The 72089-nt window shown below is 41.8% G+C and overlaps 1 long non-coding RNA gene across 1 annotated transcript; it reads right to left on the reverse strand.

Moving 5' to 3' along the window:
- Nucleotides 1–1858: 1858 nt before the first annotated feature.
- LOC144932231 (uncharacterized) lies at nucleotides 1859–41876 on the reverse strand. Its single transcript, XR_013636869.1, has 6 exons — nucleotides 41851–41876; nucleotides 35007–35098; nucleotides 28237–28315; nucleotides 26944–27263; nucleotides 25931–25968; nucleotides 1859–1877 (listed from the first exon to the last, which is right to left on the reverse strand). It is a non-coding gene; the product is annotated as an uncharacterized LOC144932231 (long non-coding RNA).
- Between the last annotated feature and the right edge of the window lie 30213 nt (nucleotides 41877–72089).

Consider the following 72089-nt stretch of genomic DNA (forward strand, 5'->3'; position numbering starts at 1 on the left):
TTTACTCTTTTTCGAACAAAATAATATAGCCCTGTATGCACGTACCATAGTTGTACAATTAGTGTTTCCCTTCCTGCTTAGCGTAAATTAGGACTTCAAAACAATCCATTGTTTTTGGTAAAACATATTTGTGTGCGTGATTCGTACATACATCGAGTACAACCTGGCTGTCTTGTCACCATGGCACGTTCGTTATCAACATCGTCAAGCAGCAGTACCTGCAACAGCAACCACAGCAGCATCTGCAGTGGCAGAAATAGCAGATGTCGGTGACTCTATCGGTAGGTGTATCTCTGGCAGAGGTGGGACAAAGTCATTGTTATGCAAGTCCAAGTCGAGTCGCAAGTCATCAAATTCATGACTCGAGTCTGACTCGAGTCCAAGTCACATGACTCGAGTCCACATCTCATAGGTGGGACAAAGTCATTGTTATGCAAGTCCAAGTCGAGTCGCAAGTCATCAAATTCATGACTCGAGTCTGACTCGAGTCCAAGTCACATGACTCGAGTCCACATCTCATAGGTGGGACAAAGTCATTGTTATGCAAGTCCAAGTCGAGTCGCAAGTCATCAAATTCATGACTCGAGTCTGACTCGAGTCCAAGTCACATGACTCGAGTCCACATCTCATAGGTGGGACAAAGTCATTGTTATGCAAGTCCAAGTCGAGTCGCAAGTCATCAAATTCATGACTCGAGTCTGACTCGAGTCCAAGTCACATGACTCGAGTCCACATCTCATAGGTGGGACAAAGTCATTGTTATGCAAGTCCAAGTCGAGTCGCAAGTCATCAAATTCATGACTCGAGTCTGACTCGAGTCCAAGTCACATGACTCGAGTCCACATCTCATAGGTGGGACAAAGTCATTGTTATGCAAGTCCAAGTCGAGTCGCAAGTCATCAAATTCATGACTCGAGTCTGACTCGAGTCCAAGTCACATGACTCGAGTCCACATCTCATAGGTGGGACAAAGTCATTGTTATGCAAGTCCAAGTCGAGTCGCAAGTCATCAAATTCATGACTCGAGTCTGACTCGAGTCCAAGTCACATGACTCGAGTCCACATCTCATAGGTGGGACAAAGTCATTGTTATGCAAGTCCAAGTCGAGTCGCAAGTCATCAAATTCATGACTCGAGTCTGACTCGAGTCCAAGTCACATGACTCGAGTCCACATCTCATAGGTGGGACAAAGTCATTGTTATGCAAGTCCAAGTCGAGTCGCAAGTCATCAAATTCATGACTCGAGTCTGACTCGAGTCCAAGTCACATGACTCGAGTCCACATCTCATAGGTGGGACAAAGTCATTGTTATGCAAGTCCAAGTCGAGTCGCAAGTCATCAAATTCATGACTCGAGTCTGACTCGAGTCCAAGTCACATGACTCGAGTCCACACCTCTGATCTCTGGTAAGTGAAATCTCTTGCTCAGGCCACTAGAGGGAGCTCTATGGCGCCCCCTGAAGAGAGGTGACTTTAGTCCGACTCTTCCATGTTGGAAGAAGTGGGAGTAACGCACACTTTACCAAACAAAACACGCAAACCTGCCGAATATTACTGCCTGTGGGTTGTACCCTTTTATTATATTTCTGAGTGGACAAAGGTGCGGTGGCATTGTAAGAGTGTTCCAATTGTTTCAGCTGCCGCGCTGGGAGATGTAACTGGCGCCCTGTGGATCGTAAGCAACAACATCAAAACAACATAAAAAAGGTTAACGGATAACAGCATTTGTCCATTGCATTTTTTTCTTCCATGTTGGAAGAAGTGGGAGTAACGCACACTTTACCAAACAAAACACGCAAACCTGCCGAATATTACTGCCTGTGGGTTGTAGTGTTCCAATTGTTTCAGCTGCCGCGCTGGGAGATGTAACTGGCGCCCTGTGGATCGTAAGCCCAGTGTGCGAACTAATACAGCATGGCAGCATCTGTTATCTGCATACATCGTGGATTAAATCAACTTCCGTGAGTTCTTATCTGGGAATGTTTTCGGAAGGTCACTCTCTGCCAGCCCAGCCCTCGTAAACATTCTTAGCAGAAGCATCATCATCATCATCTTTGTTGCTTATTGCTGTGTGTCTCGGCTTGCTTCCATGTTCCATAGCACGATGATGACTCGTCGGTGGAGAACGCTTGCATTTGTTGAAGTTTCAATCACAGTGGTGCATTTAATCTATTTTTTTCCTTTGCTGGGTAACAGCAGACTACGTCATGCCACAACGACCACATCATGTACCCGTGCTGTTATCAGGTTTCCCCTGGTTAGCACTGCCAGCTCTGGCTCACATGGCCAGTCAATTTGTGTCTTGTTTGGGGCATAATCAGGTTAATTCAATATGGACAGCACTAGGGGTGATTCAGAAGGAGTGACCCTTAAAGAAAAGCTTCACTTTGTAGTTGGCTTGTGCCACATTGATCTCTTTAATGTCTAGCTTACTTTCTCATTTGAAGAAATGTCAGCCCGCATGAGGCTGATAAGAGAACACAGCCAATCCGCATCGAGTGTTATAATATTGTATGTTTTCTGTGATTTGGCGTGCGGTGATTGATATTGAGCAAGTTGCCGAAGAATGAGAGTGGTCACTTATCACGTGGAATTGTTTCAAGTTGCGCGCTCTTTCGGCGTTGAAAGCATTCTTCTTTTTTCTCTGCGTTTTAATTTTATTCCTCTAGTTGTATGAGGTCATGGGTCCAGTCAAAGTACGCGTGTTTTGGACACATCTGTGGGCTTAGCTGACCCAGCAGGCTCGCGCGTGTCAGGTTCATCGCTCGCGTGGGTGTGAAGTCAAACAAGGGGCCGAGTCTCTGGACATCGTTACTGCCAAATAACTAGTCCTCCAGGGAATAAAAAGAATATAGCCCTCCAGGGGTCAAGGGTGGGTGTGCTACCTCTGTAGTGGCGTGTAGCAGAAATTAAGATTTGCAAATAGGGATAGAACACAAAGGGGAGCCACTTTATTTGCCAGTGTGCATAAGCATTTGTAACCCCATCACTTGAAGACTTCATTATGCAAGTTGTGTTACCAATTTTCAAGGAATCTGGGGGACCACCACAAATGTAATTGCGGGTGTGTTCTCCCCTCTTTTTCTGCCAGGCCACACGCCCCAATAATCCTGCCTTTCCCACCCCACAGGGACAAACGACTCGGCCACTGTGGAACCCCCCCTCTAGTTTACTTCGTATAAAATGTAATGTCGAAAAGAAATACAATATATAACTTTCAGCTTAAGCAGTCTCCATATGGAGTAGTAAAAAAACCTGTACCGCAGAGTGTGCGTGGAACATCCAGCAATCGGTGCTCTTCATGTTTTTTGCACTGCTGAGCATGAACGAAAATGTTTACGAGCAACAAAACAATATCCATCAGCTAGCTTCGAAAAAAAGTCGGTCACACTGTAATGATGTTGAATAAATTTCAATCCCAGCAGTAGGGGACACTCTCTTTGCTCAATTACGAAAGGTCCCCAAATATTTAAACGCGGGTGCAGGCTGGTTATACGGTGTTTATAAATCTCATGCTGGTTGTTTAGCTGTAGGTGCATTTACATTAAAACCACATGTTCATTAGTCTAAGCACTATTGCCTTGCATCAGCTGCACTCCTGTACGTGTTTTATGGATGTCCCTTGCATTAACTGCAGTGGAAACGTAGGGATCGGGAGCCGGGTGCATTCATTTTAGCACGACACATAAACTTTTACTGCATCTGCACTGGTGAAGCATGTTCTGTGTTTTATAAGTATGATATCGGGCCAAGTTTTAAGACCTCACATCAATATTTTTACATTAATTAAAAATGCTACTTTTTTTTTTCTCATTCGAAATATAATGTTTGCCTGTTGATGTGTTCTGTAATAAAGTGCATTCAATTCATATCATGTCTATTTCCCAAAACGTCCATCCATATTCGCATTACTCTAATTTTTGAGGCATAATACATTGAGTGGGGCGCGGTAGTGTAGTGGTTAACACGCTGCGCTATGAACCCGGCCACCCGAGTTCTATTCCTGCTCACGGCCAACACCAGTGACGATTATTTGAACCGGTCCTGGGCCTACTCTAGGTCGACTCAGCCTCAAATGAGTACCTGGTGTGGTGTGTAAGCATCCTCACATGGGGAGACAAAGGCGGCCGGGCGTGGTTGCTGGCCACCCACCCCCTCGTGTACCGTTCCGGCCTTCATAGGTGCTCGCTAACAACACTTAGCCCAACAGTCTGTTAAGGCTATATGGGGATCTTGTCTTTGTACTCTGTGTGTAATTGTTTGATGGTTGTTTGACATACATAAAATTTAGTATAATTACAAAATTAACAATTTTAAAATAGTAAGTATATCCATAATAGAGTTTTTTTTGGGTTAGACCGCCACCACCCGACACAGCCAATTAGTAAGGTTTGTCACGTAAACAAAACATTTCAATTCGTTACTAGTTCAGCACACCGGTGTGTTGGAGAGTAAACCCAAAATATGAATAATTCGAGTGCGATGTTTCACCAGTAATTACAACTAGCATCGTCAGGTGACAGCCAGATTTGTGGCTGTCGCCTGATGATGACAAACCTTTCTAATTGGCTGTGTCGGGTGGTGGCAGGTTTAACGACACATTTATATTCATGTGATCTAACACAAAAACACTGTATCATGGATAATATAGGTCGCGAAAGCCTTCGTGTTAAATTGGTAAGTATATGTTTGGTAATTGATGGGGTCAGTTAAATGCGTCATGTGATTGAATATATGATCTATGATACAGCGTTGGCAGTGGTGCACAAGCACAAATGACAAACTCATTGCATTCGTCAATAACACTGACCTTCATGCTTACTTCGAAAAAGAATGTATTTGAAATACGTAACGAAGATATTTTTTACTACGGAAACTCAACACGTTCATCAATAACACTGCCCTAAAAGGAAAAAAAGCCACAATTGTATAAATGTGCTAAGGAGGGCCATTGTCTGAAACGTCGCCTCTTATAGGGTTACAGATTCAAGTGGAGTTGATGCACGTAAGAAGAATAAGGCTTTAGTTACGTAATTTATTCCAGTAAGGACGGTGACATTGTTTTTACTGTGTTTCGGTAAAAGGTAAGGAAAGCACATAATTTAAATGAATAATTGTTGAATGCATAGCAATTGTAATAACGTTCAAACATCATGAATTTTACCCATGGGCTTGAATCTGTGTTGGTCACGAAGCTGTGGCTCTCCAGCGCTGTGCTTGTTACTTACGTGTTCGTTTGTGTAAAGCCGTGCAGTGAACCAACATCTCACATTTCTTAAACAACATCAAAAAGGTTAACGGATAACAGCATTTGTCCATTGCATTTTTTTCAATGCATATTAACTACTGCAGTGGCAGCACCAAGGTAGAAGTGCTTGTTTTGCAGTTCCAGATGTAAGTAAGGATCGGGATGGCTAGCAGAGAGGGGTGTTTGGTGTTTTGAGAGTATTTATTCAGAGTGTATGGATGGATAAAAGGAGCAGAGGCATGCAGGACTTGATTGGTTGTTATTCTCAGCAAAGAAGCTGAAAGCTTAAAAGAAAACTTCATCAAACAGGCACCTCGTCATCATGGCCACACTTCAATAACCTCTTTAAAAAACAAACCCAAAACATTGTAAAGTGGGGAAAGACATTTTTTTTTTCTGAACACATTTAATTATTTACCTGAAAGATCGTTTAAAAACAATTCTGGATGCATATCCTTGACTCTGCTAACGACACACGTTATGGCTTTGCGATTGTACAAAGAACATTTCTCGCAGACTTCTAGCGTAAGTAGAGTAACGAGTAAAAATGTAAAGGCGCGGCCCTGCAATTTCCTGCTCACGCCACAACTGCCAGAAGGGGCGCCACCAAAGCAAATTCTCGAGGTTCTATCCTTCCACATTGACCATATGTCCTGCATTAGAAGAGGTGAGCGTACACTCACAATATGCCCCCACCAAATGCAGCCGACGATTCACTGTCGTGTACTCATTTATACTGCTGGGTGGACACGTGGTGGTGGTGGTGGTTGTGGGGGGGATTTGAGAAACTTATCCCAGTGTTTCGACCAGCGCTAACCGTTTCACCAAGGCCACACATACAGGGCCACACATACAGGGAGGTAGGATTGATATTGCCCATCTTAAGTCCAGCCATGCTTTATGTTTAATGGTCTTTTGGTGTCCCACATGCTGCAGACCCAGAGGCCACGTTGCATAAACACGACCGAGTCATGTAATAGACTGGCAAGTATGCAGAAGAGCAGCAGACCTCTTGGCTGCCAGTGGACGTCAAAGCAAAACCACAAGCAAGCAGTGTTAAGTTGCTATGCGCACATACTCCTAGACACGTACAGACATCCCTTCTGTCAATCCACATGCTGGTCAGTGTGAGTTGAAGGCAGGCAGCATAGAATATACAGTAAAGTAATCAATATTTCTGCATTTTCCGAAACTGCCCACCAGATAATAGCACCATGGCGATCACCCATCCAAGCACTGTCCAGACTCAGCTGTGCTTAGCTTCCGAGTTCTGACCCTGATAGTGTGCAGTCTGGGTGATTTGGTCATGCCCATGTAGGCGGCATTAATACAATCATACTGCATGCATTGATCTGAACTGATCTTGGAAGCTAAGCTTGGCCGAACCTGACTGTTGCTTGCATGAAGGAAACACCACCAGTGCATACCAGGTGCTGTAGTCGTATGGCTGCCTGGGCTGCGAGGTGCCGGGAGATGGTGGAATGGCGATGGGTGAGGTCCATGGAGATATTTGGTCGAGTGTGTCTCTGGATTGAGTCTCTCTGTCTGTGGATTTTATCTATTTGTGCAAAGCGCAAATGAGTGTTATCCCCTCACATATGTGGATTTTCTCGGGGTACTCTGGTTTCCCCCCCCCCCCATACACATACCCAACATTCATTAATGGAATTAGCAAAAATGTCCCAATTTCAGGACCTTCCTGAAAAGTTCTATTTTTAAGACTCGCTCAGGCTGCCCTGGGTAAATAATTGGAATTATAAAATTAGAGGATGCTGATTCGAGAATTCTCTTAGACAATGTTTGGGCAGCAAATTTCAGTATAAATAAGTTGTTTGATCTTTGAACTCTGCTTTGTGCCTTAACCCAACATGTGTGACTAACATCCCAATTTAAGTATTTTCCCCCCCACTTTTTTATTAGAACTCCATTCCAACTCTGATGATTGCTTTGGCATGAAAACAGTGTTGCCTATTTTATGTGGGGGCCTCAACCAACATTTTAAATGAAATTGCCATTGACACAAGAATATGCCAAAAATAGCAGCTTTTAGATGAATAGACGATGGTGTGGCTTGTGGAAGCCATGCTCTATACCTGGTGTTAAAGGCCAAGCCTCGATGACGCTTGGGGATCATTCATATTTTGGCAACGGTGCATAATTTAGTCAATTGTATTGTCCACTGGATTTTTATGGGAAATGTGTAAATGCTGTTCAACACTTGTTCCGTGTTCACGGTGAAATGTTTGTTTTGAACAGCACTTCTCTCGTGATCGGCTCGACTTGCAAACATCGTTCATTATGCTGCCTGTCAATCATGATTAGCAACGCTTCACTGTATGAGCAGTTGGGTGCCACCAAATATTGGTATGTTATGACGCAGATATCGATACATGTCATTTTAAAGACGTGTAATAACAATCATTTTACGCAGAAAACCTCACTCAGTCGCCAAACTCTTGTACAGTAGTGTCCGACATTGGGATGTTTGGTGAATACCATTAATAAGATTTGAGCATATGTATGGAGATTGGAATACCCACGGAAACCACGAATGCTCAATTTGAATTTATTCCACAATCCATTTTGTACTGACATTGTGGCGATCTCAGCCTGATTATTATAATACCTGGAAATCCCTGCTGCTCACCCATACAAGCACTAACCAGGCCAAGCCAAATTTGTTTTCGAGATCTAACAATATGAGGTGCATCCAGGATTATCTAGGAAGGTATGTGTTATCATTGTGCTATGATGTAATTAAAAATAAGGTAACTGACTGTAATACACAAACATATATGCAATAATTGACTTTTACCTTGCGTATGAATTTTATCAGGTGTTAACTATACAGCTAAATTGATACCACTTAGTTGTTCAATTGTACTGCAGAAAGAAAGGCAAAGTAAGTGCACAGGGAATCATAACAATGGAGCCCAAAGGTTTGGTCATTGTAAAAGTCCCCTTGCTTTTATCATAAATAAATAGAATTGCTTGTATTTACATTCAAAAAGAAGATTAGTTCGACAGTGATTTCCTAAAGGGGAAAGGACTTTCACTCGAATTACATGCAGTCACATTTTCCCATTTGTATAACTAGCTGAATACAGGAGTTTTACAGCCCTTTGTCAATCCACTGCTGTAAGCAGGCCTTGTCAAGCTGTGTCAGTCATAGGGGTTATTTAACCGTACATCACCACTCTGGTCAGTGACGTTTGACGAAGGGTCGCTATACAATGGCAGTATAATTCACCATTTGATGATGCCTATGCGGAGAAAATAGGAATTAAATTCGGGTCGCTAGGCTCGTGCCACAGTGGAAAAGCCACTGTGGCACCGCTCCACCCGAACCGCAGTAAACATCAAGTCTGAATTGAAGGTCCGAAGGCCATGAGCATTATCCAATGCCATCTGCAAATAGACACCAACCTACACGATGGCGAGGCAGCATGACCACTTCTTGCGGAGTCTCTTGGCACTGAGTAAGCCATGGCAGCGTAAAATTTTACCACTTTGGCTGCCTTGCACGTAGTGATGTGCATCCTGCGTACAAGGGAACAAGCCATTTTCAGTGGAAAAACATGTGACTTTCTAAACGTTTTGTTTAATTAAGATTACGATGACGATCACCATCATTGTCATCAGAATCTTTGCCTTTCTTCAGTACATCATGCACCTGTATTTTTGCTTGTTAATGAATGTTATTATGTGACAATGCGTATGTATTCGTGTGCCCAAGACAGCCTTAGGAATCATGAGAAAAACTCCTTTCTGTTTTGAGCACCGCTGGCACAGCGTGGTGCATGTGCATGAGACTGGCTTATTGGCAAGGAGCAAAAGAACACATTTTGGCAATACAACAAACTGGTCCTGCATTATGAAAATCAATGTTTGGCATAACCCATGTCTACAATCATGGCGTACTGCTTGGTTTCATTTGTGTGCAAAAATATGCTACCAGCCGAATGGTTATTTATGTCTAGCTTCGTAAAAAAAGGTGTTTTCTGTCAGCACAGTGGCTACATTTTTGGCTCGTGATATGAAAGTCTCCGTGCAGAAAATTTGTAAGGTGCTCAATTGGCAAAAACCACAAATTCATCACAACTGTCAACCACATGGGCATTATCTCCAGATGTGAATTTTGGCAGAGCATCAAGATTGAAGACACTGGCACAAAAGATTACTACCGACCGTCATGTGATTTAGCTGTCGGTAATATTATCTTTGAATGATCATTATTAATAACCCGTACACCCAAACAACATATATTCAAGAATCCACACAATTGGAGGGCCCACCCATGCAATCGCTATTGCTGATGTGACCCATTACAGCCCAGGTTTCCTCCCAATTGAATGACTTCAATCATTTTGCCTCCGGGTGTAATGATTCACACTGATGCCCCGATTGAGTTTATGCACTGTCTGAATTCATATCCACGATTCCATTGAAAGAATTTATATTTTTTCGTTTGTATAGTTTTCCGTCTCGTTTGTACATGTATTGTTTCACTCTATTTCAACACATCAGTCGCAGATAATGCGCGTGCAATTAAAAAAAAAGTCGATTCTTACACATGTGATCCGATGCATGTTTCGTGAGCCAAAGGAAATTATGCGAATCGATTAATTGATGCGTCATTACTTACCTAATGCTGGAGGATACCTAGCCACGCACACGAGGAAAATTGCAGGCCGATATTGATTACATATTGGGGAAAACAAAAGAAAACTTGCAAGAGTTTATTTAACACTGTCTTTTAAAACTGCTAATTCACGGACATAGTCGAGTCAGAGATGTTTACACTGATTATGTTGACGATCCTTTGACGATCCACTGCTGGATGAATGCCTTCCCATGCTGTGTCAATGGTGGGGGTTTATTGGCCAAACCTAACCGCGCTGGTCGTTGTAGGTTGGTGTAGGGATGCCCCAGGACTGGTTCAGATATCACTCGCCACTGATGATATCCATGGCGGCCAGAAGTCAAACTCACGTTTTCGGGGGTTCATAGAAACGTACACGAATAACTACGACACTGTTTCACTCTACGGTGATATTATTGCTTGCTTTATGACAATATACTTACTGTACTCTTTGGTTCTTTAGGGAAAAGTCACGTAGGTAGAAAAATAGCGTGACTTTACCAAAATAACTTTCGGTAAAGTCACGAAAGAACCAAAGAGTGTGGATTTTTGCAGTCACGAAAGCTTCAAATCAAGAATATACTTACTGAAGAAATTGTGCAACAGATGGTCGTAGAATACGCTTGGTTCATGGTTATGTTTGCATGTGAAACGTTCTCTTTAGCTCAGGTGTGTACAAATCTGCTCTAAATTACCAGCAACTTTTAACACGTGCATGGTGCTGTTTACTTTACCTACAATCGTATTACATTGGATGCCTGGTTAGTACTTGGATGGGCAACTACTTGGAAAATAGCTGGTGTTGTAGCCTCAAGGGATGGCAGGACAGTAGTTAAATATTGCATATATTAGTGCATAACTTTCAATGTTATCCCCTCATGTGTCACCAAACATCCCAATGCATGACCATCCTAAAAGTCAGTAATTCGACGGGGTGAGGCTTTCCTGGGTAAATATGGCATTATTTTTAGATTTATTTAGTTTGTGTTACTCTATTTTTGTTTCAGAAATATCGATTAGTTTGCTTCATCAGTTCACAAATAATTGATTAATGTTAATCGGTGTTTCAAGATGTTCACAAGCACAGGCAGAGGCAGGGCCAGGTTTACATTTGCTTAGCAATTGCAGAAGAGCTCGTTTTGTAAACCCAAAGTATAAAGTCGAAGCGACGTGAGGTCATTGTTTAAAGGATGCTGTGGAAAACCTTGATTATTTTGACACGAAGCAAAACAATGAAACTGCACTTCTTCACGTGTAAACTCCCTCACCATGACAATCGGGATTTACTTGTGGAGCAGTCTCTCCATATGACAACCAATGTTGACTTTCCACAACGTTCAAGTTAAATGGTCTAACTCAGGTGGAAGGTAGTCCGAGTTGGCATAAGTCTGCGATTCGAAAATATAAAGAACCAATTTGCATTCCCTTTATCGGAATCATTGCCCTGAAATGAAATATATGGGCATGAAAGCCACAATTTTTTAATCGATAAATTAATGTTGATCATGGCCATAGACGCTATCATGGCAGGTTTGTAAAGGTGGCTTGTGGATGCTGCGGAGCCAACTGCATTTATCGGAATTCAATGTTGTCAACTTTGCAATTTCATCACTAGATCTAATAGCTATTTGGGTTACATAGAGACACAAATGTAGTCAAAGTGAACAGTGACAATTGCAGATTCAGGAGCGTTTGCAGAAGTGTATTAAATATTCTGTTCATTGTGTGTAGCACTTGATCAATTGTCAAGTGACATTTTGACGACTTTAGAAGGACTATCTGGTGACATATACCGATAAACTTGTTTTGTGCCTGTCCGCTTTGAGGAGTTGGTAACACTGTTGCAGCTGAGCGAACTTGTTAAGCCGCACGTGGGTAGTTAGCGATTTACTAATGCAGCAGCTAAACTGTAGAAATCTGATCTTTGTATGCCGACGAAAAATCCTTTAATCTGAAGCGGTGCACCTCCTTTCATTAAGCACACTCGCAGGCCCAATGGCCCGTGTTTAGATTAAGGTTGTGTTGTGCAAGATGCACATGTGCAGAGTATAAAAGTTGAATTCCTGTTAGCTGATTGTGCATAAAAAAGGGTGTGGTTTCAGGGCCACTTCCACCAATGCATTGCTCACGAGACATGAGCGTGTCCTGTGGTCGGCTGTTAAACACGCAGAGAGCATGCATGGAAGCTTGCAATCTGACCTCTTGGCTATCATGTGACCTTGGGTCATGTGGACTATTCCCTTGTGGAGTCTTTCCGGATATTGGATTAATAATTAACTTTAGTAATTCCAAGTTCTGTGTGCATTGGTCATCATTTACAAGCATCAAACCTATAAAAATAACTAAGGTGAGATATAAGTAAAATAAAATTATCATGGCAAACAGAACTGTAGGGAAGATGAATGTTCGTAGGAAGATAGCATGTATCATTGTTTATTCAGGGATTAATGTAAAACAAATATATTGTATCAAAATCATGAGAGACCTCCTTTGCCAGTACCAAAATATAATAATAGGGGTTTTCCCCTTTTTTCTGGCGACAAAACTGAAACCTTTTGCAAGGTTTCAGTTTTACTATTATATGGTACAAACGTACTGTAAACAATTATTAACATATCTTAATAAAGTAAAAAACTATTTGAAATGGAAAAACAAATCATACTAACAAATAATTGGCGACATGCTGCTAAATTTACACGCCATGCGACATTTCTAGACAAATATATTGTGCTCTTCGTGTAAATAATGGATGAGAGAGTTAAGGAAACTGGTTTCAGAAATGTATACAGTTCTGTGCAAGCACGGAGTGGATCGATGTGATTCTAGCTCAGAATTATTTCAGCTTGTGTCGGTTGGTGAAAGCTCCTAATCTATTGTAACAAGGCATCAGCTGACGTATTAAAAATATCACAAGGTGATTGAGTGTGTGGATTGAAACCCCGAATTTATTTCCAACTACAATGCATAAAGTTCTTGAACAAAGAACTCTATTAATACTGATTTTAAAGAGGGAGATGTGACCAGGTGGTGAGCACAATGCACATTGAACTCGGCGACCAGAGTTCAATTCCTGGCGAGGGTAAATATTGGTGGAGAGCGATATCTGAACTGGTCCCATGGCCCTCTCCCATTCACATCCCCTCACTGATCAACATCGCGGAGGATGGCCAAACAGCCACGCGACGAGCACGGTGCGGGGAGTGGATTGACAAAGGGCTTTAAATTCGAGTAGTTTCAACATTCGTATGGATCCTCATTTGCCAGTAAAAATATGATAATTGGTTCTTTACCCTTATATCTGGCAACAAAACTGACACCTTTTTACAAGGAGTCATGTTTGCATAGACCGCAATACCTGCAGTCATAATACAAACAAAAGAACATAACTCTGATAATGTGCACTGTCCTTAAAGTTGATTGATCCACACCCGAGACAGCTTTCCTTAGAGCCTAGTCTCATATGGGTTGGACCAGATGACGCCAAAAGGCTCTAAGGAAAGCTGTCTCGGGTGTGGATCAATCAACTTTAAGGACAGTGCACATTATCAGAGTTATGTTCTTTTGTTTGCATTATGACTGCAGGTATTGCGGTCTATGCAAACATGACTCCTTGTAAAAAGGTGTCAGTTTTGTTGCCAGATATAAGGGTAAAGAACCAATTATCATTCGTATGGATATGAATAAAATGAGGGTTGTGGCATGCTACGTACCATATTTTAAAATCAAGTGGAATTGTTACATCGACGTGATCAGCCAATTAAATGCAGGATGAAGGCCCTCCTCAAGCTGCTACCACTAACCTCTCACGATTCTGCGATGTAATAATCCACCTAGCAGCTGCACGTGAGCCGATTTTATCACTCCATCTCCTCGGTGGACATCCTTGAGGATGACTTACTTTCCTCTTCGGCTGCCACTGTTATTATTCTTGACCATCAGCCATCGTCATTCATAGCGATGACATGTCATTGTTTATCAATTCAAAAAAACCCAAAATGACTTTTGAAATCACTGGCCACTGCACTCTGTGTTGAAGGCGTTGCTAACCTTGTGTAATGTGTATCTAGGATCAGTGCTGAGTGAAAGTTCGCTGGCAGTGGCAAGGGTGTAATTGTAAACACACGCAATTATGTGTGTGTGGAGGTGACTGGGTTGCTTGGGGGTGCGGGTGGTGGAGGGGAGTGGGAGGATAATGGCCATATTAGAGCACTGAGCCAGTACTACTGAGCATCCAGGGTCCCAACTCTGGGTGGTCACCTTATATGAAGTCGGGCCCTCATAAGTTGTGCAGCAGATTTGTCAGTGCAGTCATCGCACGATAAGGTTTTCACATTCAATGAATATTTTTTACGTGTAATTCAGGAAAGTTAAGCTCTGAGGTTCATCATCATCATCAGCCTTTGATCAATTCACTGCTGGATGAAGGCTTCCTCATGCTGTGTCGATTACGTATCTTCGTTTAATGACACTTTACTCTGCTGAGGAGAATCAAAACTGGCTTGGATGTCAATCGCCACTGATGTTGGACATGGCCGGGAAAAATAAACTCCGGTCGCCAGATTCAGAACGCAGTGCGTGGACCACTGTACTACCACCACCACCCTCCCAATCCTACATTACTACAGGTAAAACACATTACAAGGTGGCTTCAGATTACTGCGATCATTGCCTCGCGGATGATATGAAATACAGTCGAGGCTTACAGCTGGACCACACGTGGTATAATGACCCTGCCTCAGTGAATAGCTTGCATAACAGTTAAATCTTGCCTTAAAGCTTTTCGTGACTGCAGGGATTCATATTCTTTGGGTCTTTCGGTAAAGTCACGTAAAAGGTGACTATTTACGTGACTTTAGCGAAAGACTCAAAGATTATGCATAACAGTTGATATTCAAACAACTTCCTTGCTCGCGTTTAGCAGAACGCAGTACCAGATTAACGTCACGTGATTAGTACACCAAATAGGGTTCGGCAAAAGAGTTTGCTGAGAAATACGTGCTCGCGTATTTCTTGTCTTATTTAGTCATCAGAAACACAAACCAGTGTATGTTATTGTCATTGGATTCCCTGTTGCCACCCACCCCCCAAACTTTACCAACATGACTTAATTGCAATTGAACGTAGACGTATATTTCGTATGTAAAAAAAAACCCTTACATTTTATTGCCTACTAAAACTTGCTTGGCTTCTGGATATTTTTTTTTAACCACATTTACAATTTGACTTTTTAAGCTGAAAATTAAAGGGAAAAAATGAAAGCCGGGCATGAAGGTAAACAAAGTCACATCAAACTTGGTTCGAAGCCAGATTTTTCACATTTAAATGGTTTTAACAAGAGAAGGAGCTGCGTCTGGCTGCATTTATAGGTATGTTTTGTCAATATGTCTACAGTTAACGTGGAACATTGCAAAATCAAATGCACATTTTTTACTATGTAAATATAGCACGTGGTTAATTATGGTCAACTATGTATGTAATTGGACACAGACCCTGTGACATGTGACCCATAATATTTTCATTTGTGCAAACTCGTTGAATACATGACTTTTCCAAATACTTAACACCAATGGAAACAGCGTGCACAGTGCTCATCTTGTTTGTAATGGCCTGTCGATTAAATTAATCCTTTTCATATAAATTTTGTGTGGAAAAAAACACCGATGCTTTACACTAATCACCATTTTTGTCCCTTTAATTAAGTTAAGATGAAAATTGGGGTCTCAGTTGGGACCCGATGTCCCTCTTTAATATGTTTTACTTGCAGAATATTACAAATCTGCTTACGACCAAATCACATGGAATGGATCAAATGTTGGATACTAAGCAGGTATTTTGAGCCTGGGCATTGTGTGCAAGGGTGACTGCCTTGCATAAACAGTTGTTGTGAGAAACATTAATTGTTGGGCTTTACCAAGCTTCAATGTCTATGCTCTCCAATGTCACGAACCCACTCTGGCCAGCGTTGTAATAAAGTATGGTCGAATAACCTCCATGATCCACAGTGTGGAAGGCCCTGACGTGCAGCAGTGGATTGACAAAGACTGCATATTTACAGACTGTATAACAAATACAAAACGTAATAGAATGTCAAGATCTGTAAGTCTGATGTTGAAGTTTACTTCACTCTTTTTAGACTCGTAAAGATGTAATTGTATGCAGTGGCTCTGATGTACAATAACAGTGAGATAACCCCTCCTGTGTGTTTTCTGGGTCGCACCACGCGTTGTTTGGCATGAGGTCCGACGTTTCACTCCACGCGCTGGGAGTTTCTCAAATCAAATCATGAAGAAGCTTTCAGCACATGGAGTGAAACGATGGACATTGTGTGCGAAACAAAAACACGCGGTAACAATCCTAAATCACACCGGAGAGTTGTACAACGCAACCACGAAAACATGCACGCAGCAGTACTGAGATAACCTTTCAGTGAGAAAAAAAGCCACCGCAGTAAAGGTTGTTTCGTGTAAGCTTTTAGGAAATTAACTTTCTTTGCATTTGCTTCTCCAACATGCCCATGTCGAATGATCCAAGCTGGCCATGGATCTGCTTTAAGTGAAAAGAGAGCGAGAGATTGAGAAATATCTGCCGTCAATAAGTCGCTCATTATGATTCGAGTGTAGACCGTCTCGTGTTACGTCCAATTTTATTTGGAGCCTAGCGCCGCATGGGACGACTGAGGAAATGAAATACCAAACAGTGGCGGCGCTGGTGGTGGTGGTGGTGGCGGGATGCAAATCCAAAGGTAACGAGAAACTCTGCGATAAAACTGGGTTCTGGGCACACATTTGGCCGGCTCAAATCAGAAGCAAATGGCAAAATTGGCTGCTTTGTGTATGCATGCGTGTCCGTGGCTTGCACTGTATCATATCCTGCTTATATTGGGCTGGCAGCTGCCCAAGAATGAAATCAAGTAACTTGTTTTTTGGGGGGGCACGCTATTTAGTAGATGTGCCGGGGGGGGGGGGTGAATAGAGAGCGAGGTGGTAGTTGCAGTGCATAATCCTCTTTGTATCTTAAAATACATTACATTTTGTGCTAAAATACAGATACCTATGACGGCTGAAAACAAGAAACCAGCTACAAATACAACAAAAACGCAGAGGCGTTTAGTTATGGCTTCGTCCAATGTGACAGACAGCGTGAAAAGGCGACGTATTGGAACTTTCCATCTCGTAATGTTAAATACTGTGCACGGCATTGTATCACGTGACGGTGACAGATGGCAGAGGCTTGGGGAGGCCTGCATCCACTGGTGGTAGATGAACTACGCCTGATGATGAATATATATTTAATAGGTTATCACAGTTGCGTCACTAGAGGGGTGCTTGGGGGGTGCGGACCGCACCGGGTGACACCACCAGAGCGGGGTGACACCAAAATGATTTTTGATTTAAAGCTTTCGTGACTGCAGGGATTCATATTCTTGGTTCTTTCGGTAAAGTCACGTAGAAGGGAAATAATAAAATAATACAAATATAAAACAATAAAAATTCTCACGACGTTTCGACTGCAACATAAGCAACCGTCATCAGGTGTGAAATCCACGGCAAGAAAATTGGATTGCACACCTGATGATGATTGCTTGTGTTGCAGTCGAAACGTCGTGAGAATTTTTATTGTTTTCTATTTGTAATATTTTATTATTTCCCTTCTACGTGACTTTACCGAAAGAACCAAGAATACCAAAATGATTGTCTATAACATTTTTTGTTGTTGCAGTGTTTCAGCAAAAATGTATAATTTTTTTCATAAAAATATCCCCGTAGTTAGTTATAACAACAAACATTTTTTTCGTAAGCCCAGCTTACATGTACTGTATCAATATACCTACAAGGATAAAATTCTATGCTAATTTACTTTTTGAACCTTCTAATGGTCAGAGCTGTCGTTGTTACCCAACTCCAGTGACGCTTCGAGTGACGTGGTCTCGTCTGCACGCGCTACAAGCACGCGCTGCTGTTTTCGTCGCTGCTGGCGTTTTTATAGTCGCTGGATTTGTCAAATTTTCTGGTGTTTTAGCTACAATATTGTGGTAGTCAGCATTTGTGAACCGATGTCAATAAGCTTTATTTGAAGCTTTCGTGACTGCAGGAATTACTCTTTGGTTCTTTCGGTGAAGTCACGTAGAATTTCTTTTTTGAGAATGAAATAGTAATTAAAGTAAATATTGGAATTTAAAGGTGTAATTTTTATTTTGCTAGTTGTTTATGTCAGTACTATTGCCATTACATTCAGTGATATACGGGAATTATGATTTACCAGTAACATTAGTACAAAACACATTACTAAGGATTCTGTATGGTGTGGTTCGGGCGGAGGTCCGTGAGGGGTGACACCATGAGTTACCGCACTGGGTGACACCAACCCTCGTGACTCAACACTGGGTTCTCATCTCGCACTTGGACACACAAGTTACTGCAGCATATTCCAGAGTGCTGAGATTGAGATTGTGGTGGTTACTGTTTGCGTTTTTAATATTCATTCATGGAGTTATTAATGGTGGTTGCCATGTCCTGTGTAAGCAAGGGTGAAATAAGCCATTGTGTTACAATTAACACACTTTCCACGGGGAGTGCAGATTAGTGTATTAGCCACCATAATTCTTGTGTCATCGGAAGGCATCTAACCCTGACATTTCCAACGAAGGTATTCGTGACCCCTAACAAGGACATTGCTCCGTTAATTCACCAGCGCAGTTTTAATGAGACACTGTCACGATTTGGTGTACAGAAACCTTAGTGATGATAGCTTCTCCGAATCGAGAATTTTTACATTTATATTTACCAATTTGGCAACATCGTTGTACCTCATTACATATTTTCTGTACCTAAAGGCAGCACAGAGTGTGTTTGCAGTTGGGAACGTTCGTATAAACGTTGAGTGGTGAGTAAGCGGTTTTGGCAAGGTGACACACGCCTGTAATTCAGCACTTTGGAGGTAGGCGTTGGCAGATTGTGAAGCTTACTGGGCTGCAACGTGGTTATGATATGGCAGTAGGCAAATAGATTATTGTATCCATCTTTGCAGAGCTATGGGTATTATCCCCTTGTATACATAGGGTTCTCTAGATACACCAAATGTCTCCCTCATGCCAATCACTCAAGGCATTTGCCAACATTGCAATGCAAGACCCTCCTCCTTGAAGAGTCTTGAGACACAGTGAGTCTTTTATGGATAAATAAAGGCCATTAGTACTATAGTTTCTAGTTTCTTATGTTTCACACCAATTACAGTATATTCCAATTGTGAATTACTGAGAGCTTAGTGTTGCATTTCCTTGTGTTAAAACCCAGCCGTCATAAGGCTTTAATTGTCTAACATACACTACCACTGCTGTGCCCTTTCTTTATCTGTCTGGAGATGACCAAGTAATTCATTCTTTGATTTTCTTCCGAAAATATATCATTGTTTCCCTCAGTATTTAGGTTAACAAAACTAAGCGCGAAATGAAATCAGATACAGTTATTGGTAACTAGGCTGAGACCTTCAAACACACATGAGAACGTGCCTTATTATGTGGCTGACCAGGATCTAAAGTCCAAACCCACGATCTCATCTGTGCTGGCTCACTGCTCTGATATGGGCATTAGTTTCCAAAGACACCCAGCCACCTTCATGCTTAGGATTACATTAATGCCCAGACAAGAGGAGATCAAAGACAGCGCTCATGTAGGCGCTTAAATACTGACCATAGGCACAGATGGTCCTGGACTGCAATAATGTCACAATGGGGGGACACCTCCATATTAACATAGGCGAAGGTGTAGCTCTGCAACTGCGTTCTTAGACCACTGCTGGCAAAGGGCCCTCAACTAGAGGGAGCACCAGAGAGCCTCCCTAAGAGGGCATTTAGGTCTACTCTTTCATGGTGGCCAGACACTTTGGAAGTTGTTTGGAGCACACGACCTGCTGATCAAGTAACTGTGATGTCCCAATTGATTACTGCTAGGTAGACAGAGGAAGGGAATTTGAGAAACTCACCCCATGGTTTCAACTGCAGCGCCGAACTGGCGATCTCCGCATTGCAAGTCCAGTGTGTTGACTTCAGCATTACACCAACCATCCCCACATATTAACTTATTGGGGGGGAAAGGGAACTACTGCACTGTGCAGGAACAATTAATCTGTCTGGATTTGACTGTAGACGGGCTTGCTAAGACTGTCACTTTTGGGAAATACGTGAAGATTCATTGTTTAATTGTACAAATTAGAGAAGTGTGCAGATGAAATCAACATTTACTATCATCACCTGTCATGATTAAGTAGAATATCTATAGTCGCAGTTACGCATTAATGTCTCCAACAGGATTCATTCATATAGTCGTGTAATCTTAACAGATCGCAAATCATGCATTGTGGGACATTTTTGCAAGGCACACTCTGTGCAAAAGTTTGTCAAGTGTGTCAGATTATACCATATTTTTGAATCCTCATGTTTTTGTGCAAAATATATGCCATGTGTTACAGAGAATGTAAAAACAACGAGCAAAGGAACATTAACGTCAGGAGTGAGATAGTTTATTAAATAAAACGGCCGTTTTGTCCCTCAGGGGAATTATAAATTGTGCAGAGCCTGTTTATTTAAATGTTCTTATGTAAAAAAAAACGTGTTTATTATCTAAAAAATGATTTTAATGCACGTTTATTACCATTAGGGAATATTTATAAGTAGTTTCTTGCTTATTTCTTGACAGGCTGCGGGCAATAATTAAAAAAATTAAATCAAGGTTGACATCCCCTTGTTTTCCGTTTGGAAAAGCTCGTTGTAGTGCTCCACCGTCAGCACAGCAACACTTGAAGAGGTTTTACGAGCAACTTTGTGAAATTTTAATTCGCCAGTACAAAAATTGTCTTTCCCAATGTGGCAGTGCTCCTGAATATAATGTGAGGGATGGCACAGCATCAGATATATTGGTATAATGTAAAAAAACCTAAATAACTATAATATTGTGGAAACAATTTGTAAATGTTTTTCCCTTTAAAAACAGCCGCTTTAAATTTAAGGAATGTAAGGTCCAGGAGCCAAATGATAACAATTGAGCAATGCTAATATTATAACACAGTTACTAGTTATTCCAAGCTGTTTTGAGTTCTGTATTGTTAAACTATGTACCTTTCAAATTAAGGAGTAATCTGGTTTATTTTATAATGGTTCATGGCAACACCTCATGCATTTAAATCAACAGTGTACCGATTTGACATATACCGTACAGAAAATAAACTTGATAAATATAAATGTATGTTGATTAAATGTGACGACAATGCAGACAACATTTTATAAAGCATTTAATATTTGTTCAAGAGGTGAACTAGGGCAGGCAGGCAGGCTTTTTAGCAGCAAGGGTGTTTGACTGACAGGCCCTTTATTAAGAGCACACATGACCCCGTGGTATGTGAAAGCTGGTTGGCCCTCTCTCAGAGGAATGCAAACACGGGCTGTGTGAGAGATAAATGAGAATACGTGGGCCAGTTCTAGACACACATTGGGAAGTCCGGACAAAACGATGCAGTTTAGTAAATCCACATGTTGTTGTCGAAAACAGTAGAATGGCAATCTCCATTTTGACTGAAGTGGACATTTCACGAAAAAAAAAACTAATAATTTCCAGTAACGTTGCTTTCAGGAATAACAAAATGATGTTAAAAGTCTTAACATATTTTTAGTTTGCAAAGGGCTTTTAATATTTTTATTAATTAATATATATAAGAGAAATAATTGAAATTACCTTACAGGTTTGGTCAGCAAGACCAGGCTACTCAAAGATCAGTTATCGTTTTCCATGGGGCCATTATAGATTTTAGTCAACATTGGCGAGTATGAAATAAACTTGATAATTATTAAAGCCCATGAGCCAAATCATATATAATAAGGAGCATGTATTTAAAATATGTTATTTATGAGCGCAAATGTAATGTGCAGGGCATCTGGCAGATTAAAGAGTCTTTTTCCCTGGTGCTGGTTAAAGACAGTGTTCAACGTTGCTGCTTTAGGGTGTACCTGTTCAGGGTGCACCACACAATCCCCCAGTCCCGTCAAGCAAGGCAATCGTAATGTGATATACTGTATTGAACTGTGTTTGTACATTGCTTTGTAACAAAAGGAAACCTCAGAGCTCATGGATACCCTGGAACAAGGGGTAATATTATCTTGGAGGTTTTTCATATTCTTTCAAACCTTTTCACTCAGTATTAAAAGTTATATTTATATATATAAAAATGGTATAATATTGAATTTCATATCTGAATGCTGGCAAATATATAATTACTGTATCGCTGAATTGAAAATAAGGAATACTTCTTCTTTTCTACAGTTACATGCTTATTTCTCACATTAACATCATGCTAATCGCTCACATTAACATAGCCACTTCCGTGCCCTCTAATTTCTCACATTAACATCATGCTAATCTCTCACATTAACACAGCCACTTCCGTGCCCTCTAATTTCTCAGATTAACATCATGCTAATCCCTCACATTAACATAGCCACTTCCGTGCCCTCGTCTAGGAGGGCACTCTCCTAGCTTACTTTTACATGCTAATTTCTCACATTAACATCATGCTAATAGCTCACATTAACATAGCCACTTCCGTGCCCTCTAATTTCTCACATTAACATCACTAGCCGCGGCCACTTCTTTATAACCCTTGAACTACACTCATTTCAAACCTTTTAAAACAGTCTGCCTCAGCAGCAGACCATGCTTTCCCACCTGACGATGGATGCTTGTGTTGTGCCCGAAGCGTCGTGATTTATTTTATTTTATCTTATACCTACGTGACTTCACAGTAAGAACCAAAGAGTAAGGAATACTTGTCTATCTTTTCTCTATCTGGCCAGGTGGCTCAGTGGAAGAGTGAGCAGCTCACAATCAAAAGATTGCGAGTTAATATCCTGGTTGGGGCTTGACTCGGCCCATCATCTCTCCGTGGTTGATAAAATGTCTACCATTTCATGAGAAAGTCAACGGCGGTTTCCCTATTGAGAGACTCACCCCCCCGATTAGGGATATTAAATTTCAACAATGAAAACAAAGGGCACTTTATTCAAACCCGCCGCCTAATGTCCATTCAGCAGGAAACATTGGTTCGTCGTTCAACAGTCTGGGTACTCCAAGACGTCTGGCAAGCATGGTAGAGTCATCAAAATACCCTCCAGAGGAGCTGTCTTGGACGGATTCTGCCAACAGTGGCATAACAATAACGTTCATGACTGCACCTTTAACTTTTGTTCACGTAGGGCGAGCATTAGTTAGCATACTGCACTTGGAACCCAGGGGCCTGCGTTGGATACATTTCGTTTGACACTACAGTTCATTAAGGGATTCAACTAATACGCTCATAATATTGATACGAAGCAGCAGCAGCAGCAGCGGTGACACAATGATTAGCACACTCAACTCTGAACGCAGCAACCTGAGTTCAATTCCTGGCCACAGTTAACGTCGGTAGCGAGTGACATGTGAATTGGTCTCGGGTGCGACCCCCTCACCAACCCGCCCTGACCACCGCAATGACATATGGTCAATCATCCTTCATGACCAAGGCCTTCATCCAGCAGTGGATTAGCAAATGGCTATAAATTGTTAATAATCATTGCTATTAAGTTTAACAATTAGGCTTTTAACACCTTACATGAAATAAACGTTGACTACACATTGTCCCTCCAAGGTTGAGACATTGAGTACCTCCTCTTGCAAAGTCGACAGAAGTTGACGTTTGCAAGAAGCCCCTGCCAAAGGAATGTGGAATTCCCACCGCTGGCACAAGGCCACGAGTAGAAATAAGTGCCACTCCATGCTCGCTTGGGCACATAAACACTTTAACTTGACGTTGAGGTGCACATGTAAGTCTCCACTTACTGTACACATGCAGAGGGTATTAATCATTGCCAGGCAGTTTCGATTTGGCGCGAGCAGCCTTGGTCCAGTCTCCACTCGGGTCACATTTGCACTCGCCAACAGCTCTGTTTGAGCGTGACGTCACACAAATCAATTGTGATCCATCGGATTGGCCACTGGGGAGGGTCACATGCCCTTGTTGGGTTACAACCTCGAACCCGATCAGCACTGCCCAAACACAAACCAGGTTGGTCCTGTTACGGTCTTACAAAGCGAAAATGCGTTAAATGATTTTAAAAGCAGCCTGGCCTGACTAGCACTGCAGTGGTCTGGCAAGCGCTGAAAAAGTTCCTGCCTGCGGTGGGAGGGGGGTGTACACTTGCTCAATTGCAAATGCACATGGTAAACGCATGAGCTTAATGTATTAGGTTTATTTTTGAGTAAGAATCACTTTGGAAGATTAAATTACCATTGGAATGATTTGTGGGTGTTTCATAGCTTTCTTAGGCAGTCTACAAGCAAGCAGGTGTGGTATTGAATTTGGTATTAATGGTTGGTCAGATTTCCCACTTTCATTCCTCGTGTTGAAAATTTACATTCTTGACATGCCACCACATACCAACGCGGCTTTGCGCGCATTGAGTAACGCACATTATTTCCTCATCTCACACCTGCAGGACCGCAGAGACAGCATATTAATCTTGCTTTGATCTAAAGAACAGAAAAGACAGCTCAAAAGGATTCGTGAATTATGAAATCATTTTGTGTTACCTTAAACTGTGTGTGGTAGGACAGCGCGTTGCTTTTGTAACTGGATAGCACGCAAGTACACGAGGAGAACACCTAAAACGATTTATAGAACCCATACTCCTATTTTTTATTAACTTCGAATGGAATTAAATTATACTTTTTGTAAAAAAAGAAGACAAAGAAGGATATTGACTTTGTCCTTCCATTATTATTAAGCCATTGTCTGGGTAACTTGGCATCTGCACTGGGAGAATTATGTCCTTCATATTAAGCCCTGTTTGAGCCAGGGCTGAAAGAAAGCCTATTTAGAGTGGAAAATCTGCTTTGCTCATGGTACGCGTAGCAGAAAAATACAAAGCACATCTCTGGGGACTACGGCAAGATAGTTCTTGCCATGTTTATTCATTTTTTTTTTAATAAAGAGAATATTGAACACTGGACTTTCACACAGTGTGATGGTTTCTTTTTGTCTCTCTTCTTTTGTACATTATTGTGGTTCCCTCCCCTCCCCCTCGACTTCATTTCTTCTCAAGTATTGAGTATCCACATTGTCTGCAGTCAGGAGAATCATAGCAGAGCCTCGGGTGGCTGATTGATTTAATCTGAACCCTTGGCTGGCATGGGAATCAAGATTATTTGGCAGGCTCAAGCCTGGGCTGCGTTTTGTTTCGAGTTTAAAAAAGCAGAAGCTGTGGTTTTCTGCCGTCGGAATAAATGATGTGCTGCTGCTAAGGTCATAACATATTGTGCGTTTGTGTCACTGACTACTTTCCGTTTTTAGTAAAACAAAATATTCAAATCATGTCTATTTGGGCATCAGTAAGTATGGTAACGATACATTGTATATATAATATCAGATCTTGCTGAAAAACAGTGGTAACGAATGTTATTATTGTCTTAATGCATAGATTCACAAACTCAATAACAATGTGAATTTACAGTGTATTGATTACCATCAATTATTAATGATAATTACTTAAACATGTAACACTACTTTGACATAATCACTGCAAGACTTTAAATAAAATTAATTATACCTAGATAGGCACGAATACGATTTAAACATCAAATATGTAAACTGCCCAGGTCGCTCGGCGGGAGAGAGAGAGAGAGTTGCTCGCGATTGGGAAGGTTGCTCATCCAAATCTTGTACCACTTTGTGGCAAAGTAAAAGGTGGTTGCCCTATGGATAGAGACGTGCCCCCAAAATAGGAATGTAGAATTTGTACCCCCACGTTTCAGGAAAAGAAACACTGACTTAATTTTTTTTTTATAAATGGGAAAATCTGCTTTCTAAAGGATTTCTAATTCGTTTTGCCTAACGGCACAAGCCTAAGAAGAAAAAAAGACAACCAGGAATTCAATTTAAAAATTGTCGATGCCTGATGCTGATATACAAGGGATGGACGCTGGAGAGTGAAGTATGAATCACATGCTGGTCAGCAGTACCTTGAACTCCTGCCGCATTCCTCCAGCATGGCTAATGCCTAAGGAGTAGAGAGAAACGTGAGCAGATAATGTGACGGTTTCTTTCAGCATCCCTCTCATTGCTTGTGACCGTGGCCCATTGTAGCTGACCGTGTAATCAGCGTAACGACTGATCTCCCCGATGCTTGCTGGTGCTCCTTCGAAGGGTGGTATGTGTTTTTGGGGTGAGGGGTGAGTTGAAGGAATGGGCATTTGAGTAGGGGTGCAGGGGCAGTTGTTGAGAGAGGTGTTGGCCGGTCAGGGAGCTAATGAGTGGCTGCTATGCACAAGTTTAACTTAGAAAAAAATGGCAAATGCATTAAAGTTTCACGGAGCATTGTGAAGCAATGATATAGATTTGCTCCTGCATGCAGAGGCTACGTTCACTGTGTTCACTGATTGAAGACACACATTTATGTTCTACAGGGGTTAACACATTAGTGAATGTATGTGGAAAATGAATCAAGGAATTGGTATATAGTAACAATGTCTCGAGGAATATGAATAACTGTGCAACTCTGTGACACTCTGTGATAAATGTAGCCGCTAAAAAAGATGATTTCCAAGGATTAGACAATATTCATTTAAAAGTACAACCTTTAGGAGGGAATCTCATGTAATACACCAGTTTTTTAGAAGCTGCATTTCACGAAACTGTCTAAATAGTTAGCTAACTATTCTATTAACCTCTTCAAATGCGCACCTCCGATTAGCACGGTTGGCTAAGAAGTTCAACATACATACACTATCTTTGTATCGAACAATGTGCATATATATGTGCCTGTTAACAAAATGACTTATCTTTTGGACAGTTTGTCTTAAAATTGCCACTTTCATCTGAGAATTAGAAACGGGGTGACCATTGTCACTGTGCTAAATCAAGCCTGATGTCCCCAGTGTCCGATGTTTAATGCAAATGCTTAATCCTATTGATCCACTAATCACATTTCAGCAGTGGAAAAGCATCATATCTGACAAATCCGACTTAAGTTCACCTGCTTTGAAGTCACAGCCACTGTAATTACTGTGACGGAGCGCGGGCCGCGGGGATGCTGTCACATGTAGCAGCGCGGGGCGGAAAAAAGTGCCGTGGAGCGGCCACGGCGGAGGTCTGCTTACAGGGCCTCCCCTTCCCCTCCACTCGAGGCCGACCCCTCCATTCTTCTGAGTTTCTCGGGCGATGCATTTGTTCCCAAGGTAACCAATTTCATCTGAAGGTGCTTTGAAAGCGGGGCAAGACGATAGGGTGCTTCTCAGGGATATCTCGCCGCGGTCCTCGGCCGTGCACACTCCAGTAGTCCTCGTGTGCGCTTACCTGTGGGCAGGCATGCATTAAAAAGGCAAGCAAATACTCCCCAGGTCACCCACACTTCAGCAGCGCGCGATGAGCCCCCTCCCACCACCACCGAACGCCACCCCCACAGCTCTGCCGTGCTTAATGAGAATTCGCCCACGGTCGAGGGCTTTTTTTGGAAGAGCTGCGCTGTCACTCGCTCCGAGGTTAAACGCCGCCAGAATGTTCGACGGTGTCGGGACCCGTGCGGGTGATGGACCAATAACGCTGTGGTGACAGCGTGGCCGTACACAGCGGCAGATGTTTCCTGCTGCCACCAACGTATCTCTACCAATGCAGTGCCTGCACTCGATTGGCAATAGAATGGCAAATAGTATATGGAAAGGAGGTGTGTGCTCATTGCAGTGGGGTGATTTATTTTTTTATAGACAACTTTAGTCGAGTAATAAAATGTACGCACTTTTCTCCAAAACGCGTTAAGAATGTATCGTTGGTAATCTAAGTTGGGCAACGTTTTAAAGCGCTGTCTTGCGTTTTGTTTTGCATTCAGCAATATATGGAGCATGTGATATGCAATGTGTCCGAGCGGGTTTTCCCCTCGAGAAGATGGAGCAATGAAATCAGCTCGTGAGCAGGGTGCTGTGTGGAGGATCATGGCATCGTGGGATTGTAAGGGGTGGCAGTGGCTTGGGGAGGCCTTCTTCCAGCATTGTATTGACCACGGCTGATTAATGATGAGATGATGATCGTCTCAAGTGTATCATAATTCGAGTCTTATTATTGAGTGGTATTTATACTGTGTCGAGGTAATGCCACAACATTGAGCTGAAAACGAGTGAGATACAAAACGGTCACGTGAAGCGTGTTTCTATTTTGAAACTCTTTGAATAATTTTGACTTCGTAAAAACAGAAATATGGTACACATAATACAGACAAGAAATATAGCAAAATATGTATTTATATATAAAAAATCATATTTAATCATATATTCACCAGATAAGGACCCATTGAGACTTCCAGTTTGTTGCAAGGGTGAACTTGATAAATGTTGGGCCTGAATGACAGTGCAGAGCTATGAAAAAAAAGCAGAGAGAAAATCCACATGCACAATACACAGTGCTGGAAGAATATGGTTTATGCAATTTCACTTATAAAGGTAAACAACATGCAATGGAAAATTGAACTTCATCATGAAAAGCAATAGAATGGTTGTGATTATATTGCTAGTAGAGTGCATGCACTCTATTATTAGAGATAAATTGCGGCTACATAATACGTGTTACCTGCCGTGACATGGATAATAAAAAATGACATTGCATACAACATGGCATAAAAGCTAAAAACCCCTCAAAGAAGTATAGGGGAGAGGTGCATGTGTGGAATTAGACTGAGAGAAAGTGAAGAACACGTGGATTTGAGACCATACGTAAGTTAAATAAATGTTAAGTCGAGATCCTACGTAAGAAAAATAAATAATCGCATGAGAAAGGTAAGTTGCTATGGGCAGGATGGTCGCTAGAAGGGTTCTAATAGGTGGTGGCGGAGACCAATGATGGAGTGGTAGCCAAAGGAGTGAACAAGCCTAAGAGGCCATTCACCTTGGAGATTGAGCAATGCAATCAGCTCGTGTGCAGGTGTGAGCTCGACTGTTGCATCGCAAGATCGTGATAGATGGTGACCACTTGGGGAGGCCTTCATATAGCAGTGGATAGATCATGGCTGCTGATAGATACTGCCATGGATAATTGAAACATGAGATGCCGATATGCAATGGCACTATTCTGCATGCAGTTTTCCGCTAGTTGAACGTTAAGTCCCATTCGATATATATTCCCTTATACCTATTTAATCACAAGGAAATTAATGATATCACATTCAGACTTGACATATCTATATCCCATCGTATAATACTATGATGTAATGGGAAATGCACTAAGTTGCTTACGTGCTAATCTATTCAGCTAATCTTCATGGCTAACCAATATAATGCCCGAGTTTTTTTGACATGACATGTTTTTTTGGTGGCAAATTTCACCTGCTTTAAGTGTGGGAACTCATTAATTTGTAACGTATTGATGTCTTCCTGTCCCCTTTATCAAACTCAAGGCTTGGCAGGAAGCACGTTGGGTTTGCTGGCCACAGGGCAAGACACGCGGTAACTTACCAGGTGTCTGTCTCCTGCAACAAAAGCCAGAGGAAAGCCTCGGGACAGTTGCTGTCACATTGACAGCAACTGCAAATTATTTCCTCTCTCAAAAAAACATTAAAGTGTTCTGCTGGCTCCGTTCAAAGGCTATCTTTTATTTTTGAACTTTAAAAAAGAATCCATGGCATGCTTAATTAGTCGATAAGGTATGCATAGCTCCACTTGACAACATCATCGGTGTTTTGGAGAAGAAGAAGAAAAATAATAGGACGTATACGAATTGTTTTTAATGTGTATTGTTGACATTTAGTTACCTTTCATCAACCTGGTAAGCCAAGTTCAATTCCCCACCACATCTACCAGTTTACTACTCCCGCGTTGGAAATTAACAGACACAATTCCACTAAAGGTGTAAGACATAACGCACTGATCAAAATGGTGAAGTATGATCAAAGAACTCCCACAACCATCACGGCATGAGAAAGTCAGCAGTGGAGTAATAAAGGATTATAGATTAGTGTTGTCGTTTTATTCCAAAAATACCACCTTGTGGGAAAGTCAACAGTGATTGTCCTAATAAACGATTCACCCACGCCATAGTAATGTATCATTTTCACCACTGGCTCAAGGCTGTAAACAGGAGATGAGCACCAGTTGAGTCAGAAACCGTTTCGTCTTTTTGTCAATTCCAACATCAGGTTTTATTTTTGGCAAATTCCAATAGCAAGTAACACAAAAAAAACCTGAGTTTACTGCGAAGACGAACTTCCTGCCCTCGTGCGTTCGATTCCACGTAGCTTTCCAAGCAGGAAAGATTCTCACATTCCCTAGCAACGGCACATTTTAGCCACATGTTTATAGGTGGCAAGTCAAAATATTGTCCCAAATGCCTCAGTAGACAGCTTCCTCAGACAAGGCTGTCTGACTTAAGTTTGTTTAGACTACCACCAGCTCCACTGTGAAAGCATTTACCAAAGGGCTTTTTACATGACGCTAACAGATGTCAGAAAAGTCTTCATTGTAGACTTTAACAGGTTTCAACGATGAAAGTTCATACTTTGTTTAACATTTTTTTTTTTACCGAAGGTCAAAAATGTGACGTTTTATCTAACTGTCCGCTTGGTTTGTCAAGCCATTTGGATGACCATTGTTGAAAAAAAAGTGTGGTCAAATAAAAAAAACTAAAACGTATGAACTGTGAAAAGAGTTACCACTGCAGCCTCTACACCAAATGGGAGCTGGGTTGTGATAAGGAGGAGGAGGTGTTGGGGGCAGATTTGTTGTGGCACTTGTTCATGATCCAGCTCTCAGAGGTCATTTCAGTCTTGCCTGCCAAGGGAAGATTACCCCACCTCCTATTTAACAGCTTTTCCTCATTGTGGCCACACACTGTAACGTAGACAAAATGTCATATTTTGACAACCTTAGTGCCTGATCCACAACACGTCTGAGCTATGTGGTTACAGAAATATGACTAGGACTATCCTGAGATGTGTTAGTCATTTATGTAAACAAATTATTGTGGTCACAGAAATCTTAAAATAAAAATGGATTTTATCTTGCTTATATCACAATCGTATTTCAATGCTGCTACCAGCATCAGGTAACAAGATAAATAAATGTTCATTCGGAACTCTCTGCAGCTCGCAGTGCAATGGTCTGAGAAGATGATGTCAAATAGCTACTTATAAGGTCACTTAAAATAGCCTCACTGTGGTGTCACGTATTTTATATGCCCTGCAAATAGTCTTCAACGCATGCCAATTACACACACATTGTTAAGTAGTACAACTATAACTTATCTGAATTATGTGAAGAAGCAAATTGAATGTGATAGTTGTTTTGACAATGCTTAGACCATCAACTCCCTACGCCTGAGAATCTTGTTTAATTGCCTTGTAACTGCCTGCATTTGAATCCAGGACCTCAGAGGTGCCTGCTAACCCTGAGCCACTTAGCTACCCCACTGATAAAAATAAACATCTATTTAGTCTTGATAATGTTTTTTTCACAGATATAAAAAACACGAAAAGCATAGAAATCGCATCGAGATTAAATTGAAGATTACCATATTTAAAAAAAGTGTTTTTTGTTGGCAAAACTTAGCGGATTTATAATTAGGCTCAATGTGGGCCAGGGGGATGAGTATGTGGAGAAGGAGTGAACAGGAGAGGAAGGTGAAATCAGTCAGTTGAGGAGTGACGGGCAAGTGGTAGACTGCTGCAGTTTCTACAAAGCCATTGTTCTCATGCTTTGAGCTTTAACTAACATTCTTTGCTATAATAGGAGTAAACTTTTATTTCACCAGGAGATGTAAACAATCTGTTAAGATCACATGAAGCACCTTCCCATACGCAAGGGTGTTGTGGGTTTAATCGTAAGTTTCATTTCAAAAATCGTACAGAGTCAAACACAGCATCAGTAAGACAAATCTGAACAATGACAAGAAATCTTGATTTAAAGCTTTCGTGACTGCAGGAATTCATACTCTTTGGGTCTTTCGGAAAAGTCACATAGATAGAAAAATCATAGATCACGACGTTTCGATCGCAACACAGGCAATCGTCTTCCGGTGAGAGAGAGAAAGCTACTGAAATAAGGTCTCTCTAGGCCTGAGATTGGAGTCCCCTCAGGGTAAGAGGGCGGGGCTAGAGATGGTCTCCCTGAGACTGTGGAAGTGGCCATTGTATTGTGAGAGATTAGCATGTCAATGATGCATCGGTGGCAGAGCGAGTAGGACATCCAGCCTGTCAATACAAAGACATCCAATCTAGTAATGCAACTCAGAGAGTCAGCTAACATCGGCAGGAAGGATGGAAACATCACAGCAGGTTAAGACTTTACCTGGTTAATCACGTCCTTCCAATGATTGCTCAATTTGTACCCATATTCTCGGTTGAAGTTGTGTCTGTGTTTATATATTTGGATGGCTTCATAAACAAATCTTTCATGATAGTAAATAATGTTTTTCATCCCTACAATATCGCTTTTTGCACAAAACAGGGCCCCGTCATGTAAATTGAGTGTATTGCCAATAACATCTAGCTGGCTGTTTTTGTTAAATAAGTATGACTATGATGAGATCCAGAAAGTTCCAATCAGTCCAGAGTGTTGTTGATTAAACAATTGGTCCTGGGTTACGTAAGTTTGGAAAGTCCAGAGGCTGATCGACTGAATTCGTTTTTAATGTTTAAGTGGAGACATTAATGGCAGGCGATATAATCCTTATTATGTTCATACATTTTCCAAAATAGCACAACATTTTATTTTAGGAACAATAAAGGTATGAAAATAAACTATGTTGATGTTACAAAAAACCCTTACTTTTACTATGATTCTTGGCCCTAACCACCTGGAACCCATAGCTGATTCACACCATTGGAACCTCATTTGCCAGTAAAAAATATGATAATTGTTTTTTACCCTTCCATCTGGCAACAAAACTGACACCTTTTTTACAAGGAGTCATGTTTGCATAGACCACAATACCTGCAGTCATAATGCAAACAAAAAACATAACTCTGATAATGTGCACTGTCCTTGAAGTTGATTGGTCCACACCCGAGACAGCTTTCCTTAGAGCCTAGTCTCACCCATGTAGGCTCTAAGGAGAGCTGTCTCGGGTGTAGACCAATCAACTTCAAGGACAGTGCACATTATCAGAGTTATGTTTTTTGTTTGCATTATGACTGCAGGTATTGTGGTCTATGCAAACATGACTCCTTGTAAAAAATGTGTCAGTTTTGTTGCCAGATGGAAGGGTAAAAAAACAATTATTCCATAGCTGATTGTTAAATACAAAATTGTGCAATGACAACATATTATAAATAATGCTCTCGACTACATGAAGGGCAATTTGCTGAAACGTCACCGATTTTATGTATATACACATCCTTTTAGGGCCGCAGTGTTATTGATAAAGGTGTTTAGTTTTTTGTGCTTATGCATTACTATCGATGGAGTATGACAAAAACACATTCCTGCGGAGGGAGCTGGTAGGAACGTTGTTGTTGCTCGGTCAATGGCCAGGGTCAACGGCGGCGTGGTGTATTCCGCGAATATGCCCGACTGTGAGGGCGGGCACAAGCCGGCGTGAGTAGGTTAAACGTTGAGTTTTATAGGGCACCACGGAGTGACCAGCCCCTCCCCACCCAACCCCTCCCCACCCAACCCCACCCCTCCCACCCCCCACCCAGCCCCACCCTTCCAACTCAGCCCCTCCTCACCCTCCCCACCCAGCCCCTCCCCACCCAGCCCCACCCTCCCCACCCAGCCCCTCGCCGCCCTCTCCTCCCCATCCAGCCCCTCCCCACCCAGCCCCTCCCTGCACGACGGACAGACGGACACAATAATCCCCTGTGGGCTGGTGTAACCAGAGGTTCCTACCAGTATCATTATTACTTTGTGGGGAAGTTAACGGTGGTTGTCCTATGGAGATTCCCCACTGCCATAGGAATGTGGAGTTGCCACCACTGGCTTAGGGCTGTAAACGGGGGATTATTTCAGCAAGAAACTACTTTGACTTTTTCACTGTTTACCCACTCACGAATAGCTTTATGCATCCAACGGTAAGATAGGTAGGTTACAGAGTTTAGGGGCACATTATGGGGGAGTAGAATGCGTGTGACACTATCAATAGTGATGATGGCATCCTGAAATATATGTCACATGGTAACAACAAAATCAAACAAAAATCTACTTGAGATGTTTTGCAAGAATTAACAAATTAATTTTCTTTTCATAAATAAAACATTAAATATTTTCTGGTATTTGCAACATATAAATGTGAATAAAATATGGTGCTGTTTTTTTTGTCTAATGCATGATGAATGTTGGAATGTTGATTCTTGTTCTGTCTGTTAAGATTGTTATATTTGTCATGTGTGCAAATGGGCCTTGGCAGCTTTGTGGAGGGATATTTAAATTCTCTGCTGTGGCTTATAGGACTGATTGCATTTCACAGCAATCAGCTGACATCACCTCTGCTGCTTTGATTGGCTAAATTTAATAAAATGTAGCCATAACAATTGTGTGGGCCCAATTCAACGGCATTAACTATTGTCAAATTAAAGTTAAATTCATAAGTGTAAAAAACATCTGACAGTTTGGCATATGTATTCATATTGAAATTCTATATTATTTCAAAAGGAGATTTATTTAAAGTCGTACTTTTTTTTTTGAGAAATAAATATGCTCCTCCATTTTGCAATAACCGAAGGTGGTTGATTAACAAATCAAGCACATGATGAATCGCGTTTTACATTTTAGTGCCAAACCAAGGTGTTGTTTAAACTTCAGTTTGATGTGTAATTGCAATCGCATTATCAGGTTACAAGTGACACGGGTCTGACATTTTTATACACACTCCAAAAGCATATTACAACACAAGCTGCAAGTGAGCTTGACCTTTTGGGTACATTGTAAGCCAATAGTTCATAATTTACGTCATTTGTGATATAAACTTGCAAAAACGTTTGTTGAAATATATTTGGAAATAATGAGCTTTTGGCTCCCTGGTTATGGAACAAATATTATTGCAAGCTATTTATTGAATTGATTTCATTTAAATGTACGTCGTGTTATCTTTTGGGCCTGTGTTGGCAGTTTACTTTTTTACCTTGGTCTCATTTTGTGAAAGTCGTGCAAGCCTGCTGGCTCCTCCTCCGCCACCGTCATGCCGATGCAGGTGTTTGTGCTGAGGACTCTCTTCTAGATAAGTACAATGGGAAGAACGTGGAGGCTGCATTTTGTGCTGACCATCACACATTTTTCTACCCATTTAATTCATGAAATCTGGCTCTGCTGGGTACGCCTTAGACAAGACAAAGATCCCCCATATAGCCTTGACAGACTGTAGGGGCAAGTGCTGTTAGCGAGCACCTATGAAGGCCGGAACGGTACACGAGGGGGTGGGTGGCCAGCACCACGCCCGACCGCCTTTGTCTCCCCAGTGGCGATGTTTACACACCGCACCAGGTACTCATTTGAGGCTGAGTCGACCTAGGGGAGGCCCAGGACCGGTTCAAATAATCGTCACCGGTGTTGGCCGTGAGCGGGAATCGAACCCGGATCGGTGGGTTCATAGCGCAGCGCGCTAACCGCTACACTATCGCTCCCCACAACACTACACAAACACGGACAAATATTCCCCATGTGGTATTTAGTGGACTTTTGGGGCAGGTGTAGTTAGGGATCACCCATTAGGGCATGGGTGGCACACGAGGGAGTGCTGTGACCAGGAGCACCAGACTGAGTCGAACCAGGGGCAAGGCCCAATATTGGTTCAGATATTTTCCACTGATGATTGTTGTGGATGGAAATCGAACTCAGTTTGATGACCGCTGCACCACTGCACACACACATAACAAAGACACACACACACCAAAGACAAACACACAACAATTCACACGCACACAACAAAGACACACACACGGATGCGTACACATATGCAAACCGCAGCATGAGCATTAATTGAAAGCTTCAATGTTGCGAGATGTTAACGACCTGTATATTTGGAGTTTGCACGTTCTCCCCATGGTTGCGTGGATTGTTCTTCGCGTCCTCCGGTTTTACCCTCCAAATTTAGAAAACTTGAGTTTCGAGTATTTGACAGCTATACATTTTCACATGATACACCACTTCGTTGAGACATAATTTGTGATAGGCAGGTCACGTCTGAAAAAGAGTTATATAGATCAATGGGCCTTACCTAGCAAAAGAAAAGTTTAGCTGGTTTAGATGCCATTTTATTTGGACAAATACTCTTGAGGTGCAAATATGAGATTACACCGGACAAATGAGTGTGCTTTATGCACAGACTGTGGTGGTATAACTGTACGCAGGCCTCAAGATGACGATAGACCGCAACCACATTCTTAAATGTTTTACCTTTGAAGTTACAATTGTGATTTGGGTGCATTAACCAGAGGGCCGAGTGGCAGGGGGGGCCATTTCAGAGAAAACACAAATGAGTGGGTTGCAAACATTGCAGGTGCATTGAGATACTCTGTTGCGTTAGGCGCTGCTGCTACAGTCAGTGCATATCGCTCTACTGCCTACACCTGAAACAGCAACGTTTGAGATGCAGGGCGGTTTATTGCCCGCGTTCATAACAATTCCACGCACGCTGCGTCCAGGCATCGTTTTTCCTCTCCGCTCCGCCGCCCGGAGCTCCGCGGGGGGAGACTGGCATGATGCAACGCCGTCGCTGGCATCTGCCAAGCTGGCTCGCGCGCACCCTCGCCGTACTCAGGTTTCGTTTAAACGAAGAATAATGTGCTCGCATGCTTTTCTGTTTTAAAGTATTGTTTCTTCCAAATGTAATGCAAGAAAATATTTTTTTTTAATTACCTTTTTTTTTTGCGCGATGGTATTTGTTGACGTTTTTTCAAGTGAAAATTTGATGGGAGGTTTAAGAACAACTTTGAGCGCGTTTGATCAAATATTTATTTGGCCAATTGGCCTTTATTGTTCTTTGATTTTGATGTCAATAAAGGTATCGTCAAGTATTACATAGTTGTAATTATACGGCAGTTTGAACTGCTGAAACGTTGACAACATTTTCATGAGAAAAGCAAGTTGTTATTAAACTGAAAAGCCTCTAATGATCTGCAAAAGCACTTCATCGAAGGATTATAAACAATCGGAGCTGAGGTGTTGACGAATACTCTGGAGTCTCTCAAATCTCGAAACAATGTGAATGTCATACCAAGTGTGCACGTAGTTTTATCTACATATCTCACACTGTCGTCTGATAACGCTTTTATAACGGATGATATCTGAGTGGATACCCTATATATGATGACCGTTAAATGTTTTATTATTATTATTATTACCACCATTTACTTGCATTACTCATAAATAATTAGAAATGTGTAAAGAAAGAAGGAAACAAAATATCATTAAATAAAGCACACGTATACCGACCCTTTTATCACCAACATGGACACGCACAAAAATAATAATATAATCTATCCCACTCGTGAGCAAAACACCACTCAATCCTTCGCTAATTGAGACGAGCCTTGAGTAGTATCCTTGAGGGGGGAATGAAGGAAGCGTGGCGTGGGGTGTGGGGGCTGCCGACGGGGGGAGGAGGGGGGGGTCCCCTCTCTGCCGCATTCAACAGGAGCGCCTCGGCATTATTACTGGCAGGGCACGCAGGACGAGAGTGCTCGTGTGGGCCTGGGAACCCGGCGTGCCATTCAGAGACAATTACGGCCGTCGCCACAGATTAGCTCGTGAGCCATCATTAGCATGGGGCAGATGGGACGGCTTTTGCCTGTATGTGGTTACGAAGCAGTGCCGGGCTGTGAGTTTGTCCCTCCCCCTCCCCCTGTAAAAGGGGATGCCCGCTTACAAAAAACAAGCTATGGGATATGCCATTAATAAATATAAGTGTTGGGGTCCTTGCAAAGAAAATTGAAACAAGTCCAATAAAAGCCCTCAAGGAATTATTTTGAATCCAATAGCACTTAAATGGGAAGAAGAAGAAAAAACCTTATGAATGTATGGAAGAATCAATAGGTCAGTTTTTAACAATCTTTTTTAAGTTGTAATGAAATTTGAAGTACCCCAGAAAGAAAATAATAATAATGTTGCAGTCTACAACAGAATACAGTTTTTTGGTAATATATGCAAAAAATGAGATCACTAGTATTCACATTAAAATGTACAATACATTTAACACAATTTCCAACTGCATTTGAATACATTATGTTTAAATGTGTTGCCTTCATACTTTCAGAGTGAAATTATATTACGGGTAAAGAGAATAATTTCTGGAACATGTTCTACTATTGTATTTTTTTTACATTGTATTACATTAGAATACAAATTCAGCACTACGTGTCCTTACCATTACAATAAAACCCAATGGAAAGGTATATTAATATTAGCTTTTTAAAGTTCAAATTGAATATTATTAACAGAATGAAGTCCTAAGTAGCATATATAAAGGTCATCACTGTTCAAGTTACACTGTTTAATATGCCACGTGACATTGGTGATTTTCTTTTTTAAACAACACAACTAATACTTGCGCAGCAACTAGAATTCCATCTAACAATTTAAAAATGTAAATTTTTGCCCAAAAAGGTAAACATTGCCAGCAGGTCCGAGTGCTAAATGTCTTTGGCAACGTCGTGATTGTGGCTTACCGTGATTTGTTGGTTTTAACAAAGGTTTTTTGGTGGAGATTCATGGGAAGGTGATATTCGGGGTGGGTGAGTTCTGCGGACCATTCAGCCTCTCGGCCAGTCTCTTTAATTGTCACTTAATTTGTTGGGGCGAAGGGTGCTGCTATTGTTCCTCATTTTCTCTCAAGCTTCAGCCTTTGTGCGATGCGCTGTTTATTATTCCCTGTTGCCGCCTTCCATAAGTACATTTTTCTTTGCGCGAACCCTCAGTGGTGTATGCCTGCAAGCACACTAAATGCCGCCACGCTATTGTTGGGAGTCCAAAAAGTGAGTCATGTTAAATAGAATTTGGAGAAGGATATAAAAAAATTCTAAAATTCAGAAAGGACCACTTTGTATAAATCATAGAATTGATGGAATACAAAAACAGACCATACTAGCCAAAGGCATTTGTTGTATTTGGACATTGAATTGGATTGTGTGTAAGTGTATAATTACATTGATCCATGTTATGTTTACCTTGTGCAAGCATATTAAAATACCAATAAGCCATACAAATCAACAGTAGATTTTTATAAAAAAGTCAATGTTTAAGACGTGACTTTTGTATACCGTCAATGATATATATCTCTCAGTAGAACACATAGAAGGAAGATGTAGTGTGGTGGAATTGAACGTTTCACGTAAACGCCGCGACCCACCTGGCGCGGATCATTCTGTTGTCATGTCGTCCATGCGCAGCGAGGACGAATGCGCAGAAGAAACAAAACTTTGAAACTTTTATTCGCGCATCGCGTATAGCTCGTCGAGATGAATAGATTGCCCTGTCGTTCGCCTTCAACAGACATAAAATGACGTCGCAACGCAGATTATGCGAGAGCCGGGGGCTTATGGGACCCCGGGGTCCCGCCATAAGGTTAATTTGTACATGCAATTTTTCGATTTAAAGCTTTCGTGACTGCAGGGATTCATCTTCTTGGTTCTTTCGGTAAAGTCACGTAGAAGGGAAGTAATAAAATAATAGAAATAAAACATAATAAAATAATATAATATAATTCTCATTTTATTATGTTTTATTTCTATTATTTTATTACTTCCCTTCTACGTGACTTTACCGAAAGAACCAATAAGTTGTACATGCAATTTAAGTATAGTGTAGAGAACGTGTCAAATAAATACAATGCTCTGCAATATTTTTCATGTTGTGCTATAGCCTACACATTTTTGCAGACCCATGCAGATCAACATGGTTGGCCTCCTGGTCTCCGATTGATGGCCCGATAAGACTCGCATTCAATGCTGGTAAAGCACAAAAGCTTATATTTTTTTCCCTTCTCGTTGAGATGGGGTCTTTCAGCACTGCCAGAATTCACAGCACGCAGCCCACGTACACAGCATGAAACGCAATTGAATTACAGTGTTGTACTTTGGGCGAGTGCTTGCACACGCGTGTGTCTGAAATTGCAAAGCACAAAGGTGCACACTTAAAAGACTTCGTCGCCACCGCAGAGGTTTCCTGCTGCAGGAAATCTCACGGGAAGTCATCTGTGCACTTTGGAGCAGAGAGCTTCGCTTGGGCTGAATGGAATATTGAGGTCGAAGGGATGGAGACGACGCAAAGGTTTGAAAAAAAAAGTGGCCGATGGGGCTTTGACAGCTGCTTATCATCTTCAACATACGGCAGTGTGTTACTCCAATGCATATGTTAATAAGTACATTGCACATTCCTACGAATAGAAGCTCATACAGAGAAGGCAAAGCAGACTTGGGAATTGACGTTATGGCTTTTTAGTTCATTATTTCAATGCCATGTACCCACACACTGCTCTCCAGGCTCGGGTTTAATTTTATAAGCACGTAATTTAACAATGACAACTTATTTCAACAAAAAATTCAGTATTAACATTTACACTTTATCGCATGCATGATTTGTAGAAAAAACAATCTTGAACATAGTCCACGTACAGCTTTTTATTAAATTAGGCACCAACCTGGGAGTTATTTGATTGCACGGTTGTCCAAAAACTATGGAAGCTGCTGCTGCTACTGCTTACGAAATGTTCTGGAATCGGAAACGAGGATTGCACTTGAATTTGTCCGAAATTGTTGGAGCATTTCACCATTTGCATGTTAAAAGATGCCGATGGAGCCAGCATTGAGAGTGGTTCTTAATTCATTTGCATTCCTCCACAAAAAGGCCCCTTTTCAGTGGAATTAATTTATTCTGACATCATTTGTTCACCCTTCATTACTGCATTGATGATTGTGGATGGGCGAGGAGGGGTGGGGGTGTTATAGGGGTGGGTGGCGTGGGGGGCGGAGAGGTTGAAGCGAGTGAGGGATGTGGAGGGTGTGTGACAGTGATTTTTGGGAAAGAATGGCCAGTGTGAGAGGCTAATGCAGAATGAGAAATAGCGACCAGAGAGAGAGAGTGTGTAGGTGCTGCTTGAGGCTGCCCTCATTCAAGCTCGCACGCACACTCACATTCGCGCACGCATGCACGCGCACACGCACACGCACGTACGCACCTCAATTCTCACAACCTAAAAGTAGACCTTACATCAGTGATAGCGATCCCTGTGCAGCGTTTCTCAATGACGAAGTGAAGCCTGTTTTATGTAAATGTGACAAACGTCGTTGTTGAAATCGTCACTTCATTATCAGAAACACAGCTCCTTCTGGATTGGAGGTCATGGGTTCAATTTGCACAAAGTGCACCGAGCTCTCATGCTGCACTTGCAGGACCGCTGGAATGGCGAAGTTGGTTATTATAAACGATCTGTGTGCAGACACGACCGTTCGGATTGTGACAGACACCTTTCGTTAATCTGCACTTGGAGGCGTAAGGAACTTGTGACGCACATATCGAAAGGACGCAGGTCACGAACAATCCGACGCCAGAGCTAGGGACACACATTTTCAAAAGTATCCGTTGCATCACAATGTGGCTGTCTGGTGGATAAATGATGCTGACAAGTTGTACTGTATACTTTGTAGTCAGGTCACATCTGTTGGCGGTTAAGTTCTCCACATGACCACCACAGCTCCCTCTCCATGTTGACAGTGTGCGCTTGTGGCAGTTTGATGTGCCACCACCCTGAGGGGAGCGGTGGCACAGCGGTTAGCGCACTGCGCTATGGAGCTGGCCCTGCTGAGTCTGATTCCCGGTCACGGCTCGTGTCGGTGCCGAGTGACATCTCATTCGCTGTCAGGCCTCCCCACCCCCCCACTTCACCAACCCGCACTGGCCACTGTGGTGAAGTATGGTCAAGCAACCCTCCATGAGTAACACAGTGTGGTGGAGGCAAAGGGCTGAAACGTTACCTTTTACTCAACGATGCACCATCTCGCCTCCTGCACAAACAAGCCGAAGCCGGGGCTAAGTTTAGAGAATGTCATACATTTTTTTTCCGGGCTTAAAAGGATGTTTATTTTTTTTCCCCTTTTTATAGTTGCTCAATTTTATTTATACTTAAAACAACGTGCTTTACTACTGTGCACACATTCTATAAACACTGAACTTATCCACAGCACCACGCCAGAAGGTGGCAAGCATTTGGCAGATTGAATAATTACATTTAAATTTCTCGAAAATAACATTTTAAAAGATTGAATTAACAGTGACGTTGCTGAGACTGCAAGCAGTGTTCTTACATATTTACCTACTTTATAATAACCAGCAAACAAACCACATAATATAAAATAAATGTTTTTGGAGTATGTATACACGTAACATGTACAGGATTAGTTTATCATTTCAATGGTCCATACGCCAACTTTTGCCGCATGGTAGTTTGGCTCAGGTGCAGGGCTCGGTTCACATTGCATGTGACCATGTCAAGCATCAAGGGGCCAGCGAGACACTTTCTACTTTTATTATTACTCTGGAATAAAGTTGTCTTTCTGCGACCTTGCCATTATTAGGTTACAATATAATTGCTCCCCTACCTGTGAGCAAATACATTCGCAGGTAGATCAATATTGGATGTGCGCCTTTTTGCAAAGTGCACAATGAATGATTTTTTAAAATTTCTCGTCTAATTTTTTGTTGTATTTCATATCAGCACCTGTAAATGAGACCACGTTATTCCAATATGCTGATCCTGCCACTGCTAATGCTGTGCTAGATAAACTACAAGATTGCCCTCGTCATCTTCAAAATCCACCATGGACTTGCCTCCGCCTACCTCTCCGTATCTCATCTCACTCCACACCCTTCACGGACCCTCTACTCCAGGAACCAAGGGCATACTGTTAAAGCCGTAAGCCAAACTTTTGCTCTGTGGGAAGTTGTTCCTTCGCCTCTTGCTCCGCTGTCCTCAAATTCTAGAACCTCCTGAGCCAAGCATCCGTGATGTTGATTTCCTGCCCCTGTTCAACTCCAGGCTCGAGCACTTCCTCTTCTACTCTGCCTACGACTGACCTTTAAAAAAAAACAGTCTATTCCCCACCTTTTGTCCCCGTGATTTATACGTACCGTTTTGTTCCGGCTTGAGATGCCATTGCACGTAGATGCTACGTACATTCAAATACTATTGTATTATATTATACCTGAATCCTTGCAAAGCAAACCCAGGTGCTTAAATAGCACAGCTAAAATTGGATGCGAATAATAATAATAATAGTGGCGATGATGATGGTGGTGATATTGTACCAATATAAATAACCTGCCCGCTTAATGTCATGGGCTTCTGCTGGTCCGTGTTTACATTTGCCCGGCTGCCACCGTGCTGATTGAAGGTGGCGTGCGCGCCGCAGAGGGCCTCACGGGCCAGCGCAAACGCACAGGGGCGGCTGTTATGCGGCGGCTACACTCGATCCACTGCTTACCTTGGTGGTAGTGCCGGCCCGCTTGGCCCCTCCCCCTTCTCCGACACCGCCCCGCCCAATTCCCGCCCAACGTAAACACAACAAGTAAAAAGAGTCTTTCTTGATTTTCACATTTTTCTCTGACCTCATAGAGGCTGGCTTATAAGCGTTACTAAGCTTATGCAGTATCAAAATTTGAAACCCATATTTGTGTTTAATACCTGGGCAGAATGTTTTTTTTTGCTTTCTTTTGGAAAATACAACATGTTCAATTTATGCTATTTCTCAATGCGTGCTCAAATCGCAAATGACTTCATGGAATTTTCTTTTTGTTGTATTTAATTTAACAGTGTTGCTTTTTTATTCGATTTCTTTTGCATAAAAAAAAATCTAAGTTTAATTGCACATGGCAGAGCAGTGAAATAGGCTTGCTGGGGTTTTAAATAACAATGAATTGAGAATGGATTGGCCAAATATATCCATACTTGCTGTTTGTGTTTATGCGATGCAAAAACAGCGACTTAATACATATTATTCCATGTTATAGTTGGTTCAAGCTAGTATTTATTTCACAATGTAAGTGCTGTGTATATTGAAATTTCCATTGTACGCTTTCCTTTCCTTTAACCCCCCCCCCCACTTTCCCTTTCGATCTCGTAACTTAGTCATTGTATTACCAATAATAATAGTAATAATGATGAGTGTCTTCATTTTTTAAAACGAAGAAATGTTAAATGGACTTGGGGAAAGGACACATTGCTAGACCGGATGATGACCCATGGACGACACTGGTGACGGGAGGGCAGCCAAAGAAGATGTACCTAGAGTATGACCACCATTGGATATGGAGTGATGAAAAGATTAGCTCATGTACGGGAGTGAGATAGTTAATGGGATCCCAAGACCACGGAGTGGTGGTAACGATGTGGGAATGCATTTATCCAGAAATGGATAGATCATCGCTGCTGCTGCTGCTGAAAATGATAATGATGAAGTTATGGACATGTGAATATTCAATTTGTGTTTTAAAGTTTTTGCTCATTCTCTAGACATGCACAGAATCCCCTCCATAGACATTTTGAAAACGTCTTCCTTGGAGAACAAATTGAGTTTCGGTAATCTGCGCAGGACGGTCTTTTTTTCCCATTTGGCAAGCCGTGGAGGCTGATAATGAGTTTTTGGTTCGCTTTTGTAGAAGCAATACAGATCGGCAGACGTCTCTCGGAGCTACCTTAACGACTGAGTGGTTTTTCAGGTCATGGCACCACTCGTGCAGCGCCCTCTCTCGCCTGCCCCCCCCCATGCAGACCCACGTCTCCACCTCACCCCTAACCTTCACCTTCTCCTCTGTGGCAAATTGCAAAAAAGAAGAAGTAGAACTCATTCTTATTGCTATAGAACGCGACTTTGCTAGAAATGCACAGCCACAGTGGCTTGTGGAAAATAAAAAAAACCCTCCCTTTATATGTGTATATCATCTGGATTTCTTCAAGAGTTCCTCTTGGGTGGTTGAACATCTGTTTTTCATTTAAGGCGAAAAAAAAAGAGGGGGAGCATATTGATGCTGAGAAGAGCAGAGTGGTTATTAAGTGTGTGTCCCTGCCATGCTATTTGCAAGATGTTGCTTTGTCCTTGGGCTTCCTTCAAACATACACTGTGGTGATTTGTACATTTTGTATCGTTTGGTTTTACTTTTCGTTCAAGGTGAGAATGCATCCATTTGAGGGCAAGGGCACGTCCACTGTTTGTGTCGTGTGTGCCACCCCAACTTTTTTGTTTAGATATGGCTCAGAGACGCCCACGAGATTTTGGACGAGAAAGCACAGTATTTTAGAGTCCTCATCTTTCTCCATGACAAAAAAGTGGCAAATGCTCGATGACGGAAAAGTTCAATACACAGTAGTGCATGAATCAGAATATGTATTTATACCGGAGGAATCCGATAAGCCATAAAGTTCCTTTTCACAGTTGTCCAGCAGGGTCGTGTAGGAATGTTACAATAACAAACAATAGATAAACCACGGTAGGAGTGCAAAGCACAAGAAAGGTAAATAAATCACCCAAACAAATGAAAATAAAACTAAACGATCCCCATCCTACTAGACAAAGCCCATTGAGGTATTAACTTATTTTTCAAAAGCGGCCTTGGCCACAAATTATAACTCAACAAAGTGGCTCATCATTTGTAAATTTATAGCTGTGCATGAGCACTCAGCTCGGTGCCGAGTCAGCATTCAGTAGTCACGTGTATATTTGATACAGGGATAGTCACGATGAGAACTCCGTGAGGAAGTTGTGGGTTTGATCTTTGCGGATTCGAGCTATGATCGACGCAATAGCCGGTGAGAATGTACCAATTACTTGCAGGACACCCTCAACTTGCAACGGCGTGGATGCACCCCTCACGTGTGGCGGGACGGCTGACCTACCAAGGAGACTGCCAGTCGTGTTGCCCATTTATTTATTTGTTTATCATCAGTATAGGCAGACGAGTGACATGCTGCATTTGTAACACGGTGTGGGTAACATACAAATCCTGTAGCTTGACGTTGTTGAAAGGGGAGGGCACACAAAAACTCGGGCAGGGGGAGGGCGCAGTGAACGATGTTAGACAAACTTTAAGACAATGTTAAATGCTAAACAGAGTGAAGGGGGGGCTAAGCCTTCAATCGAGCCCCCACCCCACCCTGCCCACACACTATGGGGCTGAGGACATACAGCACATATGCATTTTACACATGTGTACAGTACATCTCACGTTACAAGCATTTCACAGAATTAAATGTGTCGCAATTGTTTTAGATTACATAAATTCCCCTTAACTTGTGCAAACGTCAAGTCGTACCATTTAATGAAATCCAAATGTGTGGTGGGCATCATTGCAATGCACACGTAGTGAATATGTAAAATTAGAAGAGTTAGAAAACTGATTTAAAATGCAATACACATGTTAAAATGCAAACACACCAAGATAAAACGGAGCAAAATAATGTGAAAGGAATTTTGTAGAATGCAATGACAGCTTAAGCAATACTAATAAAAACAATTGTGAATTATTTTGCAGCCAGTACAATTTCGTGATTAAAGAGCAGAACGATTGCCTTGATTTTTACCTCCTTTATCCAGCACCCACAAATGAGATTATCATCAAGAAGGGCTTTTATCTTGATCACCATCAAGGCCTTTTGTGGAAAGTGCCGAGATCAGCGTCCACCTTATATAAACAGCTGTCCAATTGATTTCACACTTCATCGCCTTTTTAAAGGGCCTTGAAACCGGCTAAGAAAACCTACCAACATTTAGATAAATAGCCACTATTTTCCTCTCATTAATTTGGTCTTTTTTTCAATGTCTTTTTCTCTTGTTTTTTACGTTTGGTGTTTTTATTGGCGGTACTTTATCCAACTACTCCTTTTAGTTTTGCTATGCGTACAACATTAGTTGTATGAACAGACGTCTCTTCAAATGGTCGGATGGGACCGACACTTAATATGTCATTATAATTAAATTTACGTAATATTATTATAATGGTACAACATTATAAAATTCTGGTAACATGGTAATTTACATATTGATTGATAGATTGCCAGTAATTGGATCACCGACCTTGCAATTATGGTTACGGATACAACTAAATCCATACAAGAACGTGACGTCTCTCTGTAGACGTTCGTACGCACATGTGATCACTTCTCTATGAACTCGGACATACGCTACCGTACAATAATTGGAAATCAGGAAAATGTTTTTCACCTGGTGAACAAGTGCTATGATGCCATTGGCTGCCCATTGGTTATTTGTTGGCTTTGCCATCAGTGCGGCAGGTGCTCTGCTACAGCAAGAGATCAGAATCAGAATATTTATTCATACTGGAGGAATCCGATGATCCCTAAAGCTCTTATTCACAGATGTCCAATAGGAGTGTGTAATAACGTTAGAATGACACGTGCACCTTTTCACAATGCAAAATAATATTGCGTGACCTGTTCTGGACTAAATAGGCTGGTGCTGAGTTTCTAAAATTCAAGTATATCCGTTTCTTTTGACATTTTTTTGTCATTTTGCTCATTGTTATCCTGAGTGTGCTATCGGCATCACGCCATGAGACAAAGCATCTCTTCGAATCTCTTGCAGATCAGTGCGACCCTTCGTGTTAGAGAATGGCCCATGGAGGCAGATATCACAGAGCTACCTCCAAGGTACTTTCAAGTGGCCTCTCTTTCATACAGTAGAGAGGACAGTATTTTCCCACCCGCTTGGCCTCTGAGAGTAATGTTCGTCGCTTGACAGTCAGACCGATATTTTACTGCTCATAGCTGGAACTCGGCAACATTAAGCGCCAAACTAAATTGAATGTTTGACGGCGCAGTCATTCATCGGTGACTGGGCTGAAACGATCTGCTTGCTACACTTGAGAGTCCGGTTGAATCACAGGCAGCCACACGGATTTTGAACCTCGGCATTCTCAGCAGTGCCAACTCAGTGCTGTGACCTCTGAGCCACCTGGTCACATCCAAAAGCAAGAGTAGTTTCAAAGTGAGGCATGTTAGAAGAAACAGCCAAAAAAACATATCTCAACAGCAGAAACCTGCAATTCAAGAGAAGCTCCAAAGGGCAATCCCTCTCTGCTGTGTGGAAACTGCTGACCTGGTGGGACATCCGGTCTGATCCCCCCTCGTCATTCCTTCTTAGATGTTAGTGTCAGTACTTGCTTGGGGGATTAATGTTCGCTGGCAGAAATAGCGTCTCAAAGACATTGGCCATGATGATGAGGACTTTGGCAGATTTCGCTGGTGTGGGTGCTGCAGTCACAGAGCGATGTCTTTGTCACTTGACCTTCGCCATCTCGATCTAAAGATTATCGCGGTCTGGCGAGTGGTGCCGGAATGTGCACCTCGGTCTCGACGACTGAGATGCGAGCGTGCGCGTGAAGTGTGTAAACTCCATTTTGACGTGACCAGGTATCAACACTGTTTTGAAATTCTCTGCCTGTTTTTTTTCTAAGAACGCTCAGGCCAAGAGACCGTTGGGAGAGTGACGATGCTTTTTTTAAAACCGCGAATTAAAAGCTGGTGTAGCAATCATGGATTTTGTTGACTCGAACGTGTAGGATGGCAGTGCCATGAATATGTAAGTTATTCACCTGTACATTTAACTTTTTTATCAACAACAACAAAATTATAGTTAGGTCGATCCTGTGATTTGTGTTTTTTTATGTCCAGTGTTATATTTATTTCTTTAATATGCTCGAATGCTGACAATGTACACTCCATACAAGCTTGCCACGAAAATAGTGGGTTTCAAATATGCATCACCAGCTATATTTTAAAAGCAACTCAGTAATTTGTAACATTTAAAACGTTATTCAAAAACACTGCTTATGAAGATTTTTTATACGTATATAAATGTCCCAAATAGAACATGATTAGTACCATTTATATTGTTCGCAAAACATTTTACCAGAGCAGTGTTTTTTTTCTTTCATTAATGTTATTGTTTTGTTTTTGCTGAATACAAAACATATGTAAATGAAAAAAAACAAGACAATATAATACTGTATAAAATGTTAACTTTTTACATTATTTCTGTCGACTGGACATCATTTTTTAAAAAATCCCTCAATGCCTCCCAGGGGAAGAACTTTCATAGATTTTAGAATAGCCGGGTAATGTTTGGCTCGTAATAATCTATAACAGAAGGAAATCTAATCCGTAAAATATAATAACCACTCCTCTGTTTTTTTACATTTTATCTCTATGCTGGTTAATGGGCTTTAAGCATCATTCAAATGTGATGTAGTTCCAGTACGTATGCATCTTCAAAAATGGCAGTTGTGATTTGAATCCATTTTAACGTTTGCAAAGGGTGACATGCTGTGTAGTATCTATTGTTAATAAGACTGCGGATCTCACCATTGCATCCCACATCTTTCAGAAACTGCTCAAGCTTTTCTATTGATAATTGGTTTAGAGAGTGTTTTACTCTCGTTTCATAAAACGGTACCTTCTTAATGGCCACACCACAGTATGGATTTTAGAGAGTCGAATTTGGCAATAATACATAAATTATGCTGCCAACAATTCTGGACAACTTTACACAAGTCTGATCACACTCTTGGGCTGTTTTCAATTTGTAATGAGGCGACATTGGGTTTTGTTTCCCATAGTGAACACATTATTGCTCCTAACATGATAAACATGGAGATCTTGTGTTCCATAGGGTAAGCACGTTTTTCTGGATTTAATTTTGGCCAGGACAAAAGCCTCCTGCATTTTTCTGTTTAAAATCAGCATATTAGATTGAGCCAATTGTCCATATTGCTGAGTTGACTAAAGCAAAATTCAGTTGATTCAGCATAAGGGCAATCTATTATAGGTCATAAGAACCATCTATCTACGTAAATGTGCCACATTTATTGCATGTGGCCTTGTGGGCAGTTTTTATTTTGGTTACTGAACTTGCTGACTTGAAGATGCATTTTCATATGGTTTGGTTTTATTTCAATTCACCAAGTTGGCGGTGCTAGCGGTTTATATGTGCCGTGCAGCAGAAGACACAAATGCACAATGCGCAACTAATGGTAGCTGAATTGTAACGATTACGTTTTCGCGTTCAATCGCGTGTGACAACACGGCAGGTTTTCTTTTTTTCCATTTCAATTGCACCCCTTTAATACATTTTCATACGTCGTAATTTTACCAAAACATCAGAATCAAAATGTAGCATTTGAACATTTTTAGGCTCCCAATTAAGGAAGGAAAAGTGCAACGTGTGTTGGTGCCGCCACCCAGAATGCGGAGTTGGGATGTTAAACGTTTATGAACAAGAGCAACCTGGCTTGCTGGGCCAACAGAAGCACCACTGTGCCTCCTCCTCCTCCTCCCACCGCCCACCGCCGCTGCTCCTACTGCCGCTGGTAGCCGTGGCATATTTTTTTGGGCAAACAGCGGTGGCGTCGCGCAAGACTGTCACCTGATTTCTTGGCACGTGCCTCGCAGGTAGTGTTATTTTGCTTGGCCACCGTTCACGTGTGCGGGCGTAACACCGGGAGGAGGGGGCCCGCGAGTTTCAAAGGGGGAATCGCTGCGCGGTTCTTTCTCTCCTTTGTTCTCCTCCCAAGGTCCAAACAAGCGAGTCTTGTGTGTGAAGCCACGAGCCACCCGCTAATGACGCGTGCAGTTCCATTAGAGTGTCGCGCTTTGGCTTGTTTGACGTGCGTTCAAAAAGTTCAGTCAAATGCGCTGGATATCGCCTTTCACTCCCAACTTGTTATTTTGCAATTTCAGCACATTTTCAGGTAAAGAAAAGAAGTCATGTTTATTGACTGGTATAGAATTATTTTTCCATCTCTTTAGCTTAGCCCCCCTTTTATAAGCTAATGAAAAGACCAATTTAGTGTTTAGAATGTTTTAAATTGATTTTATTTGGTGAAAGGTAAAACATCTAAATGTTATTGCACGCAGTTGCTACCTTGTGTAGACTGCCACCCGTATATGCTGCATTTGCAGCTGTACACAAAACACGTGTGTTTAGTCTGTAATTGCATAGAAATCTGGGGAGAGGGGGGGGGGGTCCAAACAAATATGCCCAATTTAAAAATGTGTGTTGCTCATTTTCCAGTTAACATTACCATGACCCTTTCAGCGCATAAACAACGTCCTCACGCGAGGAAATGAAGCACTCAAATGAACATACTCGACTTGACACGAGATTGTGGAAGGGCAAATTGTCCTGAATTGATTTAAAAACTCTTTGTGCGCTGACCAGCGTGATGAAATATGGCGAAGTAACCAGCCATGATCGGCATGTTGTGGGAGGCTCTCACCCAGCAGCAGAATCACAAAAGTGATGTACATGTCCATTCTTATTTATCTAAAAGTAAAACAAAACTTGTGCACTTTAAATCATCTGACATCTCTGCATGCGTGTATATTTAGGGCTGTAATTGAGTTGTTTCATTTGGATGCAAGTGAAAAAAGCTCCAACGCATCAATCCTTGTAAACTCAATTATCTGCGGAGATAGTTTTTTTTTAGTAACCCTCTGGGGTGGTTCCCTACACCACCTCCCCATCAGCAAAATCCATACCCGCAAGGGGCACTGTCACCAATGTGGCCCTCATTAACAGAGTTCAAAGGTGGTCATGGGGGTCTTATCACTGGTTCCCAATGGGGATCTGAAAACCCCGAGACCGTTTCTGTCTTCCCTCTTCTGCTACGCACGTATTACATACCCTTGCCTCTCTACATCATGTACGAGCATTCCTTATACTGTACTAATGAGCTCTGTCAATTGGCTTGAGATGTTACCGAGTTCATTAATGCACCCTATAATCGACCAACATTTCAGAGCAATGAATTAATGTCATCGCCTTCTCAGCTGCATACGAACAATGATGATGAATTGCACTCTTAAGTGTTCCCTTGAGAATCAGTGCATTGAGCAAAAAAAAATATTGTCACTTGCTTTCTTGTAAATAAATGTAGTTGTATTGGATATATTGGTTATCTTAGGCTTTTACTGTGTATAACTATTATTAATTATCATTCAGCACACTTAGTTAAATTTAAATAATGTTACACAAAGACAAGTCGCCAATTTAGTTTCCTTGAGACATTAATGAAAGAGGTATATATGATCGTGGTAAATGTAAATTGCTTGTGTTCTATCTGACATTTATTAAAAAAGGCAAAATTGTTAACAAATAAACAAGTAACCTGATGTAGACATCGTAAATACGTTACCATATGTATTTACTGAAAGAAACCTTCAAAAGAATTAAACATTTCTCTATTCAGACCCAGAGTTATCCCTTGCATACCACTTTCTAATGCTAGAATGTGCAGCTTAAGCAAATTGGCTTCACGTTGGTACATAAAACGTGTACACACGTTGATCAGTTATTTTGTCTTCTGACATTATCCTTGACTCTAAAGTTTAGAAACAGTTTTGGAACAAAATTTAATAAAGCTATGCAGACATATGTTTCCAGCCAAAAGCATGTCTCAATTTATTAAATCCTCATAAAGGCCATAATGACACCGTTTATTGCACATGGTGATATGAGATACAGATAAAAGGAGAGTGAGTTGTTCTTTGCTGCAATTTGCCCCTAATAACTTTCTGGTCTGTTTTACAGAAATGTTTTTCCAAAAGCCCAGTAATTGTTTCTGCCAGTGGAAAATGTCAAGTAACAGATTGAACAAGACCGCGAGCACAGATATGCTATATCATTTCTCGCAATGCTTTGAAAGCTGCCAATGATGTTAACAATGGCTTTATTTTATTATACATTCATTTCCAAAATGGTTTCTTTTTATTTTGTTTTACTTTCCATGGCTAACTATTTAGTTGAGTAAACGTATGAATGTAATTTTGTAAAATATAGCTTTTCAGGGTTTAGGAGGGAATCCGACGTCGCTCGTGAATTCATTAAAGTGCATATTTTCACAGTTAGCAATAATAAACCAAATTTCGGTACCAAATTTAATATAGTACGCATGCCCAGATATGATTCCACTGTAATAAGAGGCTAACCTCAGTGGTGAGTGGTATCTAAATCGGTCCTAGGCCTCCCCCCCCGTTCACCAAACCAGACTGAACGGCGTGGTGAAGTATGGTCAAGCAACCCCCATTACCGACACGGTATCGGAGATGCCTTCATCCAGTAGGGGATTGACTAAGGGGTGAAAAAAGTACTGTAATGAATGCGTTTTTGTGTTGACCTAACCTATGCCATCTAGTTCACTCAATTTCATGTTCATGTAAATTGGATGGGAAGCTCGTGACATTAGCAGACATGGAATTTATAATGAACTAAGGCCTTAAAGCCGAGTGTTATCCGAGAAGAGACTATGTACGCACCTGCAAGCATCCACACTGTGTACACATTCTTAGGGTATTGTGTGTCCATTCATGCTGCATGTCAATCTCAGTAAAAACGGCCATGTCTTCAATTGTGTACACTGCAGTATTTTAGGACCCGGTAGAGAAGGGCATTTCCACAAATCTATTACTTCATCATCAGCATCATCAGCCATGGTCGATCCACTGCTGGATGAAGAGCTCCCCAAGCTGATCCTGTGATGTAGTCATTCGGCACCTGCACATGAACTGATTGCATCGCACCATCGCCTTGATGGCGACCTCTCAGATGCGTTTTGTTTATTCTCCATCATCTACACTCGCGACGTGGCCTGCCCAAACGCACACTGGCTCTTCTGACTCGGTTGCGTGCTGTCATTCACCTGCGTGTGCTCTATAATTCGTGTGTTCTTCCTTCTGTCTGCCAATGTAATCTCAATTATGCATCTCCCCTTGCTTAGTTGTTAAAAAGTCATTGTTCTATATTTGTTTTTTATTATTGTTTGTTTTTGAACCAAAACATAGCAGGTAGTGCACACAAAAAACACAATTTCTTTTTTTAGGTACATTGCTATGTTGACGTTCATTATTTTGTTACTTAAGTTATGGTAAAAACAAATAGATGGTTCATGATTGTATGAAATACAAATGCTGATTGTGTAAAGTTGCTTCCAACATAGAAACCAATACTCTTGTTTCTGCCCTAAATGACGGAACGTGCTTTTTTAGTGCGAATAAGTGTTTGACTTGCATCAACATTAGAATGCTGTAATACGATCATGGAGTAGGGTGATGGTGCAGTGGTTAGCTCACTCCGCTGTGAACCCAAAAACTGGCTTCATAAGTGAAGCTGATCATGGAAAATGAAATAAAAAACTAAAACTCATGAGTACGCAAAGAAGTGTGGATAGATGTATGGTTGGAATTTCGTAAAGACGGAAATAGGAATACATGGATTACAGAACTTTTGCAGGTTAATAAAACTAAACAATAAAAAAAAAATGCATCAGGCAAAGCCCAATTACACCGTTGAAACTGTTACGAAAAGTACAAAAGTTATGTTTTTTGGGCAGGAGACACATCGCCAGAAGGGCGGCTGGCTGGTGGCCGAGACTAATGACGGAGTGAATCACCGAAGGAGATGGAACAATTACATTAATTCATGTGCAGGAAGCTACGTGGATCGAAGGGACACTACGAGACGGCGACGGCTTAGCGGGGAGGCCTTCTCCCAGCAGGACAACAAATCACGGCTACTGATAACGACGACGACGGCGGCGGCGATGATGATGATGCATTCATATCATTCGCTCGGCGATGTTTGTCGATCCGCGAGTCCTCCGGTGACATCACAGCGAGGTCCGCGTGCTCGCGCACGGCTCGAGCACGCGTAGGCGTGGCTGGGAACCCGGTGATACGGGGGGGTGGGTGGTGGTCGTGGTGAGACGCGGTGGGGGGTGGTGGTGGTGAGACGCGGCGATGCGCCCCCCGGGGCAAGCTGTGAAGACGCAAGCGGTGCAGGTCGCGGCTTGCCGCGCACATCGGCGGTGTGACGCAGAGAAGCGCTCGCATGCAGCGTGGGTTGCGATCGTGTACGCGGATGGTCGGGCGAACACATTTGGCTTCAGCGCAGCGCTCACGTGACACGAGAGTGGCTTACATGTGCACATTGAGTAGAATCACTTTTTTTTTAAATAAACCCCTAATGATATGCACGGTGGCACGTGTTTGCAACATGTGTGTGTGTGTGGTGCGTGCGTGGCTTTTTGGCTCGAGTGGTTTTGTTTTTGTTTTACCCTCGTGTGTAAAAAGTGAAACTTTGCATCAACAAAAATGGTAGATGTCGATCTCTGCACCCATGTGCGTGTCGATGGTCCAGACCGGCAGCATCTTCCTGCGGCAGTTGCCATCCATATGCCCTGGAGGAAATGTCAGTGATTGTAATGCTACATATGTATTTCCTTTTAAAATAGTTAACATTTCATTGCCGTATAACATTTAGTTTAATATGTAGGCTTGTAACTAAATTTCCCTGCACTTTACCTGATATTGTCATATTTCAGAAGATAAGTAGAGTGGAACCAGGTTAATACTTGGATGGATGGCCGAGAGGGAATGTGTATTTAAATGGCCAGTGACAAACAAAATGGTCAGTGTTAACCTACCTTTGGTGAATGTTAAGTAAAATACAAATTGTCAACAATAGCATTGTGTCCAACTTGGTCGCCGTTGACACCGTTTCTCTGTATCTGCTTACATGAATGCATGACAGAGACCTGTGTTCCGTTCTCCTACGTAACTTCTGATTGTATCTCGTGCTGTCCAGACATCAATGTCGAACAGCATGCGATGCAAGCTGAAAACCCATCGCAGAGAGACACAGCACGACCGCGAAAACCGATGCAGTAGCTCGATGGTGAGTCGTGTGTGCTAGACGGGTAACCACCAGGTGATTTTCGAGTGATGCAGGCATTGCGACGAGGCCAGCGTTGAGCGTTTATCCCCTCGTGTGCTTGAAGGGTTTTCTCTGGGTAATGCGGTTTCCTCCCACAGAGAACAAACACTCAGGAATTGTATTGGCCCAACCATCGCCAGTGGAGCAGCTCCTGCAACTGAGCACTGAGGCTCAGATTTTCCCCGGGTAAATAATTGGCAACTCTGTAACATTATTATATACGGTAACAACAGTAAAAATCTGTAATTGTGCAAAATATAGCAATGTATTAGTTTTATTGCAAATATGACCTTTGAAGAAAGGGCACTCCTGTGTAACTGTTCCCTTAACGTGCAGCAAAGTGTGGAACCTCCTGATTGGCCTTGGATGTTTTTTTTTACAGAATACAGTTCATTTAATGCTACATGTTTTTGTTACATGCCACAATCTTTTAGGGAAACCAATCTGCATTTCCAATTTGAGATCTACATTGAATACATCCAGTGTGAAATGTCTATGCTGGAGAAAAATAACATGAGAACGTGATAATTTACAAATACCTTCTAATGTAAAAAAAAAACGCTTTTAATTTTGAAAAACTGGCTGATGGCATTCTTGTTTGATGAATGCAGCTGATAAAAACCTGAAAAAAATTCCCATTGCAGAAAATGTATATGCTAAAAGTGTAACAATCTACAATCGTCAAATGGAACACCATGACATTTGGAGCGCTGTCTTTCAGACAGCTCTGTCTTCACCTGAGGACGGCTGCTTGTGTTGTGGCCGAAACGTCGTGAGAATAGTATTTTGTTATGTTAAATGTTATTATTTAATTATTCCCCTTCTACGTGATTTTACCGAAAGAACCAAGAAGACCATGATTAATGTTACATCTCATCATGAGGTGGAGCGGTGGCACAGTTGTTAGCACACGGGACGATGAACCTGGTGACCCGAGTTCACTTCTCGACCGCAGTTGCCGTAGGTGGGTAGTGACATCTGATCTGACCTTCTGCCCGCTTCGCCAACCCGTACTAACCAGTGCGGTGAAGTGGTGACGCGTGGTCAAATTTCATGGGACCGTTCTTGCCAGTATAAATATATAAAAATTGGCTTTACCCTATCTGGCAATAAAACAGGTGATAAGATGTTAAAACACCAAACAGAAACCTTTTTGCAAAGAATCATGTCTGCATTAACCACACATTATTGTGGTGAACATGCAAACAAAATCATGCTCTGGTAATGTATGCATTGTCTTTGAAACTGATTGGTCCACACCAGAGACAGCTTTCTTTAGAGACTAGTCTCAGACATGATCCTTGCAAAAGGTTTATGTTTGGTGTTTTAACATCTTAACACCTGTTCTATTGCCAGAAAGGGTAAAAACAATTATTACGTATGGTCAAATTTCCTACACAGCACACACACCATTTGGAGGCCTTCATCCAGCAGTGGATTGATGAAGGGCCAAAAAAACTGTTGTTTCAAATATAAATTATGAAAAGTATTCGCATGACAGCACCAACTCATGCTCTCAAACCCTAATTTCACATCTTATTACATCTTACATAGATCAATCCCAAAGCATAGCGTATACTTTCAAGTTAATCTCTGCACACAGATGGCTTGTCTGGGGCTCCACTGATCAATTGGGTGACTTGCAAACAGCTGGTGATCTACATAATCAATTTTCTGGAAGGCAACCCCGGCACAGGTTGGCCAATGCCCAAAAACTCAAGGGACGAATCGTCGTGGAACAATAGGTTGTGACATAATGGTTTTGTCCTGCATTCGTGCATGGATGCAATGACAAATATCCCCTGTATAGCCTTAACATACTGTTGGGGCAAGTGCTCTTAGCAAGCACCGATGAAGGCCAGCACGCCACACAAGGGAGTGGTGGATGGCCGGCACCACGCCTGACTGCCTTTGTCTCCCCAGTGCCAATGTTTTTACACACCGCACCAGGTACTAATTTGAGGCTGAGTCGACCTAGAGGAGGCCCAGGCCCGGTTCAGATAATCGTCATTGGTGTTGGCCGTGAGCAGGAATCTAACTCGGGTCGCTAGTTTCGTTGCGCTGCGCACTAACCGCTGCACAACTACATGCTTACACGCTTACACGTATTCACTAAAAATGCACCCATGCCAAGATGCCAGTCCTTTGCATTTGCACCCACATCTAATCCTGCAGCCTGACCACCCTCCAATGCTCAATTTCCCACTGCCTCCCTCCCTCTAACAATCTCCCTCCCCAACCATCCCTCGATCACTACTTTTACATCCTCTTTAGTCTTTACTCACCAGCAAAATTATCATCATCGTGCGAGAATGAGGCGGCCATGCAGATTCGCACAGATTAGGTCTCAGGGCTTTTTTGCTCCCTGACAACTGTGGACACAGAAGCCACCAATGCCACTGCACTAGACTCACTGCATAATGATGACGCTGTTGACAATGAGCTCCACATTGGTCACTCATCCGGTTATTCAATGTGGTCAACAGGGACAGAAACATTGACTAATTCTGAGTTACTTATCTAACAGCGTGACTGCATACTCGCATGTAATGCACATTTTGAACACTAGTATTCTTGTAGAGATGTGTTTTTTTGCAAAGTGATCTATTTTTAACTTCAAACTTTCGTGACTGCAGACATTCATATTCTTTGGTTCTTTCGGTAAAGTTACATAGATAATAAATAAATAAAGTGATTAGAAATTAAAATAAAAGAAAAAAACACTAATGTAGACTGTAACCTGGTTCATAATCGGAGTGAGTGTACTGGCAGTCGATACCATAGACTGTAGCCTGGTTATTAAGTTTGGTGAGTGTACTGGCAGTCTATGATGTAGACTATAGCAATGGTTATGAAGCTGGGTGAGTGTACTGGCAGTCTATAATGTAGACTGTAGTCTGGTTTTTAAGCTGGTGAGCGTATTGGCAGTCTATGATGTAGACTGTAGCCTGGTTCTAACCTGAATAAAATAAAAATAAAAACAAAAACCACGATGTTTCGATCGCAACACAAGCAGTCGTCATCAGGATAAAGGGGGGTGAGCCTCTAGAGGCAAACTGTTTATAAAGGTTTAGAGATGGGCGTATGCCAAGTGTGTCAGCAGCATGGGCGGGGCAGCTCATGTAAATGTAGGAAACAACTAAGCAGTTAGTGGGTCTCCACCAAAAGGGCCTCCAGGAAATCATTGCCCCTTGCTCCACACACCCACACTGCTGACGGTGGAGGTTGACAAGAAAACACAAATCAAGTCATGACCCATAGTGGTTGATGACATCTTTCCAATGATTACTGAGTTTATAACCATCCTCTCGGTTGAAATTGTGTCAGTGTCTGTATATATGGATGGCTTCATGAATTAATCTTTGTTGATAGCCAGTAGGCTTGCAAAGTACCATCGCCTTAGAGAAATACATTTGATGTCAGCCAGCCGCATTAAAATAATGATTGGCCAAGGCAGAAGTATTGGTCCTAACGCGTTTCAAATCTGCCTTATGCTCACGAACACGGTCCGAGACGTGTCGCTTAATTTCCCAAATGTAACTGCTGCCGCAGATACAGCTTAGTTTGTAGACACCGGGATATTGCATGTCAGGAATCTTGTCCTTCACAGATGGGATCAGATCACAACATTTTTTTTTACTTTATTTTTATTTCTATCTACGTGACTTCACCGAAAGATCCAAATAATATGAAAAGTGATCTATATGAAAGGCTTATAAGAATGACCTTGTAAAACTATGCTGAGACTCAAAATACTTAATTATTGCATAAACAATACTTGTAGAATCCCATTCACTAAATGCACAATCGAATGCTCGTAATGTTTTAGTGGGGAGCAGTGGCGTAGTGGTTCTTCAAATCGGCTACTTGAGTTCAACTCTTAGCCATGGATACCATCAGTGGCGATTGATATCTGAACTGGTCCTGGGTACCCCCTTTTCAATTCCCACTGACCAGCGTGGGGGAGCACGGTGAGAGAATCCCAAAGGCGTCGGGAGGCCTTCATCTAGCAGTGCATTGGAAGAGAGCTTTAAATTATGTTTTATTTAATAGAGTACATAAATAAGGTTCTAACATAATTGTGCAACTTTTTAAAGCATCTTCCAGTATTCTCAAACTTTATGTTTTATCCAACATATGTAAACTTTCTCTCAGTGAAAGAAGTAGCTTACAACGATGATGAGAATGATGGTGACAATAAGAAACGTCTGAAATTTTTAGCAAGCTAAAGCAAGCTAAAATATTGTTGAAAAACAGTAGCCTGCGATTCATCCAATGTTTATTTTAATGGTGTATGTTTCTTGTTTCTAATGATACAGAAAGGCTATTTTAAAAAATATATAGCAGTCCATTCTGACTAGTTAGCCCCCAGGACACTTTCTGTGCTTCAATTGTAGAATTGCATCTTGTCAGCAGATACCTTTTCATTGATTGAAACCTTGTGAACTTAGACGCTTATACCATGGAAAAAAGAGACTCATTGTTTGAAACTGAACCTTATCTCTGTTTCTTCAGGGACAATGTCACATCACAACAATGGTAAATTTCTGTTTAGCAATTGAACAGTGGCCTTCAATGCCGTCCTTGCAAAATGCAGCAGTGATATTATTGGATACCATGACCAACTATAATTTAATTAGCTCTATACATGATGAGGAGATTCAAGAAGAATGTGGAGGTTGGATACTGGGTAAAGTTCCTGCCCTCTGCCCGATTGCCACGTATCTCTTTGCATGGATGGGGGTAATTAACATGGTGGTCCATGCACCGATATAAACTACCACATAGTTTGAGAGAGTTCCAGTAATGTGACAGTTCAAACGTCTAATCTCAGTGGATGATTATGATTTGGGAATGTATGTGGTTTATGTGAAGTGTTTGTATAAGGTTGTTCAACGTAATTCTCAATAATCCTGAATCTCATCTTTCTCTCCTTACACAACTCAGCTTTAGAATACATTTCTTTCTTGTAACTTGCCAGCCTTGTATAACTCAATTAAATTCAAGAATCTGGTCAACTATGAGCTTCTATCTTTACTCAAACTTTATTTGTTGCTGGCTGTTTTGTATTACAGGCCTTAAGGCCATCATCAGATTGTCTGGTTCAGTTATGCACCGATTAAGAAACTTGGACAACATCTGCTTTAAGTAAAAATTGTGAAATCTCATTCAGACATGGTTTGTATATACCAAAGCAGCATTCTGCTACCATTATTCAAACCGACTGGAGAACACATTTACAAATGAGGTGAACGGATGGTGGGGAGGGAAGAGGAGGAGGGCATTTGCCTAGGGCGGGCCGTATGCAAATACACTCACAATGGCGGCTGGTGATTGGCTGGGACATCAGAGTTTTCTACAAAAAAGCCCTTCCCTCTCGCGGGTTTTGTGCTTTTGCAGCTGCGGCTTGGCACTGCACGCAGGTGACCGCTAGATTCCTGTACGCGCTGTAACTGCACTGCTCGCGACGATGCTGCTGCCACGGAACAATGTACAGGCCTCCGTGTCTCCCGAGTGGTCCGTCGTGGTCCATCGTGGATACAAGGTCACTCGGAGTTACGAGCCTCCAGTGAGGCAGTTGAGGTTCAGCCGCACGATTTTTCTTCCTACATTTTTTCCCCCCATTCCATATATTTACCTTGCAAGTTATATTCAACACGAGAAAATATGAACCATTTTTTTTACATTCAAAATACTTCCCGTTTAATGTTTGGGTGAATGTATGATACCATAAAACAATAGGGGGGGGGGGGAGGTGTTGTATGAACCATGAACCAAACCCCGAGTTTCCCTATTTGCCTTGCGGTTTTGAGGATCGCGGATTTGCCGATTGCAGCTATTTTCAAGAACGTAACCCCCTCGATGGGCAAGGGTTTGCTGGGTTCTGATTCCAAGTGCCGCAAAGAACCCAGCAACGTTACTTCAATTATCCCCCTTTTAAAGTAAAACAATATTTTGAACAGTTTTTAAGTATATTTACAGGTGGAGCAGTGCCCCGACTCACAGTGCAGATTAGCCACCACTGCTGTGATAGCTCTTCTGCATATATAGTACTGTATATGCGTACACACATTGTTAATGTGTGTCTGCATTGTTTGTGTGTATGTATTTGTAAAGCCCGATTATCAATCGACTGTTTGACGAGAGCCCCCCGCCCCCTACCAACACCATCCCTGTGCAGATTGAGATACTTATTTGACCATATGTCATCACGGTGGTTAATGTGGGTTGGTCAAGGAGGGGGAGCATAGATGTACAGGTACCGTAGAATAATGTATTTGACTCCACTGCCCTTTACTGCCCCTCCACATACAATGGTCACCCATTCGAGCACTATCCAGGCTCAACCATCCTTAGCTTCTAAGATCTGGCAAGATTGAATGCATTCCGGGTGATTTGGTCATAGGCACCTGTGTAGTTTGTTGTGCCATGTATACATATTCCCACTTCAGGGACTGGCCTCACCATGAAGTGCATAACTCTGCATGGATAAACAACAATCTGATGGTTATAGCAACTGTTGTTTTGAATCACCGTGGTGAAGTTGGATTGCCCCCATTGTGGAGGAAAGAAGGCACCTTGTGGTCAGCGGTAGTGCAGTGGTCGGCGTGCTGCGCTACGTACCCGGTGACCCGAGTTCGACTGACAATGATCTGAACAGGTCCTGTGCCTCCCCTAGAGTCGACTCAGCCTCAATGCGTAAACACCGCTACTAGTGAGATAAAGGCGGCTGGGCGTGGTGCTGATCACCCAACCCTTCTTGTGCCGTGCCGGCCTTCATAGGTGCTTGCGAACAGCACTTGCCCCAACAGTCTGCTATAGGCTATATGGGGGATCTTTGTCTTTTGATGTTCAATATTTGTTGAATTCTAACATCACAAAACGATCCTTCAATCAGTGTTTATATTAGAGTAGATAAAATACATGAAACTTAAAAAAAAAATTCAGACTCTAAAAGGCAACAGATTAAGATTATAACTCCTTCCTCTTGAGGATGAAGTGATTTTGTTTTATGTAGTTTTGGGGAACAGAGCTGGCGGAGCTGCAGGAGTAGTTTCACAATGGGCTGAAGGCTGTAGAGTAATTCCATCGTGGGCGCTGGCTTTTTCTGCTTTCCTAATTAGCTCGTGGATTACCGAAGAGTAAGCCCGGCACTCCGTCTGGGGTGATTCATAGACTTTTAAAATCCATGTTTCTCTTGGAAATGTACCTCAAATTTTTTTTTGGCAAACCAAAATGATGTGTACTGTGCAGCAAAACACCAGGCTTGTAATAATTAATTTATATTTTTGAAATATTCAATACGGTATGTATTTTTGTAACACTTTGTCAATCCATTGCTGGGCAAAAGCCTGCCCATGCCAATACCGGTCGTGAGGGATGTTTAACCATACTTGACCAGGCTGGTCAGTTGGCGGGCCTGTGACTGGTAAAGATGTCGCTAATGTTAGCCGTGGCCAGGAATCAGAAGTCAAGTTGACAGATTTTAGCGCAATGCTCTAACCACCGCACCGCAGCTTAACCCAATGCAATTCCCTGTCAACCAAACCCTTCACACAAAAAACCCACACACATCTGTAAAAAACAATTTGATAACCATTACAGGAGAAGAAGGAATCAAAGAGAAACACATTTAATTTATAACTGTACAAGTCAACAGTCTATATTAATGTTTTTTTATTTCTTTTGATATTTTTTTTACATTTCTTTCTAATGTTTAATTGTCAACTATAAGACATGTTATCCGGTTACGCTTGAACTCTTTGCCGCTAAAACAATCTTTCATTTGTGTTTTTGTTAAACCTTTTTTGCCCAGTTGAAATGCTAAGTTTGCCAAAAGTGTCATTACGTCATGATTTGTATGACATTTGTATGCTTTAAAAAAAAGTGTGTTTTAGTCGTCATACCAACAGGGGCGAATTGCACAGACTGTGCAATATTAGTACGGCTCCAACATAACATGACTGCATCATGGTCAGTAGCGTGGCGTAGTTGGCATGGTTTCTGGTGCGAGGAGTGAACTCCCCCCACCCACCACCCCCACTCTCACCATCACCACCTCTTTGTAGCCGGCACCTGGGCCTCTGTGGCCTGTTGGGCCCCGGTGCCGTTTGTAAGCAAATCACCCCGCATTGTGATGCACGCTGCCACCATAATTCAACGGGTTTTTTGTTGTTGTTGTTGGATAGGTATACACAGTATTTCCACAAATGAGAAAGACCCTTGTTATAGCCTTGCACAGAGACTGTTGGGGGAAGTGCTGTTTCGGAGTAGCAATTAAAGCTCGAATGTGCATAAGCTGGTGCTGTGGCTAAAACCATGCCTGACTATCTTCCCAGTGCTGACATTGATAGATGCGTGGTACTAACTTAAGGTCAAGTCAACCTAAGGGAGGCAGGTCCAGGACAGGTTCAGACACCACTCGCTACTGATTGCAGTATTAGTCATGGCCAGGAATGAAACTCAGGATACTAGGTTCATAGCCCAGTGTGCTACCCACTGAGCTTCCCAAACATGCACACGCATTCAAGTACACACATGCAGCATATATTCTCATAGACTAGAGCGCAAGAAATATACTTAACTTCAGCAAAGCTCAGAAAGGTGACAGGATGATGAATGTGTCAAGGTTTTATTGAAGTAAAACAATGATTTGCGCAGAGCACAAGATGGAGGGAATTGTGCCTCAAATTGGGAATTAGCATAACATCACGCTCAGTATGCATCGCCGTATTAAAGGGGCAGCACATGCTGTGAATATTGAGACACTCATTTAATTCATTTAGAGATTTTTTTAAGACATCACCGTGTCGAACTGTGATACGTTCTTATTTCAGCCGCACTTTAGAGTAAAAGCAAATTCGGGTACTGTGTTGGTATGTGTAAAACACGTTTTACATAAATAACCTTTATTTTTCTCATACGCATCATCATTGTGGCAAACCTGTATTCCTGCCAAGCCACACAGAGGATATAATAGAGCGCTTTAAAAGATGCCAAGACGTCATTGAACGTGGAGCTCATGATGAGGTTAGCATGCCTTCATCCTCAGAGGGAACGGTTGCTCATGCAGTCTTAAGACAATGCAAGTCTGACTTGCACGAGGAGCTAATATCTCACAAATGTGTTAACATTGATAACAATCTTGGAGGAATCGTGAAGGTAGAATGAATAATAGTAAGGTTCTCATTCCCTACAATAAAACGTAATCATTGCTTAATGAGAATACTATAAAATTTAATACGGTAGCATTATTGTAACCATAAACATGTGGAACGTTTGAAAATGAGCAGGGAATAATGTAATTTAAACGTTCTATATATAAATAAAAAAAACTCTTCGGCTAATTATTTAAACTCAAATATTTATTTCACAATTAAAAAGGTATTATTTAGTGTCAACGCCCTACTGAAATGTTTTATGTTGAGATAAAAAAAGTTCCAACTATGATTCAACAAAAGATGTTACAGATTAGTATAGTCTCAGCTGGTTCCTGAAGTCGTTCGTGTAACAGCTTCATTCGTTTCTCTCCTGGTTTGAACTGACAAGAGAGGTTGATCTGAGACAGAGATGCAAACTGATGAAACACTTCTTTGGTTCTTTTCGGTTAAGTCACGTCTAAAAATAAAATAATAAATTAAAATAAAATAACATATTACGACGTTTCGATTGAAACACTGTTGGTGATTTGAGGTCCCCACACAGTCTCTTCAATGGCCAATTGTCCATCTGGTTCAAATATTATTGTAGTCAAATTCTCCCCCCCCCCTGTTTTTTCATTATTATTATTTTTTGTATTGCCAAAGGTCCTTCCACGATTGTGTCTGGAAATCGTGATGAGATCAACATGGGATTGGTAGCCAGTTAAAAGGGTGATATTTAAAATTTCTAGACGAAAGTGTATTGTCCACTCTCATGCACAGGTCAATGGATCATACTCCCCAGATGTGATGCATAACATATCTGCAAATAATGTGTTTTTATGTATGTATGCTTATGTTAATGCAAATAATATGCATTATTTTATCCCTCGTATTTTTTATTGCTTTTATTGTATGTCATAATTTTCCATCTTCCCAAATATGCAAGGTGGCATATTTGCAATGTAAATTCATTCAAAATGAAGTCGTTTTAGGTTGATAGCGACTACTAATTAGAACCCAATAAGACTGCCTATGTTATAAATGCACTGTTATTTATATATTTGAACATATTGAGGCCATTAATAATTGTATGATGCATAGTAATTGGTAGTTGTGCAGGGAAACATGTTGACATTTTAAACTGTTTTTTGAGCGCTCTGCTTTCAGATGGTGGAAAGCACTGTTTTATTAAGCTAATGAATTGACAGCCATTCCATAGCTTGTATAAAAAAAGCACGTTTATAAAAACACTTCAAGTTAATCAGGTGAATGCTATTTATTTGTAATATACAATTTGACTGGTTGACTGATATTCAGGATTTGAAGCTTTCATGATACAGCTGTCGTGGCTGTGACGGTTCCACCTGAAGACGGAAGCTTGTGTTGCCTCAGAAACGTCGTGATTTTTATTTTACTTTTATTAATTTTAATGTTTTACCTACGTGACTTTACCGAAAAAATCGAAGAATATGATATTCAGGAAATGTGCTGTACGTGTATCCTCAATAGAGCTTATCAACGTCGTTAAAGACCTGTGATTGTTCTTTTCGTAACCCGTGCTGAAATTGGTGCAGTACAATCGTGGCTACATGCTTTAAAAAAAAAGTACACACTTTGTAAGCATTTAGTTGCATTTTGATTTAAAGCTTTCGTGACTGCAGTGATTTATCTTCTTGGTTCTTTCGGTAAAGTCACGTAGAAGGGAAATAATAAAATAATAAAAATAAAACATAAAATAATTCTCACGACGTTTCGGCCACAACGCAAGCAGCCGTCCTCAGGTGAAGAACAGGTCCGTCCTCAGGTGAAGAACAGGTCTGTCGGAAAGACGGCTGCTTGCGTTGTGGCCGAAACGTCGTGAGAATTATTTAATTATGTTGTTATTTTTATTATTTTATTATTTCCCTTCTACGTGACTTTACCGAAAGAACCAAGAACATTTAGTTGCAGTCAAAGATCAGGTCGATGTGAGCCCTGCGTACATCTGGGGCTGTGCGGCAAACTGCATTTGTCAGTTTTAGAACATGATAGTGTAGTATTGAAAAGTAACTGGATACAAAGCAATGCATTCCACCACCGAAAACCATAATACGATTTAATTGGTGGGACTGATGGAGCAAATGCTTTGTGTTAGCTGCATGGAGCTATGAAAGTCACACTTGAGGTTTCCGCTCGTTTTTGGTAATATTTTAAGGAGGGGAAAAAAGGCCCTAAATCTGATTCGTGGCTTGGGGACTACCCCCTCTGCTTCAGTGTGTCGATTTGCATTTAGAAATCGAATCTGCATTCAGGGGAGGTCGAGCTGGCAAAAATTATAGCTTAAAGCCCTTAATTATGCAGTGGGGACCGTGTGAATTGCCACTAGCTATTCAGGGAGCTATGAAATGTACGGCCGGCAGAGTGACAGGTTTTGTCCATCCATTCGTAAGCATGCAATGGGCATCTTTAAAGGGAAGCTGCATAAATAAAAAACATAAATTACATGTTCACAGTAATATGGCATTTAAACAAAACGACGTCGACAAAAAACAAATACGAAAATTGGAATGCTGTATATATAAAAAATAGATGTTAAATGAAAATACTGTAAAGAATTTTATCAGTTCTCTGAATGAATTTATTTTAGGTACCGGTCACATTTACATGGGTACACATCAGTAAGTAAGTAAACGTGTTAAGATACTACACCAAGTGGCGACAACAGAAGAGACCGTCTCCGTATAAGAGACCTTGGGAGATTCAAACCCAACCTGCAAGCAATGGCAGTGGCATAATGAACTTTGTCTCGGGTAGACAGAAGGAGCGGAGAAAGCGATCCATTTTCCAGCGCTTGTCAGGGCATTGTCCACCACTCCATGTACCGCTGACTTCTCCATAGAGACGGCGCATGCAGCGAGGGCCCACCAGCCCAGAAAATGCTAAATGGAGCCCCCACCGGATACAGCCGTGCCTCAAAATCTCCTCCATAATTTGCCAGTTTTACCTAGAAGCCTGCTTTTGTAAATAAATAAATACATGCACGCATCAATACAGATATTAGACGAGGACTTCATTTATTGAAGGCAATTTTTTCCAAAAAAACAGACTTCTTTGTGAGTGTTGCAAAATGAGAGTACTGAATGAAGTTAATGTTTTTTCTCGTCAATTCAGGAATTATTTCCTTATGTTCATTTTACCTGCAGTAGAATAGAAAACGCGATAAAAAAATACGATACCAGACACAAATGAAGACTCGAGGCAGTACAGTGCTTTTTTTAAGCAATTATTGTATTGAATACATCTTCATCACTAGTGGCACATGCTTTATTCAGCGATGTAAGAGCGTGGTTGGAGAATTAATGCTTGCGCTATGTTGTTTCTGCAGTCCCGGTGAAAGTGATTTTCTCTTGCATGAAGACAACAAATGGATGAATTAAATAGACAGTGGTCATGTATTTTGTAATAGTTGTGTGCAAGTGTACACATTTTAATGCTGTAAAATTTGAGAAAACTAAAACGTCGTAGAGTTTAAGTGAAGATAAATAATACGTGTAAATTTACGTAATGCAAAGCATGTAAATACCATTTAAATATTTGTTTATATATATGTTTCACAGTTATTCTTTGTGCTGTTTGCAAAATGCCCACAAACCCTTTCCAAAGCCCTGGCTCTTACGCTGGACGTGAGCTGCAGTTCCGATGTTGCAGCTCCATGCATGTGTCACGCTGATGCGAGCATCTATATATATAAAATCGCAAATCTGTCTGTCTGTCTGTGTGTGTGTCTGTGTGTCGCCGGACCATACGCAGTTTCATTGGACGGCGGTTGCCCCTGGCAACGGGTAGCGACGCATTCGCTGCGGGGTGGACGCCATTTTTAATTTCCGTAAAAAATATGCGCACGCATTAACACGCGACTCTCAGGTAAATTCATCAAAGTTTCACGTCCTCTTCACTCCCCCCCCCACCACAATGTGTGCAATTACTATTATAGGCTCGGTAGATAATAAAATTATAGCGATTAGACAGTATTATTGTAGCGCGGGGGGGGGGGGGGGGGGAACGGCCCCGGTACACAGCCTCAGCCGGGTGGGCAATCTAGGCGAGGCCGGAGGCTCTGCACGGTACTAGGCCTCGACACCCCACCACACTATAGGCCGTACATATTACTGCACAGCGCCCAGGAGATCGTGGCTGGGGGGGACAGGGGTAGCAGCCCATCTGTGTATATATGTAAGGTTATTAAGAAATATATTTTTCATCTGGGCAACGCCGGGTACTTATGCTAGTGTTTATTTAAAGAAAATGCAAAGAGGGACATCTGTTGTTCTGCATGTCCAATCCAACACTGTCTCCTCCCTCTCTGCCTCCTGCCCCACAATCCTTACTACTCCGATCAATTCCCAGCATCCCCATTGTGTGCCCCCCCCCCCAGCAGTGAATCGATGACTCTTGAAATGCTGTTTCTTTCCCATGTGCTCTAAGCTGATTTAAAGTGACCTGACACTCCTCTCTGCCCTCGTGCGAGATTCACCGCAGGTTTCTGCTACTGCGCGAATATGGCACGCACCAACCAGCAGACCATCAATTGCTTGCGCTTGTTATTTGCACGCGTCTGGGCTCCTGCATAGCTTCACACATAGCAGAGCGGTAATTGCTTATGATTTCTCACACCGAGTTCTGCAGACATATGAGGAAATATAAACCTCAGTAATATTGAGTGTTTCACAAATGCTGCGATTCAAGATTTCAGACTGTGCACCCATACTTTGTCAGTAGCTAATACTTATATATGTGTGATTTGTTTTCCTTCATTGCAAATTTAAGCTGTTCAAGCACAAATTATTGCAAGGACTTTGCAAGATCCCTTCATCCTTCGTGTTGACATTGAACTTTGGTTTGGGGAATATACCAAGCCTTTCCAATGTCTTTTCATCATTGCACATGCATAGATTGTGCTTAATGTTAAATTTATCAGCTGACTGCAACATTAACAAAAGGGGTTTATTTGTAATGGAAAAAACCCCAAGCTGCAAACATTTCAATGGATTTGGTCCATGGCATTCCCTTTATCAAATATTCCCCTTCAGCAATAGTTTCCTGGTTTTATTTCAAGAATGCATGGTATTTGTGTGGCGTTATACAACTTAAGCTACACCGGGCAGGTCACGGCTGGTGGTATAGGCAGCATTTTTTTTGTACTTTGGAGGATATAAAAAAGCTTACGAGCATTATTACAATTATCAAAGTGTACCATATTGGATTGTAGCTTATGCTGGTATCTACTTATATATATAATATATGGAAATAGCAGTTTATGCTCTGGCAGTTTTTCTTATAGCTAAAAACTTGAATGTAAACTATCCATAATTAATTCATAATTTACAGCTCTTTGTCGTTCCACTGCTGCAATGAAGGCTTCACCGTGCCATGTTGATTATGGGGGGGGGGGGGGGGGTTTGTGTGACCATACTTCACAATGATAGTCAGTGCAGGTCGGTGAAAAGGAGGGTTGCCCATGACCAGTGTAAATATAAATCCATACTGATGTTATCCGTGTCTGGGACTAGAATTCAGGTCAACGGGCTCACAGTGCCATGTACGAACCATAGTGGTGCAGCTCCACTGCCTTGTAAAGTAATTTATATGTAACTGCACTGGTACATAATAATGCTTCAGACAGAAACCTCTTCACTATTGCTTGCAGACATTCCCTAACACGAACCATTGCCTATTGGCCTCAGTTGTATGTTATTACTGTTGAAAGCAATTACCGTCGATGGGATGTGAAAGCAACCAGTGCTGCTCCCTACTATCCTGGCTTTCTATCAATCCATTACCTCCTGAATTTTTTTGGCAAAAAAACAAATACGTGGAATATATACACACACAGATGCTGGCGCAGATGTGTGCATGTATATACTGCACACATACTTATACTTACACACACGCAAAAGTAACAATCAAAAACTTATGAGATGGGAATATTGAAAGTAAGGACATGGTTTATATATCTTTTGTTGACACCTAAAATCAATGCAGTTATTTTATCGTATGCTTAAGTTGTTAAAATCTTATCATAACGAAGCATTCCACTCAAAGGTTTAAAGCCGCAAGTTCAAGTCTCAGTTTAGGGGTCAAGTCAGCCCATCATCCCTCCGGGGTTAACAAAACAAGTATCACGGTATGGCAAGTCTACAATAAGTTTTACTATGGACAGACTGGCCACCAGCACAAAAATGTGGAATTCCCACTCCTGCTTCAGGGCTATGAATGCGGTGGTGAGATGTTAGCTGCCTTGTCCTGGTATGCACGAGGTCGTGGGTTCGGTCCCGACCCTGACGCCTGTATTTTTGGAGTTTGCATGTTCTCCCTATGGTCGTGTGGATTTTTCTCCAAGTCCTCCAGTTTTTCCATCCACGTTTCAAATTAACATGCTTTTAGAGTATTTGGCTGCTGTAAACGTCCACATGATAAGCCACTTCGTTGTGGCCAGGTCGCTTCTGAAAAAGAGTTATGTAGCTCAATTGGCCGTAAGTGGTTAAAAAAAAGTTTCGTTTAATACTCACACACTACTGCACTTAAAAATGCGAACGTAGACCTTTGATATGACTTATCAAAACGATGAATGTAGCAAACACACCAACAGCAGTGCTATTGGAGTCGCGGTATGCCGTTATAAGTTGACGAGTCTGGACATCATCGCTTCTCTTTTTTGGAATGAGGGCACCATCAACAGCGTTGGCGTGATGCTGTCGAGTGCGCAGACTGTGGTTAGCGTCGTACAAGCCACAGTTTTCTCGCCCGTGTGTGCGGGGCGAGGCGAAGAGGCTTGCGTTGCCTTTAGGGGCTGCTGATTATTTGCAAAACCACAGCTATATACATTTTCAGTAGTGAGCAGTTCACATTTGGAGCTGGTTTATAATAATGTGTGGCACTTTTAAGGATCGTTATTATTCGACACATCACAGTGTGCATACACTGCATGTACATGTGCAGACCGTTGTACGGAACTTGGTTCAAAAGCGTTTAATGATGTAGCTGCTGCTCCAAAGTTTTGGAACCAACTGGCGCCGTCTCCTCTGGGGATCACCACCCTGCCACCACTGTGCTCTTTTAAACAGTCATTATTGAGGTCGAAACAATACAAATGTGAATGTACGGAATTGTTTTGTCAGATCATTTGGTTTTATTTACTTAATGTATTATATCTTGTTAATTAACTATTGTTGCCGTGTCTGTCTGCTGGCCTAGTCGCCCTCAATGGGTAATTTACTCGGATAATAAACTTCTGATCCTGTCCGTACACTGCTG

This window comes from Lampetra fluviatilis, chromosome 5, assembly GCF_964198595.1.
Source record: "Lampetra fluviatilis chromosome 5, kcLamFluv1.1, whole genome shotgun sequence".
NCBI classification, from domain to species: Eukaryota; Metazoa; Chordata; class Hyperoartia; order Petromyzontiformes; family Petromyzontidae; genus Lampetra; species Lampetra fluviatilis.